Source organism: Glandiceps talaboti, chromosome 2 (genome assembly GCF_964340395.1).
Source record: "Glandiceps talaboti chromosome 2, keGlaTala1.1, whole genome shotgun sequence".
NCBI classification, from domain to species: domain Eukaryota; kingdom Metazoa; phylum Hemichordata; class Enteropneusta; family Spengelidae; genus Glandiceps; species Glandiceps talaboti.
The window spans coordinates 24,763,690-24,835,778 of NC_135550.1; the positions used below are offsets into that span (position 1 = coordinate 24,763,690).

At 37.7% G+C, this 72,089-nt stretch overlaps 2 protein-coding genes across 2 annotated transcripts in view; both read right to left on the reverse strand.

Moving 5' to 3' along the window:
* Nucleotides 1-16,709: 16,709 nt before the first annotated feature.
* Nucleotides 16,710-20,981, reverse strand: LOC144449822 (thyroid transcription factor 1-like). The gene is made up of 3 exons (XM_078140397.1): nucleotides 20,922-20,981; nucleotides 19,871-20,375; nucleotides 16,710-18,861 (listed from the first exon to the last, which is right to left on the reverse strand). The coding sequence occupies exons 2-3, from the start codon at nucleotides 20,256-20,258 to the stop codon at nucleotides 18,071-18,073; spliced, it is 1,179 nt and encodes a 392-aa protein (XP_077996523.1). The 5' UTR covers nucleotides 20,259-20,375; nucleotides 20,922-20,981; the 3' UTR covers nucleotides 16,710-18,070.
* A 41,025-nt stretch (nucleotides 20,982-62,006) lies between these two features.
* LOC144453543 (uncharacterized) overlaps nucleotides 62,007-72,089 on the reverse strand; it is a 16,056-nt gene continuing 5,973 nt past the window's right edge. The window contains exons 2-3 of the mRNA XM_078144855.1: nucleotides 63,711-64,089; nucleotides 62,007-63,366 (exon numbers count right to left, since the gene is read on the reverse strand). Of these exons, the coding sequence (XP_078000981.1) occupies nucleotides 62,660-63,366; nucleotides 63,711-64,065 (1,062 nt within the window). The 5' untranslated portion in view covers nucleotides 64,066-64,089 and the 3' untranslated portion in view covers nucleotides 62,007-62,659. The remainder of the gene's footprint in view (nucleotides 63,367-63,710; nucleotides 64,090-72,089) is intronic.

Sequence of the window (72,089 nt, forward strand, 5' to 3'; positions counted from 1 at the left end):
AGCTTAGCTGGACCGTTCTCAAAGCTGATATGGACCCCACAATGAAAGCTAAAATATGACATCAAAATGTAGGCACTAGATGAAGTCAAATGGGTTAAAAGGGTGCATACTGACGAACACATTACAAATGTACTTGAATTCGACTAAAGCTTGTATCACGCTTCTAACTTTGTTATGATGGAAAAGATGGAAATTGTAATTTTGGGTAAATGGGATATTCTGTGTCTTTTTTTTGGATAAAATATTCCATCGTCGAGCATAAATTCGACGTTACGATAAAATGATGCAAATATTCTAGCAGTGAATGCTTGCAGACATGCGGGGACACGTTTCAATGTATTCGTGTTGTGACAAATTTCTTATTATTCACATATAAATGGTTGAGATGCAACTTCACGTACGTGAAATCCACCCAATGGGCCCACATAACGACAACTCCGATACAGTGAATACCATTTAATTTAATTATATCATCGCAGGCATAACAATTAGGAAAAAAAAAATCACCAAATATTTGAATGTCATACTAAACAATAATGTCAGGTTTTCTATTTTAAAAAAATACTTACCACGTTTATCCACACAAATTTGCATATTTTATTCGAAATGATAAAAAGGCGGGAAAAGAAATGATTGAACATTACATAAACTTACCTGCTCACGTGGTGTACACTTGTACCGACAGTAACTGTAACAGCGTCTAGCCTTTATGATAACAGGGGTAATCTACTAAAAATTACCATTCTTGCAATGATAATCACACCGACCTTACATACTTTAATTATAAATATTAATGTTTCTATTAAAGCATATCAAATTACATATATAACAAAGTAAAAGATAATTAAAATAGATTAGAAAATGGCATGTTTACTTGCATGGAATTAAAGGCCAAGTTGTTAGATTGGTGTTAACGTTTTGAGAAGACATGACTTATTTGGCAAAGATATAGAAAACAGTTGCCCACATAATCAAATGAATTATTCTATCTACTCCTTATTGCTAGATAAGATAACACCAATGCGAGAACCTGGGATTCAAGCATGGGCCTTTAAAATAAGTATTGAATACATTTCATAAGGTGAGGCCATTTAGATTTGAACCGACTCACTGGCAATGTAATATTTAGCAAGCTGTAGAAGAAAATCAAAATGTTAACAGACACTAAGAATTCAAGCCGAATACCTGATTTATATAATGGTATTACTATTATCAATAGAAACTGTGTTACTTACAGTCATCGAATTCAGTAGCAAATAGCTGAAACCAATTTTGAAGAATTATTGCATTATTTCAGCGTGGTGAGCTTTTCAAAATGAACAATAACAATAAGTTTAGAATAATATTTGTAGACAAGTTATTGGAAAAGTAAAATGTATGGAAACCGGAAAACTTTGACACTGCAGATGATGATAAACTGTTATTTGAACTAAATGGTGTACTCATCGATTTAGACAACAAGTTATACCACCACCACCACCACTACCACTACTACCACCACCACCACCACCACTACCACCACCACCACCACCACCACCACTACTACCACTACTACTACCACCACCACCACCACTACTACTACTACTACCACCACCACCACCACCACCACTACTACTACTACTACTACTACTACTACTACTACTACTACTACTACTACTGCTACTACTACTACTACTACTACTACTACTACTACTACTACTACTACTACTACTACTACTACTACTACTACTGCACTACTGCACTACTGCTATTCATTGTGGCTACTACCGCTGTTGCAACTACTACACTATTATACTGCTAAAAGGGTGACTATAGACTATAACCAGTCTAACACAACAGCAACTATATATGGCTACGACAGGAGCGTTATTAAAATATAAATAACAATATTAAACATATTGGTAAGTTATGGAAAACATGGTTTCATTACTAAACTCTATTAGTCTATATGCATTGTGATTCAACACTTTGCATATTCGTTAGTACATATACATTCATGCAGTTTTCATTAAATCATTCTGGCACAGTCATTCTGGCATTTGTTGATATGATATGTTTGCATTGTAAGTGTCTACATGATCGCAACAAATGAAATGTCTTGTCATTTGTGGCTTCCATAATTAAGGCAGAAAAACGTCGCTGACATTCAAATTAATGCAATCAGTATATGAAAAACGAGAACTCATAAGATTTGTATAACGATCTCTGCAGACGATGTACTTTATAGACATTTCACATGATTAATACTTGCAGAGAACAAATCGAGATAAGTTCAATATGTCATCGTCTGCATAAAGACCAGCCCTTCTACACTTTAACTTCCACAAATGAATGTCATTTCAAAATACCATTCATTTCAAATTTAGGAAATGAGGACAGTCGTCACTAAAGACAGCTCCTAGCCTATTAACAAGAAAAACGTTACATTGACATACATTTTTATGGGGAGGGGGTTGAAGAGGAGGAATGAAAGTGCGTATTTTCACTCGCTATGTATTCATTATTAGGATTAAAATATGTAATACAATAAATGTATGATTCAACATATCAATACCTTGTACGCATGATCAATGGCATTATCATTTTTTTGTTAAATTCGATGATATTTAAATGCAGACATTTTCTTGGTTTCCCAATTTTAGTATTGTTTTAATGACTGCAATCGTCTTTCATGATTTGTACGTTAAACCTGATTGTATAAATCGCTCTCAAAATAAGAACACCTCCTACTTGCTTAGACGATTGGCGAGAGCTTGTCAGAGCTGTACAGAATTAGTACTGGAATACATCCATCCAGTCAGCGATTTCTAAAACGAATCAGAACACTTGAATTTTTAACAACTCGAAGACAAGAAAGCTTACTCCAAGTCCTTCTGATATATCGAGAAGAAAATTATAATCATCTTTCAATGGTAACTCACGGTTGCCATATTGCATGTGAAATGGAACACATATATGAGAGATGTCATTTGTTAGTTTTCTATAATGGTCTTGTCTTGTGTTTTGTTTTGTTTTGTTAGTTTTGAAAAAGTTAACAACATGTACATATACAGTGTATTCAATTTCTACTCAAAACTTTAAATATTCGGTTCATACTATTTTTGGAACTGACAAGAATGGTTAGGGCATTTCTGCAATTCACCAACATGATACATAATTGTTGTTTTGTTTCATTTGATAGTTTCTGGCTTTTCTTTTACTGTCGGAAACATCTATAAAATGTTCAAGTTCTACCATAACCAACCCCTGGAGATTTTAAACGGCGAGGCTAATACGGAACCGCGTTCTGATTTATTTTTTCGAAACAAAATCTCTTACATCCTCGGAGTCACATATCGCATTATGACAGCACATCACGTATGGATTATTTTCGCTGAGTGTGTGTCTCAAGGAAGAAACTAATTACAAAAACGCGCAACATTTGCCCGCAACGCCCTGGGTAGTGTCACACATTCTACACGGTCAAGTGATCAATAAAGCTATTACAATGTAAAATAAAGTTTTATTTAGAAAGGAAATCAGTTTTACTATCTATTTTGGTAAATACAATTAGATAATACGATGACTTATTAAATGACACGGTGTGACTTCTCTGTCAAAGATTTACTTGCCAAGATAACTACACCCATCATCATATCCAACATTTCACTCACAAGTTGTCTATTTTTTTTCCGAGCGACAAGTCTTCGGCCGTCTCATAGCCACTTAATATTCCCTTCTCTAGCCTTTAAATGCCCCTTCTCCTTCTTTTAATTATCTTTTGGTAAATGAATAAAGAAGAAAATGAAAGGGGTCGTGAGAGGAGTCTCCGGGGGTATCTCGCAGACGTTAGTCGTCGCCTGTCTGGTGTACTCAACACGATAACTCGGTATACTAACAACTTAATTTATATTGTTTAGGAATTGCATCGCTTATTGAAGTATAGATAGTGAAGCACTCGAGCAGACGTACATCTGTTTATATGAGAATAATAGTAGTTTCACGAGTGTTATAGGTTTAATGTTTCAATTTTCAAAACTTCAACCTGGAGTGGCAGAGCCTGGAACACGCCCGTGACCTGTTTTACTAACCAAGAGTCTCTGTAGACCATGTCATTTGCCAACGCAAGCTACAGTTCTCCACACCTTCCTGCTGTAATAGTAGAAATCTACAGCGAAATTGATGTCTATTAATAAACAAAACTATGGATAAGTGTTCTTGGGTTGCTAAAACGAATGAAAAAATGGGTTGACAGTTTCCAATGGACAAGAATAATCACACTGTAGGTTTGTAGAATGTACAACTTGGCTCCATAATTCATAAACTACAAGTGTGCAATATCCATACGTCAGCTGGAGTAGAACAAAAATAAATGGGTATCGCTTCCCTTCAGCGCTGAAGACAACGCTTTAACGTCACGTATGTTATTTTGTTGTTGAAATCATATTAAAAAACGCATTTGGTCGCCAAATATTTAGAATATTATAGCTTTTCCTATTGTCACAATGTTATTTACTCCAGCAATGTGTTGGTCAAAATGAACGCTACACGTCATGTTGAACTAGGAGGCGTTGACGGTTCGCCGTAAAACCGCATGACATGGTCACGTCAGACTCGCTTTTATCGAGCAAGTCTTGTGCTCGAGCTGTTCCATTTTAATGACAAACTTTATCATACTGTCAATACGCAAAGCAGTGAGAATAGAGAAGTCAGCGATGTCGGGTAAATTGTGTTTTACGTACATCATTGTGGTTGATAAACCCTGCTCAGATTAAGACTGTCCGCGTCGTGTGCAGCTTTCCTAGAGTATTATGAAGAAGATCATCCCGATTACAAATAAGATAACTTAAACATGGTTTCAACGAAAGTAGCACATACATAATTTACCGAAAACTTTGCTTCAAAATGGTTGTGGTTGTTTAGCTCCAAGATAAAGGTAAATGTCGCTGCTGGGGACGATACTCATCGTCTCAATCGGTTTCACTTTTATTGAAAACACTGTTGTCAAACGGTTTGAACATAAAAGCTGTGATAACACTTTATTTTCTCTTTCATAAATTGACTAAATATGACAGCAGGTAAATTAGATTTATAAAGTAGTATTGACGTCAAACTGAGACGAAATTGTATATCCGAATAAACTCATTTCGATATGAACCAGGGGTATTACCATATGCGCAGTGGTCGATCTTAGTTTTATTGTTGTCTTCCTCCCCCCAATCAATCAATCTATCTATCTATCTATCTATCTATCTATCTATCTATCTATCTATCTATCTATCTATCTATCTATCTATCTATCTATCTATCTATCTATCTATCTATCTATCTATCTATCTATCTATCTATCTATCTGTCTGTCTATCTATCTATCTATCTATCTATTTATCTATCTATCTATCTATATCTATTTATCATTCCGCCCGTCCGTCTGTCTGTATGTTTGTATACATATATACACACATACATACATACATACATACATACATACATACACACACACACACACACACACATACATACATACATACATACATACATACATACATACATACATACATACATACATACATACATACATACATATATACATACATACATGTGTGTGTATGTGTGTTTGTGTGTGTGTGAATGTGATATGTTGATTTCAAGTCACCCCAGATCCAAGCTTATGAAAATGGTTTGAAATTATTGTATTTTCATATAAGAAAGCATCTTATCAAACTGGCAATTATCATGCTGGTCGTAATTGGAGACAAGCTCCTCTCAAAAGATGATATTATCGTGTAGGGAAAAAAAAGAGAATTTTGAACAAGTAGTCAAGTCCTCTGGCTATAAGATATAAGCAGGTAGGAGCTATGTAAAGATCTCTGTGATTTTTAAACTGTATTCTTTAAACAGTTAAACAGTAAGTAAATTAGGTAGAGCCAGCAGCATTGCGTCGCTTTCACCGGCGACATATCCCTTTCTTGTTGACGAAGTCGGAGCACCGCCGCACGCACAAGGGGAGAGTCAGCCTCGAGTCATGTCCTTACGTTTAAAGACAATTAATGAAGGAGCCCGAATTGTAATTGCCCGTAATCAAGCCAATTAAGGGAAGTCGAACTAGAGTAATTTGTATCGGTGATTTCCTGTATAATATTGCAGTGCCGTCAAATTGACGACGGGTCTACAGTCGATATGTGTCGGGTCGACATTTACAGTTTAAGTTACCGGTAAAAGAAACGCTCAGCCGATGTGATATTGTACAGGGTTGAAACAAGGCAAAACAAGAGGTAACAAATTAATAACTACCATGAAAACGTAGAGAAGCCACAGTCGGTTGTCTATGATTATCGTTGATAAATACGACACGGCAAACACAGGACGGGGCTTCCCGCTCTCAATATCAAAATGATGCAGTTGTTCATGTATATACATATACAATTGTCGTGAAACAGCTGACACAGGTATAGCATCATAGAACAAGCTACCTTGGGGGTGACTGCGTTTAATTCCAAAACCAAACAACTGCCCACGGCAAACGAGAGTTGATTGCGACCACATGTATATTATACTTTTCATGCGATCCAAAGTTTCGTCAATTGATTGCTAGCAAAAGAGAGACTAAATTGAGCGTTTATTTAAAAAGTTTCCTTTAATCATTCGCCTATTGTTATCATTCTAACGAATCCCTAGTAATGACCACAAAGATTGAACATGTTATACTGGTATGCTTCTGGTCCTATTGATAACAACGGTGTCCAAGTCCGTACTTGGCCAAGACTTACCAAAGGAGATGACAAGCTCTATTAGAACTATAACAGCCCTCTTTCAGTTCCAATTAGGAGGCTTTCTGGTCATAGTTTAACCCTAGGTTGAAAACCAACTATCAGGAGTTTCTCACTCGATTCCGACTGTCTACACAAATAGATAAATTGAGCGTATTGTGCACGTGTTTATCCTCTCCTTGGCAGATCATCACTTCAGAGAACATGCAAAGTTTAGCAAGGTATTGTTGAATGAAAATATACTATTTTGTCTCGAGGATGATAAAATGCTCTCTCAGATTCACTTTATTAGTCAATTTAGCTTGAATTGTTTTTCAACTGCGAGTTTGTTATATTCCTGGTTGATGCGTACTTTATATTGAATTAAACCCCCCCGAAATAAGGTCAAAAGTCATTTATTGAAAATGTTAGTTTTATGCAAAGCATACTATAGGAGCGATGGTGTGTAGCTATTGGTTCGTTTATATATCGGTAAGCTTCGTCTTGACAAGTATCGTTGCTCTGTATGGTAGAAAACTACAGAACAAATTGTTTCGGAAAGTGATCTCCCTCCCTCTTCAAACGGCACACATAGCAATTAGTGCAACGGTATAAGAAATAAGATTCGTGCCCTCAAAACGAGAACAGTATTTGATAGCAATGTGTCAATTACCTGTGTGTGTGTGTGTGTGTGTGTGTGTGTGTGTGTGTGTGTGTGTGTGTATGTGTGTGTGTGTGTGTGTGTGCGTGTGTGTGTGTGCGTGTGTGTGTGTGTGTGTGTCGTCATCATTACCCCTGCCGGATACAACAGTGATAGAGTTTTCACAAAGAAAAACATATTCTGTTTTGGGTTTCCGTTTGTTAATTTTTGAGTAAACTCTGAGGTAGCCAACCAGTGGAGTGTTGGAAAACGCGGAGGAGGAGACGTATGGCCATCCATTACACAGAAGAGAATGAATGTGTTTGTGGCGATTATACGCCGTGGCAGCCACGTTGTGAACGGCACAAACCCGGGCAAATTTACTCAGCAAACATTGCTATTGACCGTAGTAATATACTAACAAACACTGAAAACGAAAACGTGTCTGAGGCAAGTAAATGAATACCATTTTGGTGTGGTTAGTCTGCAGTGAGCGTACACAACCTTTAACTTATGGGTAATCAGTAATAGCTGTGGTCCATTGATAGAGGCTCCAACATTAGAGTGACGACAATTTGGTCTGGCTCCACTGAGTTGGCGCATTTTGATAATGCTCTGGCAAACCAAACATAACGGCCAAACTAACAGTTATGGGTCTACAACTTCCAGAGAAGGCCAGAAAAACACGATTTCGCAGCAGATGTAATTAATTATTTACTAATTTACCGATTAAGTTGTGAAGCAACCTATTATATCATTGTGAACGAACAAAAGCAATTCTCAGGCGGACCTCATTGTCGTACTGCCGACCATCGGCTCTTTTTGCTGTTCTTCCATTATTAATTGGTTTACAAATACTCACCCTAAAATACGACAACATATTTCGTGATTTTAAGAATGAAGACAAAAAGACTGCCAAACTGTCAGAATAAGGTTTACTTAGTTTATTGCCAAAACATGCTATTTGTCAGCCCGCACTATGTTGACAGGACATAGAAGGGGAAGCCCGTCCCATGATATGTCAATATACACATTGTTTCCAAATATAATTTCGCGAACATGTGTCCTGTGTTATTGTAGTCATTGACATGTTTTTGTTTGTTCTACGGGTGGACTGTTTTTCGCTTTTGTCAAGAAAAAAAGTGTTCTCCAAAGTGTATCGAAACCTATCGCACTTAAACAAGTCCCGCTTCCCTAGTGTTCGTGGTTAATGCATGTGGCTCAATTGTACGATGGTACATTATCGTTCCGCTTACACATTCCTTTTAACGCGTGTACCGATTTCACGCCGAAAAATTACGAATAATTAACACACTGAGTAAACGAAATAAATTATTCTATCCAGCTGCTAGGGCATTTCGGATCTATGGTTTCGCTCTAATATCAAAAATCTTCCCTTAATGTCGTGCTAAATTGTGTGTTAATTCTACATTCGTCAGGCATGCATACAATATGATGTAAAAACTGAAAAGCATTAAAATCCATGTGTGATTTGTTGGGTAAGGAATTACGATGACACCGTGATAAGATAAAACTGTGTCAATTGATAAAGGGACAAGTTTGTCTTGCGCCCATCCCACTAAGACACGTACCTGTGGTTTATCTGATGTACCCAGAATGGAAACAATTGAATTCTTTCACGTATCTTATCTTTCGAGTTTTCTAACTACGTTCCGCTGATGACTGACAGTTGTTATGTTATTTTGCAATTGGTATCCCCCTCAAAAAGGCGTCCAAGAGCCCTTCATCGACCGACACAGTGTTTATCGTCTAACTCACACGTGTGATAGGTCTTCCCTTTGTCTTATCAGCGCCTCGCGTGGAACAGTATAAACGGTCTACTTAACAGACACTCTGCACATTACCGTATTGAAACTGACATCCGTGAAACTTACAAACGTGTTTGTATCAAATTAATTATTCATCGTTTGCGACAAAGAGAAGTTATGAGATCATCATGTCAGCAGTGAGCAGGGTTAAGTCCCCACGTGTGTTTTAATATCCATAATAGCTTCACATTATATTTTTTACTGCATTTCCATCGCAAGCATAATTTACTCCTACTAAAAATTGTTGAATTGTAACCCTTACACGAATTATCGCAATAAACGTTCAAAAAGCCTAACATCTTATACTGTATATATATAATATTATAAAGTAACGAATTCAAAGCATCAGTGTTTATGTGTGCTTTGCACCATCGAGTCCAGAATTATTTAGAAACCATGTAGATGTCGTATTCAGTCGTATATATAAAACCAGACATGAAGAAAGTGAAAGAAGCCGATATGCGAGTGATACCACAAAATAAGGAAAGGGAAATTATGTCGATAATCGGTGGAGATCGCTTTACCATGTGCGGGGCTAGTCCAATGAGACTGTGTGCTGGCCTGACAATAACGTGTATTGATACCACTAAGATCAGGTGACATGAGTAGACAGAGTGCTATACACGGCGGTAGCTGGTTTGTTGTCTGCTCCTTTCACTTTTCGGCACAGCTAAAAGTGCCGCAGAATAAGCCAAAAAAGTTTCTTTTGAGAAAAAATTGAATTGAGATATCCTAAATTGACTTGTACTGTTCGTGAACATCTAACAGCCTCGATTTGGAGAGATTTGTCATGTGACATATACGTCAGAGGTGCGAGATTCAACATTCCCTTTCTACCTATTCGTAATAACATTTCGTCAAAATTGTTGTAATTGTCTATGGCGATACTAAAACACTCAGTGACTAATGTGCTCATAATTCTACCTCAGGTACGCAGAAAAATTCTAAAACAAATAACGGGACTGTCAGCTATCACCTGGAGACAAAAACATCCGGAAACTTCGGCGTGTTGTTAGATGTCCCGCTATGAACTCGTCCAGCTTCCATCGAGAGCTCGTTTAGTGCAGGTCGATTGCTTTTCAAAGATGTCAAGCGTAGTTCATGTAGTTTGTTAGCATTAATACTTGGTGGTGGGTCATTACAACACAGTGATCTCCATGAAGTACTTCATACAATATTTTCAGTTGTAAAGAACGCAATGTATACTTGGGAAGGTCGTTGACTGGTCTACGCTCTCCCAGACCCTGCTGTCTTTCAAAACACGGATTTCTCAGCTGAAACTCACCTGTGAGCGATGCCGTGCAACCTGGCTCCGTCAAAGTCATTTTTCTTCCTTAAGCCTATATATTTTTTGTAGTACACAAAATTTGATCAGATCCTGTTTTATGTTGTCCGAAATAACCGTAAATAATACGACTGGCATGCTATGAAGGTCTAATTAGGCACGCAAATCGTGCTTGCTGAAGTGACACTTCCCTTTTGTTGGTTTACTTTCACTGCCCTCCTCCCGCTGACTTAAGGCGGCTTACTTGCTTAAGCCAGATGCAGACCCGGCCCCTTTTTCGCAGGATTTCTTTTGAAAACACACCTTGAGAAACTGCACAATGTTGAAAGTGTAGGCTCAGTCAAACTAACAAAAAGACTGTGCAACAATGCTACGATTTCTAATACCACTCATTACAGGGTTGACATTCATTTGAAGATCAACGTCGTTTGATGTTAAATAGTAGTAGTGGGCAAAACATTCTCCAGACCCCGCGGCCAAATAAAAGAAAATAAAATGTCAAAATATCAAATGAGAAAATCTCACAACAATGTTGGTGTTTTGATCTCGTGCACAAGAAAGGGGAAATGGGTGAAAGCATAGATAAAGTACTAAGATCAGATGTTGAGTACCAGTCGTCTATTCATGACTACAGCATTCTGAATTTGATGTGTTGTGACCTCACTTCAACGGATTTACCTAGTCTCGCATTCAAATATTCTCATTTCGTACACATTCCTTTTACCGTGACTTTGAACTTCAAAATGCCACCCTTTACGGTGTGAGATCCACAGGAGTTGCAGACAGCACCACAACAAAAAATATTAAGATACCCAACACGAAAATAAAAGGAAAGTGAAGGTAAGCGAAGGTAACTAATGTTAAACCACACAAATAAAGGAAAGCAGCACTTGGTTATTAACGATTTAAAATACGACTCCCGTAATGAGCCAATTAAAAGGCACAATCCCACCGACACGAACCGTAAACGTCATCAAAGTCATTGCAAGGCCCAAATTATTTTGATATATGGTTGTTTACAGCGACTATAACGTTGGAATCTTATCGAGATGAGGATTGCATTCTTTGCCACCTTTTCGCTGCAGATAAGAAAAGGTGAAACAAACACCAGTTTGTGATCACATATTTTGATATTGGTTCAATTTCAGTGAACAATGTTTGTAAGTGTAAATTGGGATGTGAGATATATGCCTTTAAATAAATGATTACAGTGGCGAGTTCGTTACACCAAAATACCATGACGGTTTCGAGTTTCAATACAATCAGACGGAGACTACAACTTCACTTCAAATACTAATCGGTAAAAACTTCAAAATATCGATATGATATTTATAGATATTCCTATATCTTCATTTTTATTGGATCATGCATGATTCGCTAGTCTCTCATTTTCTCTCGAGAGAGTCTGTGTCTTGAGTACTTTCAGCATGTGAAGAAGTAGTTTGCTTTTAAATGTTTATCGTGTCAAATTCTCAGTTACCAATTCTCTGTATACTGAACTGTCTTCGGGTTTTCGAATCGAATGATTATTTCGAGTCGTATGCCAATTTAGAGATACCTTAATACCGATTGTTCAGTGCCTACATTTAAAATGAAAAAAAAAAACCGCAAGTGTTACTGGCGTATTGTACAATGATGGCTAGAGGAAAGGAATCTCCATGAGTTGTCCAAGTAGGGTCTTTTAATCATCGAACATTTCAATCGCTGGCTATTTTTTGGGGGATTAATTAACCATACAAAGTACATGAAATTTGACTTTCCAAGTATAAACATATCCTCTATCTATGTCTATGGCATTAATGAGTCTAGCGAGTGATCAATATTTTACGTGTCTGTAACCACATTTCAAGGCTTGCAAGGAGTTGCAAACATTAAACAAAATAGGATTTTTGCTTTGTGTGGTGGAATCGCTTGAAACCGGCGGTGTTACAATCGTAACCCCTAGGCGTTGAAACCCCGCCCTGGTAGTTAACACGGACTTGTGGCCAAATCTGTGAACGTTAAAAAACTTCAACATTGAAGGCTTTGGTGATAAGTGAATAAATTCTATTGTTTATACATATGAATACCATTTTTTTTAAGTTACTAGATTTCGTTGTGAGGTTAGAAGCGCACTTAGGCAAGGTATAGACGGGCATTAATGTCATGTAAAACAGGAAATCTGGCCTTAAATTGAGAAACACCCCCTGAACATGCATGCATACATACACACAGACATGCTCTCACCTCGAGCGGATACAGTGCGAGTGTCGTATTTTGAAAAGACGTTAAATCGTGTTTGAGAGAAACTGTACCCTACTCGGGTTTGTCCGTTTTTGAAGGAAACCACTTCACTTTTTATTCATCCATGGCATGTCTTGTTTTTGAAGCGATTTGTGTACTGTTGGCGTAGCTGTATTTGCAGTGATGTAGAACGCTTCGACGACCAGTTATTCACAATTAAAAGGACCCAAAATAAGACGTTTCCCTCATCGTTAGGTTTGTGGAAATCAACCCTGAAAACAATTCATTAGAACCTGCTCTGCAATACCCTACATAAAAAATCCCTGAAAACCCCTTTTTTCTGCGAAACCAATCGAAACCAATATATTGTGTATGCAAGGCAAAGTCGAAGCAAAAAGAAACGGACATTAGTGAATTTCTTGTTGGGAAAACAGGACACACGCTCGACGTGTCGTTGTGTACGAGTATCGCATTTCAAGGAAAATAGATGTATACAGTGGATAAATATCAACACGGGTATCATCCGCAATCAAATCGCGTCACTTTATTGATTCACAATTTAGATTCTGTTATAAAGTTGACACGCAACGAGAACTCGATAGGGAAAAATCATGAACATTTCAAGAAGACGACAAAGCAATAATGAATATGAAAACAGAGGTCATCTCTTCTAGCAACAACGTCAGGGTGGACCAGTTTTGATTGGATGGGGACAAGGTTTTCCATTGCCGAATCAACTTCACAACGTCTCAGTCGCATTGCCATATTTTCCTCTCATATTCTGCTCACATTTTTGGAAACATTTTTGCCTCTTGTAAAGACCCATCACAGAAAGGATACTGTCTTTCACCACCATTTCTCACTTTCGTGTATTTTTTCAAAAGAAATTTGGGTGAACGTACCAAAAAATATCACAAATAGCACGTTTCGCAGAGTGCCTGAAGGGTGTATCGTATCGCTCTTGTACATTGCTTCAAACTTTGAAATCAATGAAACGACCCGAAGTATATGAAGATTGCCTTTTATCGACAAATGACGATTTTTCGTACAAATAGGCAGAAAGCATATTCTCTTCGTCAACACAAATGAATTTCACCTCAAGCCACGTTAAAAAAAACGAAAGCAGACAATTTCAAAGTGTAAATAATATTTGAGAGTTTGCATTCAATGACTGACTACGTTTCGTTCCATAACAATTTCGTGAGTTTTAACTGTTCTTTGACGATTCAAGTCAGTGGCCTTGTTGTCTTGTGTCCGTTCTTGCAGCATTAAATCACTGCATTTCTAAAGAGTGGCAAATGTCATCTGTTCATACAATTTTAAATAAGACTCTGGGCATCGTCTGGTCAAATATTAATGAAGCAAAGTGAAAAGGAAGCTATGCAAGTTTTCAGTGTCGCCACCGTACAATGCCAGGGAAGGCCAAGAGTAAATCGTCGTAGTCTGCATCCTTCAGCTATGAGAACCGACTCGATGAGTTTTTTTCTTTCACTGGTCGTCTAAAACAATACACACTATCGATCTTTTTTTAGTTAAAGGCGATAGAAGAATAGACACGTAGAAATGAAAAGTCACCGGTCTGGAAATGAACATGTTACCAACTGATCTGAGCAAATTTGACAACGAATACATAAACAGTTAGATGAACTCACTGGGGTCAAAAACAGATCCTGATTTGAGTTTAAATGTAGCAAAAAATACCGCACGATGTCTAACATACTGCAAAAATAAATGAAAAAAAAATGTTCATCATTTTGTAACATTCTAACGGCATGGACAAATTGATACCACACACTTAGCTAGATCAATCGAGTGAAACGGAAAAAGGAAGAATTATGTAATACTTCATATTGTGAATTCTGATTTTTTTTAAAACATCAAATCTTAATTTTCATTTTCTGAATTCAAGAAAGGAATTGATTAATGTCTTTAGGAGTTTTAAAATGGAAATTGAAGTGAAGGGAGATACAGCCTGGAACTACTACGTGGTGGTTCTTGATACATGTAACGGTATGATCACGTTCAATTTACCATGTGTTCTACACAATGACAAACTCTGGAGTCAATCTTGTCCAACTATGAAAACATTAATTATTTAAAAAAATTCAATCGATGGTTGAAATTTAAAGAAGACTGTGTGTTTTACTGTTCGGTAGATGTGAGTTCTGCCATTTTCGATAGAAAGCGACACCGACTGTATTTATCGTGCTAATTTTCTATAGGATTAATTTGGACATGGTCGCCATTGCTGCCACATCTCGCGGTTTCAAGCCTTTTTTTCCGAATCGACAAAATCTCAGATTCGCAGATTTCTCAATAAACCTTTCCAAAATGTGCCTTATAAACTGCATGGGATGTTAATCATGCATCGTAATCACTAGAATGGGTGTTAACACTCCTGGAACTAACCCCGAAGAACCAAATATTGGCGAAACACAAACGAGAGAAGGGAAACGTATAGCAGGGGAGAGAGTGAGACAAAAAGGGAGCGTTATTGTACAATAGTTAATGACAAGGGCTGTCACTGTGAGAGGGTCGGATTTCATCAACGAAATAAAGACAACACCATCGATTACAGGTGACTTCGTCAGTCTCTTCTCCTATCGAGTTTAAATATCATGAAATAAAATCGCCAGTAAAACTATAATAAGGTAATAAAGGCCGTGTTATTTCGTGTTGTATATGCGTGGACGTAGTGCTGTGTTTGTACGTACGGTAGTCGTCTCTATCATCTCTACTGTTGTATTTAGCAACTCTAAACACGCCATGCCACTGAACAGCAAACAACATCCTTTCACGTTCCATCAAACATTATAATGTTTTATGTTTGGTGAGGAAAATCAATTCTTAATGTCTTATTGATTCAATTTAGATAATTTTGGCTTGTCGAAGTTGCGAAGGTGTTTAAACTTTGATAGTGAGGGAAAAATCATGGCCATTACATTATTACTACAACTGGTTTATGTTACCAGTCGTCCACGAAAAAGTGCATGTCCAGCGCAATGTGTATGGATATATATGCATACATATAATATATATATACACACATACATATACATATAAGACGAGCTGCGAAGACGATTAAAATAACTGTCAACATATAATCTAAATATTAGGACACAGATTTGTGGTCAAAATTGATCCAGAAAATGAAATAAGAGTAAAGTAAACTAATGGGTGAGATATTAAATCCGGCTTAGAGCGATTGTAAAATAAACAATATGGAATGTTTGTAAAAATACTACGCTGATGGAAAGCATTGAGGATTAGTGCAGGAGCGTGCGATGTATTTCACGATAACATAGCACTGACTGAGTGTGATGGTCAGTTGCGTGCCTACAAGTAACACCCTAAAGTACATTGGCCAGAGTGTGTACGAGCTAGTAGTCGAAGAGAACATAGGAGCCAGCAAAACTGACTGAACACAAATAACAACCCGATAAACGCCAGTTGCTATGACTGCTTAAATATTTTAGATTTAAAATATTGGCACAGTAAAATGGCCGTAATAAGTCGGCAATGAAAGCAATAAGTTAGCCTTGTATGCAAGGTTTTTAGTTTGAAGTAATTTACACCTCCCGTTTGATGGGCTCCGTCAAAATGACGGTCATTTTGAGTACATCCACCACTGATAGCAGACGACGACTAGAACTGCTACGGGGTCCATCTCCAAACACTCATCTACGATAAGCCCAACCCCAAAAATTTAGGCCAGTCACCTCAGGACCCGGTCACACTATGATAAGCTCATGATCTGACTTTGGAGCCACAGATTTTTATGAGAAACAATGTTGTTTACATTTGGAAACCGTTTGGGCGAATAGACAAACACGGCCTGTCAAAATGTTTGCAGGGTGGGGACACAACATGACTCGAGTAGATAACAGTCATGTCTCAGGTGTGCCTGGCTGGTGACGAACTGAAGGGTCAGCCTGTCTTGGCATGGAGGGTACATACAAAATGACAAAGGAGCTCAGATACAGCAAACGATATTGGTTTGACCTCTAGCGGCTGGAACAATTTATTGAAAATACTATCTATATTATCCATTGGAATATTGATCAGAAAGAAACCTCGAGAATACACATTGTACGATAATAATTTAGTCGGAACCCCGAACATAACAACATTTTGTTTATACTGAATATGTATATAGTCCGACTGAAAGAGGTACACTTATAAATACTTTTTTGAATTTCAGTAATTTTTTTTTTCGCAGGAACTTCACATAGGACTTGACGAACTAGTTCACTATTATAACAACAATTATTATACGTACTAAGGTGTCACAGGAAGAAAACATTGAAGGATCGACTACAAGGTGACTGCACAGAGGCCTTGGAGGTCCTCTTTGTACCGGCAAGTGCACGGCGAGGACAACTGACGAAAATACTAAATGCAATAAAAACACAAATTTTAACAGCCAAAAATATAATATTTTGCCACCTAAGATAGGCTCTATATAATCGGAATAAACATCCATGTTAACTTATAAAGTCTATGCAACACCGACGTAAGAATGAGTGTGACAGAGTCGAACTTTGCTAGCAGCCATAGAGAAAAGTATGTGAACGTATTGTCATAACTTAAGGGCTTTCTCTTTCTTTTGGTATAATATCTGTGATACGTCTTGTTCAAAAACTTTTTTTTCCACAATTATATAAAACAATGTTTTGTTATCACTGACGTTACAGAACGACAACACGAATAACTCTATAGAAAATATCCTGTATAACAACATAAACGTGTCAAAGACATGACTTTTCCTTTTTCTTCCTTTTTTGTTGATATTGCTTTGCACAGGAAAAATAAATTGGTTCTACAGTTTCATTATTTCCCTGCATGGTTTCTTATACACTTTTCAAAAACAAGTAATGTCAAAGTCCGTGATAAACTAACGATCAATGTCAAGAATAAGTAAGTACGTCTCTTCCGTTCCAACATGGTGGCATGGCGGAGGTGCAGTCCCCAAAAGTGTATACACAAATAGAGAATCAATACTAACCGAAATGGGAGCTGATCCGACACAGGCTTCTCTTTTAAGTACAGTAGTAGTAGTTGTTGTTGTTGTGTTGTGTTGTGGATTGAGTTTTGTGGATATTTTTTTCTGGCCAAGTCTTACATTGAATAAAAAATGTATTCCAGCAACAACGGAAAGGCAACAAAACGGTCACTTTACAGTCTGTGTCTGTCTCGTCTTGTTACAATTCATGCACATAAGTCGTTTAGCTTGGTGGCCACTCACTTTTAGTCATATCAGGTCCAAAAACCTTTAAGTAACTATGTCATGCTGTAATACAGCAAGTTATTTTTTCAGTAGTTTTTTCCCCTTGACATGCAACTTTCTGGGAAAAAGGGGAGAGTCTCACCAGGTCCTTCCTTGAATTAAAAACGGTGATGCCATGTTATTATTGCCGTTCATAGCATTGTAGGAATTCATACTGTTCATACTGTTCATTTGGGATGTTGTAACAATGTTCGATAAGTCCTGACCGGTGTGTTGTTGGTGTTGTTGATGTTGTTGTTGATGTTGTTGTTGTTGTTGTTGTTGCGTGGTGGTTGAGATTCCGGGTATACTACTGGTGTTGTTGGTGGTGGGATTTGGGTTGTTTGACGTGCTGTTGACATTGCTAGCGGCGTTAACGGTGGTGTTGTTCAGCGTAGAAGTGGTGCTTAAATTCGGTTGTGTTTGCTGCTGTTGTTGCTGCTGCTGTTGCGGCTGTGCCGTTGACTGTGCTTGCTGCTGTCCTTGCTGCTGCTGCCCGTTTCCGTTCCCGTTACTCGAGCCGCTGCACGGCTTACCGTCTTTTACCAGTACGGGAACGGCAACTCGGCGGGGAGATTGATGCGACACATTGTTCTGTTCTTGCATGGTCCTATCTTTTTGCTGTCGTTTCATTTTGTAGCGGTGATTTTGAAACCATATTTTCACCTGTGTTGGCGTGAGATTAATCAGGCTAGCAAGATGTTCCCTCTCAGGTGCAGACAAATACTTCTGTTGCTTGAATCGTCGCTCGAGTTCATACACTTGGGCCTGTGAAAACAACACTCTCCTTTTCCGCCGTTGTACTGTCGGTAACATTGGTTTGTGATCCATACCGAAAGAAGGCATGTTCATGTTCATAGTTGCTGCCGTCGGACCCATTAACCGCGATACTACAAACGGGATTTAAACGAAACAATTAATAGCGTTTGATCACATTGCAATCAGGAGCATACAACGTACAATAACAAACTACCTAAATGAAAGACGTTCGTCCTTTAATTACAGCATCCTACTTATTTCGAGTCTAGACTTCCAACAAAATTGATAAATTCAGCTAGATTTATGTGATTCTTGGGCCATGAGTGTGTTTACTTTTTTAGTCGGCGTGTCATGTCATTAAAGTTTGAACTCTACATAGAGGGACAATGAGGTTTTGGTGATGATATCCATGCATGCACGTTATCGCATCACACATGCCGTACAAGGGCTTCATACTCAAGTGTTGACCTTTGTTTGGGAAGTATTCAACAAAACAAAAAACCCTCTACAGCTAGCAAGAGGGAAATTCATCGACGAGTGTTTACAACGAGTGATTTGTGAATGGGGGAACGCTTTTTTTGCAATGACGAGGGCTACGAAATACGGCGAGCTAATGCCATTACAGCTTCAAGCGATTCTCTATATTATTATGCCGATAGGGCTGGCTGTTCTAACTAAACGCCGTCCTTTGTCAACGAATACTCTGAATGCATGGGGACACCCCGACTCTCTATTTTTCTCAACGAAAAATGAATTATTGGACTTCAATTTGAAGTGTTAGATGATCTAATGAGTAGACCAGGCAGCAATGATAAGATAAACCTCTCAACGTTGGGTACAATCAACAAAGCTCTCTCTCTCAATCAAGTAAGAATTGAAATTACGCGTAGAGACGAGCCATTTTCCGTGCTCTTGTAAGTCTCTCCACTTCAAGATAGGTGAATTCGATAGGCCTGTCTGTAACAGGAATGATCTGACTCAAAATTGTGCTTCAAATTTTGAAGTGCAGAGAGATATGGATGTAGGTAGAAAATGGAGAGGTTGAAGACGAGGAGCTGAACGAGTTACATAAATCAGGTGTATTGGTAATCACGTTGGAGTTAAGTATACGGAAATATCCTTCATTTTAAGCATACTTACTAGAGAAGCGGGGATCCGGATTGGGTCCATACCAACTGCTTGATGTCGGTCGTACATGGTCGTTAACGTTATAGTGAGACAGATCGCTGACCGAGCCATTGCAGTAGTTGGCAATTGGTGGATGTGACAGTTGCGGTACGTGCATGTGGTAGGGTGAAGTTACTGGAGTTACGTTCATGGAAGAATGCTGCATCTGCTGAGAAGCCTGGACTTGTGGTGATCTGTAAGTGGTAGCGCCGGTCATGGCAGAAATGTTAGCGTTAGGTTCCAACATTGGTTTCTTGTAATGTTCGTCCAGCTGGAACATGGGTTTCTTATAAGTCTCTTCCATCGTGTTCAATATATCTGTCACTGAGAACGGTGTGGTTTGTTTAGGGCTCAGCGACATGACGTGGTCGCAGGCTCAGGTAAATTTGCCGAACGGATCAAGGCGGCTGTTATGTTAGCTCAGCTCTTCCCCTTTTTTGTGTGTGCTAGGAGTTGTGTGTGGGCTGGCTCTACGTATCTGTGAATGCATGTAATGAATATGATCACGTTGCATGCTGGGATACGCAAACCAGTCACACAACTTAGCCCGGCGTTGGCTTATAGTGGGGGTCTAACTAGATGGGAGGCGTGGCTCCATTACTCAAGTACCAAGTAGTCTGTTTGACATGAATGAAAGCCCATTGATTGGAGAAAAGCAAGGGGTTGACATATTTGACACAAGAATCAATTACGGTGGGGATAATGATTTCGTGCGTTGACAGTTCGACCACATTAATTTTTCATGTGGATGCACCTTTCTTTAAGTTGGCGGGGCGTGCCTCCGTACTTCATAGTTTTTATCCATTCGAAAGCATTTTTTTTCAGTCCAAATGTTCCTTGCTTTTTTCCACAATGGGCTATCAATGGAAGCTCCATTATAGAGAAACCCCCAGGAAAACTGCCCAATCATGGCGTAATTTGTCAATTGTATGGCCGAGGTGTGAAACTTTGAATTGCTGTATTCAAACAGTACAAAACAGAAGCGAGAGAAGTTAAAAGATGAATAGAGAACGGTGACACATACCTCTGCAGGCTGCACTCGTACAGTTCCATACCCTGTAAAGACGTTCTCCAAAGTGGGTCAAGAATCGACACCATGGTTGCTACTACTAGAGTGGCTCTCCGCACAGTTTTACCAGAAGCTCTTCTCTGAACGGACCCCTACATTAGCTCTCTCGAGCCAAGACACAGTTGATTAAGTGAAACTCATATGTATATTAGATCTACATACACGTCAATCTTACTTTGGAACCTATGTAATTTGTTAATTTCTATTGACAGCCCCGTTTAGTGCGTAGTGGGCGAAACAATAGAAGACAATACGGATTCATCTCGTCGCCTTGCAAAGTAAAGCATTTAGTCGAGATGTTTTTGTCGGGTTTACATTTGCCGAGCCCCTTCAAAAGGCGTTTAAAGAGGAATTAGGGTCTTTATGATTGGGGTAGAAAGAGGGTCTCTTCTGAGTGGTTTTCCGTATAGTCGCAAGCAGCCCCGAATTTACAAGTTAGTACACACGTGACTATAGCTAATTCCGCGTAAAGAGAACTGATTGTTGTTGTCCGGAGAAACCAATTCGAATCATCGTTCTATTCATAAAAACAAATGGGGCAAGAAATTACACTATCTGAAGTTTATCCGAGAGCTTCAACTTCAATAAATGATGTAATTCATGATTCGTTTTGCTTAATATATGTATTATCCAGTGGAAAGATAACAAGTGGTAAGGATGGAAAAATACGAGGAGAAAGTTCCGATGAAACCACTCTAGAAACGGAAAAAAAAACTATGAAAGGAGAGAAAGTGTTAAGAATGGTGTCGAAAGGTGTTAGATCGATCGAGAGGGATAATTAGAAGCAATGAGTTGTTTTAATCAGCGAGCGATTCAGTACTAATTTCTTTGTTTACAACTCTGAAAAGATAACGTCAATTATCACGAAAAGTTGGTTAATATTTATGAGCAGCCTAGTCACACTTTTTGTGTACACGCTAATGGTGGTGTGAATGGCTTAAACGGTTGTATTGTGAGCTAGTTTGTCAATTTCTAAAACTCGCGATCCAAAAATTCGCACCATATCACTCTAAACATTTTTAAGACCGTAGGAGGTAACCTGTAGCGTATACGTATGTGTTATACTCGCCGTTTTTTTTTCAGCTGGTACGTGCTGTAACTAAAACTGTTTGATCGACGAACCGAGAGCAAATCTTTACTCTAGATATTTACGCAAGCCATCAATCTTACCCTGTAGTGCGAAAAAACATATGTCCATGACATTCTACACGATTTTTTTTATTTGAGGTAATATACGTGTAAAGGTGACCATACAAACGACAGAAATGGAAAATTACGATCTCAAAATTCGAATAGTGTCAATGAACGTCAGATACAGCGTGTGATGTGTAGCATTGCTATATCAGTTCGAAATACTACGCTCTGGCGAACCAGTCACATTTTGGAAGAGGGATAAAACGGATTTGAATTTAAGAATCGAGTAAAAGATAATTCATTTACATAGTTCAAATGTTTGTACCTATTGGTGTAGTTGGAAATCAAAGTTGATTGCAGAATAACGACTGTGTCTGTTCGACATGAGTGTACTGAATGACAGTGAAATCCGTGAAGCGTGTCAACCAGAATGTACATATTAAAATATATAGGCTGTGAAATTTATTGCGGTTATGAAAATCGATCACCTTGCTAGGCTAGACTTTAGACCGACAATCAAGCTAAGATTTAAAAAAAAAACGGAGGTGGGAAGTTTGAAGTTCACCTTAGAGACCAAACATATACACTCGAACGGAAGCAAATACAGATACCAAACACTTGGACAACTATCTCAACGTTAGAGATGCACTCATTTAGTTAAAACAGAAAATAAACAGTAGCATATTGGTGAAAGGCGGGAAGCTTTCAGTGTGTTAAAACGTAACACGAACAATACTATTAACAGTGCTTCAGTAAAGACAAATAGCTGAACAATTAGGCAATGAGAGCTGTTGACGGAAAAAATAAAGAAAAGCCATGACGAATTTTACTTGTGTATGTTTCTTTTTTATTCTATCTATTCTTATCCAACACCTTGTGTATAGATGTACTTCCCACCTCGTGGTTATGTCGATGCCAAGCTTTATTTGACACAATCGGTATTATTCCTCCGGGTTTGACTGACAGGACCAGTCACTGCATCATGCCCAGCATGGGGGCATTCTACAACTGACACCTGAGCTACATTCGACAATACGTGAAGAAGAAGAAAAAAAATACTCTTGCACTCGGCTTCAAAATGAAGGGAAGAAAGTTTGAACAAAGAAAACTAAAGAGGGGTTCTCTTAAAGTTATGTTCCTCTGTTCTACACACGCACAGATGGACTGTATATTGATTGGGCGTTTTATTCAAGATCGGTTGAGAAACTCTCTTAAAGTTGTGAGGCGTGATTAATAGGGAATTTACAGACATTTCGAGCTGCCACAACGAGAAGTGAATATTCCCCAGTATCACAGTCGGTAGAAATTGTTTTCTTTTGTAGAAATAACGAGCGGGGCATGTCCCCATCTTAGCAACAGTGCTCCGAGGCGACCTTTAACGAAAAGGTATTCGCGACAGCCGTATCAAAAAGCAAGCCACTTGCGGCTCCTCTCAAACGAGCAATTACAGCTTCAGAAAACACTCCAAAATAACAACGAAATACACTTCAAAACATCATAAGCCTTCATTAAGGGATTCTTCGTCAATTTATCCATAGATAGGCAACACTTAATTAAATGGAATGTTTTGAATTTTTCGCCAAAACTCAACTTAAAGGCCATGAAAATAAAAATAAAATTCAAAGACGATAAAAGTGAAGACACGTGGGGGTGAGTGTCTACTCGCTAAAGTAAAATGCACAGAGACGACTTCGATATTTTCTTTTGAATTAATACACGTTTTGATGTTCTGCAATATTTGGATTTCTAAAAAGGTTCTCCCTAGACACAACTGAAGTGTTGTCATCCATGTTGATTTGGATAAGATGGGCGAATATTTGATGGAACGCACGAGGCAATCGATCGACGGAAGAAAACTGGCGCGAATCTCCAAGGTGATTAAATACTCGGGATGATTTATATCGGAATAATGGATACCGCATGTTAGGGTTTGAAATCATCAAATATGGAAAAAAACACACAGACACATACATATAATGTGTTTCATTACGCAGCTTTGAATGCACATAGAGGCTAAATGTAGTTCGAGTACTCCTTGTCACCTAAAACACGAAGTGGGGAAAATGTTAAGCTAAAAATAACACTTTGACAAGAGAGAGAAAATACACACACAAATATCAAACCTTTCTAGACGTTTTAAAAATAACATAACATTGGGTTGAGCGGACTAGAATTGTGTTTAATTTTAAAAAAAAACTTCACGCCTACATAAATTTCAATCATTTTCCCCATTTGAATACAAATTTTTATTTTTGACTCTTTCGTGTATCTCATTATTCTCGACAGCGTAAAATGATGCTGTCACACCACATAGACGGGTGATTGGGAAGAAATGATATCACAACACGTACTAGATGGGTGTTGTTTGGGAAGAAATGATGTAACCAACCTTCGTCGATGTGTCCCGATGTAATAGGAGAACCATTTTTTTTTCTTGTAGAACATATATCCACTCTGCCACTAGCAGATTCATTGACATTTTTCAGTTTTTATATTTGAAATACTATAGATAGAAGAATGTATTGCATTTTTTTATCATTCAATAATTTGTGACACTTTATATACACACTAACTTTGGATATAGAGATTTCATTTAACTCGCAGGGGTATACCCTAGGTGACACAATCCATAGACAGATACGATATACGAGAGTTGTTATCAAAGCTTCAAACACAGCAAGGCAACGTCACAGTAATATGTTCTTCCGATCAGTGAGTAAATTCCACGATGTTCAAGGCACTATTTTAAAATTTCAGTGCACATTATTGTGCTTTTTACATTCTTTATTCCGCGTTGCTGTTTTAAAAACCTAAACTGTTTAAATAGACCTTACTTTTTTGGGGAAAGCGATTCTGTTTTTGCACAAGGAAATGTTTGGTATCAGTGTACAATGGGTTTTACGCAACAAAAAATAAACTGGTTGCCAAAAAACAGAACATTTGTGACTTTCAAACATTTTAAAATAAATCAAAAATAAATCAAAATATTCGGAACGTGTAATAAAAACTTTATTGACTGTCTAAATGTATCAATTTGATGGCTTCAGGCAATGTCCATTAACTATGCGAAGTATAAAATTAGTGGGTCGGACCTATATAAAGAGGGCAGAGGCAAATAATTTCTTTATAAAAGTGTCAACAAAAGTAAATATATAATTTCATTAATGGTAAAACAACTTTTGAACAATATATATTATATTCGTAACCTACCTTATTTTTAGACAAAGCTTATGTGTCTCCGATTATTTTTTCCTAAAGTTCTATCGTGCCGGTAAACCACAAAAATGCATATTTTCTTACTGTATAATTGGGAATGATCGAGCCTTGCAGGGGAATTAATGAAAGTAGAATGGAAAGCCAGGTTTTGGGCATTACAAGAGAGTGCGTGTTGGTACCTGGTGACCGACTAAAACCATGCCAGCGAATAAGTGCGGCAAACACATAATAGTAAGCGAGTTATACGTAATGCAAAGAGTTGTGGGAATTTGTGATTTCATCACTGCTACCCGAAAGAAGATGGCCGCGGGCATTATTTCTCACTCTCGCACCTGAGCAAATTAGGCGCCAATGAATTATTGAAGTTGCCGCGAAGTCCCCAGGGGCGCAATTGGAAAATTAAAAAGGGTATTTAGTGCGACATCTGAAGCAGAACGTGTGACTTAGGGGTCTCGACTGCAATGATGCTTCTGTCAGTCGAAAACACAGGAAAACAAGAAATAGCTACCCTTATAGAAAAGTCGTATGTCAACATGTAAGCTCGTATTAAACACAGAGAGAAGTAAATCTCTGGTACGGTTGAGATTTGTGACGAAACAGCGCCGCTTTGGGTGAACATTGTTACTAAATTGTTTCTGTCCACTGCACAGTGTACACGACTGAGGGCGCTATCACATTTATAAACCTCCAGGGACTCGCACCTCCATTCTCAATTCACTTTGAGCATATCTACCCATCAGTGTCAATAGAAAACGAAATAACAAAAGTTACATTGCTATGCTTTTTACAATATTATTTACCCTAAAAAAAGCAGTGTTGAAATTATTGCTTTAAATTCATTTCAACGGATCAGCCCACACTGTTAGTTTATTAGCCCACACATTATACACACCATCTCAACAACGTATATATGTAATTGAACGCTTCAATAATTCCGAGTCAACAATGTCAATTCGCGGTTGTTTAATTTGTATATTTGCTTGTAAGGATCTACCCTGGTTCATTTTTATGATTTTTTAAAAAAAAGGACGCTATGACAAAACAACAACCATAACAGATCAGTGAAACAAACTTGAAAATGGAAGAAATTAAACTACTATCTATTTACCAAAAAACAAAAAGCTAATACTTATCCAACAGTTAGTCAACAAAACGATTAATGTTATTAATAAAGAAGTTCTTAAATATGAAAGTTATATTTCAATTATAATATGAAATTTAAAGAGATTTATTTATAAATACATGGATAAAATAAAAAACATCGCTATTCACAACTGCATGGTTTTCCACTCTGAATTACTCCTATAATATAATTGTTTTCCAGGAACACATTTTTAATTTTTAATCTAGCGGACATCACCGAATTCATTTATACCAAATACCCAACTCGTAGAAACAGCGCAAGTTTCATATAATTCATTCGACGTATAAAATAGACCTCGTCCAAAGAATCGTCAGCGCGCCCTCATCGGAGTAATACTCTCTTTGATGACGCTATCCGAATGAAGTTGTAATGCAACTAATACTAAAATTTGTTTAAATTTGTTTTATGAATAACAAATCCAAAATGAATACCCATTTGTCATCCATGTGGCCACAGCGATTTACTTAAGTTATAGTCTTTTTCAGTTATTGATTGTAACGGTCATGTGAATAATGGCAACGACCACGTGTGAAATTATAACGAGCATGTGAGAATTGTAACGGAATGTGAGACATTGTAACGATCGTGTGACTAATTATAATGATCATGTGAGACATTGTAACAGTCATTGGAGAAATTGAAACGATTGTGGGAGAAATAACGAACGCCATGGTCAAACCATCCATCGAACTGTAGTAACTGAAAGTGACTACAAACAATACATCAATGTTATTATTACCCAACCAATCATCTTGACCAACCCGTCAATTCTAAATCCTATCTTAACCAATCTACTAATAAGAATGAAAGAACGAACCAGAGTCATCTATCGTAAAATATAACGTACTGATCATGGTATGTATATAAATATGCCTTGTGGAATTAAAGTCTGGCTAAAACGAGGTGATTCCCATGATGCTTTTCTACGAATAATAAGATGTAGGTTCTGTCAGTTCATCAGTTCGTTTCTCTATGAACAAATTGTGACAATAATTAACTTAATTAATACGTTACAATAATTGTCTTTGTGTTATATGGTGACTCTATACAATCATTGTCATCGCCATTGAGGACACCAAAAGTCACGCGCATTTTTTGCTCGAAGCCACCACCAAACCCCATCACCAGAGTAGTGCGATGTTGCATACCTGAAAATCCATGATCAGGAGGTCAGCGAACAAACAACAGCTCAGTGAGTCAGCAACAAGCTGGCCTGAAAGATTTACTATTGGCCGTCAAATATGACCCTTGATAACCTCATGAGCTTAATGATGGCCTTGTTGATAAACTATATGTCACACACGTAGTTACAAAGAATGTAGGTCAATATGTGTGAACGTCGCAGTTGAATTGATTTGAACGTTAAATTTATATTGTCAACGGAAATAACATCATATCCCGGATCCCAATGAATGTCATGATTCCATAAAGGTGTTATTTTCATTGTAGTGTGTTAATTTTTATTGCCTTTATTGACATCAAACGTTCAGAAATGTACTGAGATGTGATTTTATGTTGTCAACAGTGCTTAATCTTTAACGAGACCGACCACAAAAGTTCTCCCTTTATATATTTATACCAGTACAAAAAGTTCCGAAAACGTCACTTCAAATATTGATGTTCCGAGCTATCGATACATTTGTTCTTTACTGTCAATAACTTCAGAAGAGAAAGTACTGTAATTTAGCAGCTAACACCACATAAACTTGTAATCATCGTAGTAACTACGTATATATATTCAGTGACATTAGCTAGGTAAGAAAGGCACGCATTGGCGCTTATAAACCATTTCAATGTAATGAAAAAGTATTCTCTTATCTTGACGATACTTCAGTGGTCACCAAGTCTGGTTTTGGTTTAGGCCACATGTTTATCCCTAATCGTAAACGTGTTAGTACAGTGGAGAGATTCTCAACTAGCAAGGTCTACTGAACTAGTATATGCAACTAGTAGAGTTCACGTCTATTCGATAAGATTCCCACAACCCAGCTACTAGACCAATATACACTATCACTGCAGATCAATACCAAAATTGTGTGTTTTTTAATTGTATTTATTATTTTCAACGTTACTTTTAAATTACCACATATTATAACTCACCGTTGGTCAAGCAAAGTTATAGAGCTTGTCGAGAGTCTTTTCGACGATACCTTGCCTATATTACACTGATATCTCTAAATCTGACCTTGTTTAACTTTAACAGTAGAGATATTTCCCGCCCAAATTAATCTAAGAAATTGGTCACATTGACAATTAGATATCGATGCTAGAATTTGCTTACCAGGATAAAACTTACTGCTCTTAGAAATGGGGTCTCGGCGCTTTCACATCTGTTTGACATTGTATGATGAAAGACGGGCTGTCATGTCACATGAAATGTTGATATACGAATACATCAAAGGTTTTCTTGCTGGTATAATTCCAGTAAACATCTTTCAAAACCATGAAAGATGCTGATAAGTAAATATTGGAAATTAAATGTGAGAAACTTGTAAATGCACAAGACCTTTTCAAACCACCTGTTGATTCTCTAAAACGACAATGATAAAAACAAAACGTTATTCTTTTTTTATATGTGATAAATGTATAAAAGTTAAGGATTATTGTAATTTCATATTCTCTACACAGGGCTGGGACCAAGTTGTGTTTTGAATTAACGATACTCAATATCGACATGATTTTGCAAAAATGTGCCAAATGTCGGTCTTCCATGTCATACGATACTGATCTAAACCGTAACATTTTCAAACTACCTTTTATTTATGTCTCGCATTGTTCATTTTTTTATTCCTTTTTACGTTACTTCCGACTACATCTACGGGGACACTTTAGCACTCTGAAACCCCCATATGGCCTAATGTTGAAACACTGCTTTTGTTTTCGGTGGACTACCCTGTGCATGGTCACTGACTCGGCTGCAGAATAAGATGTTTATGTACCAGCGAACGTACAAGATTGCCAACTCAATGTAGTATTCACTGCCATTCACCTTGATTTTGAAATTGATAAAGCTAAGAATTCAAATCGCTATTCATCCTTAGGGAGCCGTCATTATTTACAACCGGGTGTGTGTGTGTGTGTGTGTGTGTGTGTGTGTGGAGGGGGGGGGGTCGGTCGGAGGAATTGCATCAAAAATTCACAAAATTTGAGTGACCCCCCTACCTGGCTTGAAACGTTTTTCGTAACCCCCCTCCTTGACACAAAATTTGTTCATAACCCCCTCACCACTTTACAGTCATAACTCATTAACTGCTAATGGTGCTACAAACATTACACAAATTGAGGTTGAGTGTTCCATTGAAACACCACATGCACACACACTCACACACGCATACATATGCATACATACGTACGTACGTATATACGTATGTACGTACATACATACATACACACATACATACATACATACATACATACATACATACATACATACATACATACATACATACATACATACATACATACATACATACATACATACATACAATATCAAACTTTTTATTTTGAATTCGAATTTGAATTTCCTTATAACGTTATGGATGTAGCATATTTCAAGAGAAGGGGGTAACAATGAATGCATTTTATTCCCAAAGTAGTACTACAGATGAATTTTGAAATTAGGTGGTATTAGTTGAATCAAAATTTGAGGGAGCCAAGTAGGGGTGGAACATTTTTGAATTTCAAGGACTAAAAGAACGCTTTCTGGTGCTATTTTAACATGTCAAATTTTGAGTAGCCCCCCCTTTCACTCCCCAATTTGTGGGTAACCCCCCTTTCACTCCCCAGTTTCTGAGTGACCCCTCTAAATTCCTCCGACCCCCCGGTCGGAAATAAGGACGACTCCCTTAAAACTGTACATTTATGAAGCACGAACACTGCTCAAGTCAAACGTATAGTTTGGACTAGTTAGTTATGCACCATTAGAATAACTATTCGTCATTAGACACAGAGTACAATATTTAAATGGATGATGTAATAAGATGTGTGTAAAATTACAGGTAACCCGACATTTAGTTGTAGTAATCTGAATCGAGAAAGGAGATCTGAATTGAATTAAATATTGTCAAGAGAACAAGTCATTCAAAACAGTCACTTTGGATGCAGTGAAGGGCGCCATCAAGAGGTTACAGGCATGCCCTGTAATCTTGCTGTGGATTCCTAGCTGTGTATAGTTTGAGTATTATTACAAAAACACAATTAATAGGCTGGAAATGAAAACCAGAGTTAAGAAATGAATGTTTGCAACTAAAGTACAACCCGTTTTACGATTACGTAATGTAATCTACTGCCATAAAACTGATTTAACTGAAAATAATTTCTTTTCTTAGTCGCTGTATTTTTCGTAGTTTATTGTTCATTATAGTTTGACTAAGATGCATTGCATTATAGTTTGACTAAGATGAGTTCGACATATACTTTTTCACCAATTGCAAAATACACGATAAATGCTAAGTAAAGGAATATATCAAATACTTCTACGAAAATGTTCCAATGGAGTCTGCTGGCATGAGTTATTGTGATTAACACAACCACAGCTATAATTTCGTCTAAGGGACCGTCAGTAATTACAGGGGGGGCGGCGGCGCAGGCTGTTGTGTAAAATATGACAATCAAAATACGTACATAATCAGGATAAAGAAAGACAACAACTCGAACACTAACCTTAACCCTATCCCCTATCCCTAACCGATGTGGCAACTGTGGGAATCAACCCCCCCCCATCCCATTTAAAATTAGACAACATCATAAGTCAAAGTAAAATGTGACTCTCCCCGTATCCCATTTTCTAAAATATGTCCCTCCCCGTGAACCGATTTGTAAAAAATGCTCCCCACTCCCCCGTCCCACCCTCTGTAATTACTGAAGGCTCCCTATCACCGCCGCCTACGACAGTCATGGATCAACTAACCCAAACTAATAAGCAATCAGCTGCTGCTAAAGATGACCGTCATACGTCAACTTTCAATGTGCGCAAATAATTCGAACTTAAAGCTTTTATGTACTCGCAATACGCAAGGAAAGGTTAGAATCTGAAAAAAGAAGAGAGAGTGGGGCCTGGCACACGAGTCTCTCTACGGCTCATGACACTAACTTCCAGTAGTGTTCTACCTTCAATGGCATACGACTTACTATATTGATAGAACGCAAACCTAGTATTCAGTCATAATGCACAAATTATCGATGACATAATACGTATACTGAAACATCGAGAGTGAACCTGATTTGTGTGCCTTCGAAGGCATCGACATTAACATATACTAGAATAGTTTAACCAAGGTTTTATGAAAGTATTGTCACACTAGTGCCTATTGAAAGGAATAAAACTGAATGATAACAAACATTGTCTAGTTAGAAGCTACTGGCATTGGTTTCAATAGAACGAAGCGAACAGATGTTATACTCCAGAGACTGCTTGTTGCACACCGCCCTCACGTGTCCATTCTTGTATAATAAGCTCTGATAAACGTACACGTGTGTTTTGTGAATGGAAAGTGCACGCGGTTTTCATTGTTTTCTTAGGCATTTTATTTAGTTAATGAAATGTTATTGGATCGCTATCCTGTAACCGTAGATACCAGAGATACTTAATTCTATTCATGCTGTACGAGAGAACAATATGTGGTTACTATGACAACGTTAAAGTGCAGAATAACTATTTGGTTTCGTATTTCTTATAGCATCACAGCGAATACATGGCTGTAACTTCTTGTCGTATCAATCGAACATGTAAGTCATTTATCTTTAAACCATGACAACTTCTCACCGATAGTTACATTTCAATAAAAATAATCATAATTTTCAAGGAAAATGTACTTCATCAATAACTGATTAATCACGATATTTAGGACAAAATAGTATTATGTACATGATATTGTGATTACATTAAAGGGACCAGTCCCTTGCTAATTGTTGAAGTTGAGAATAACTGATATGATACCAAAAAAGTACCCTGATGTTTTGTGATCCGATGGTGTTTGCAGTGACAACTAACACTGTGAACGTTGCCCAAGTATACCTTATAACAAATCCATTTTTACGTGTATGATTACCACAAGGGTACTACATTATATGCTGACTAAGGGAACAGTTACTGGACTAGTATGTTATACATATCACGTGTGCACTCGTATATGTGGTGTATGGGGACGCTTGACTAAAAATGATACGGAGGGCGCCCCCACGCGTCGAGATTGGAAATGACATAGATTCTTTTTCCACAAATGTTCCAAGTATTTCTAACATTACAGTTAATAGTTAGGCACACAGCTTGGATTGTTTTCAACTTATTTTTAGAAATTAGACATATGAAGTCTTCATTGAAAAAATCATTTCAAATCAAAGTTTATTTCAACGGAAACAAATTATCTACGAAAATAGTGGAAACAAATTTAACGCAAGAAATAAAAAACTACAGAGCAGGTCTGAAATTTGATCGGGGTATTCTAAAGAGATGTTCATGACATGACGACCCCATCAGTGATATGCAAATTAGGCCAAAACAAAAAAGCTAATTTTAGGTCAAAACTTTCATCCCGAAAACTACTTGATAAATGGAGCCGAAATTTGAAGAGAAAATAATGTAAAGTGCACAGTTTGCGCTACAATGTCATCTTTACCTACACGTCACTAAGAATATCTCCACCAAATTTCAGACCAATCTGTCCTGTTGTCTTTTATTTCAATTTTTTTAAAACCAAAAATCATATTTTTGTGCCCAAATCATTGATCACCTAAGGCTGTGCTGCAATCATTGGCATTTCAAGGTAGTGAGATTCCCATCAAGCAAAAAAGAGCACATTTTACCAGTCTTATTTATAATACTAATTGCAATAACAGGATATGCACGTGAATCTGGCCCAGTGATTATATAACATTATATAACACATCCCTCAATGCTCTTCCCTGAGAACAACTATTTTGTATTGGTCATCCAACCACCTTTTGAGTTAAATAGTAAATTCTGATTGGTCAAGATGTCTGTGTTTCATTGGTCATCCGACCACCTGTTGATTCCATTGAAATATTGTTGGTTAAGCCAGCAGTGTTTTCACTAGTCGTCCAACCACCTGTTGATTCTACTGAAATCCTATAGGTCAAGTCAGCTGTGTTTCCATCGGTCTCCTAACCATCTGGTCATTCCATTGATATCTTATTGGCCAATCCAACTGTGTTTACCCTAGTCGTCTATCCACTTATTGGTTACATTCAAATGTGACTGGTCAACACAGATGTGTTTTCATTCTTAATCTGACCATTTATCTTACTGGTAATGTTTTATAGGTCATCCGACCACCTGTTAATTCTACTAAGTTGTGATTGGTCATAACGACTATACTTTCACTGGGTATCCAACCACCTGTTGATTCCATTGAAGTCTGATTTGTCACACCGCTGTGTTATCATTTGGTCATCCGGCAAATTTTTCATGCTGCTAATTCTGATTGGTACGGTCAAGACAACGGCATTTTCATGTGACAATTCGTTGATTCCATTACATCATTATTGGTCAAAACGACTGGTTTTCTACAACTATGCTGTCAGGTATAGCTAGATTCTAAATGCAATGATGTAAAATCATTTGTTGGAGCATTGATATTACAACAATTATAATTTAAACATAACGTTTACAATTCTACTCAGGGTATATGCTAAGTTTTCTTATTCGAACAAGGTTATCACATAAAAATAATATCTATTAAAAGGGAAAATATTCGGCCTTGTTTGATTTTGAAATTTAAGTGATAATTTCAAAAGTAACATTTGCCATGCAAAGAAATCGTTAAGAGCTTGATCTGCTAATTTTAACTATGAAATTCAAAATTTGAATTCTGAAAGGGCGTTGACATCAGTAGCAGACGTTAGAAAGAGCGCCCTCTATACTTACAGTAGTATGCATTGTAAAGCGCTCAATATTGTGACTAGTGGGTTTTCATAGATTCATGGTAACAAGTACCGTTCTTACAGGTTACCCTGGATGCATACTTCACTCAATCACCGATCGACCACAAGCTACTTCAGTCGAGCAAAACATTGCTTTCTGCTCTGACAGATATTTATACAATCGTCTTTATTTGTTCGATATATTCGACTGTATGGCCTTATCAAATTGCGCTAAAGTTAGTGAAAATGTATTCAATTATACTCGTGACCTATTTGCGTACAGTGACCTTTTGTTTTTATAACCCTGAGCTGAGAGAGAGAGAGAGAGAGAGAGAGAGAGAGAGAGAGAGAGAGAGAGAGAGAGAGAGAGAGAGAGAGAGAGAGAGAGAGAGAGAGAGAGAGAGAGAGAGAGAGAGAGAGAGAGAGAGAGAGAGAGAGAGAGAGAGAGAGAGAGAGAGAGAGAGAGAGAGAGAGAGAGAGAGAGCACTGGGGATGATAAGTTTGTAGAGAGAACAAAATCGATTCAAACTTCCCTATACCAAGAAAAGGGGAGATTATTATAGCTATACTGTACAGAAATAAGCTAGAATGTTTTCCGTGCACAGATTGCAAACTTAAATTTAATATGACATACCACTTATTTCGATTAAACAGGATTTGCATCACAAGTCGTTACTTCTTATTATTACAAGTGCGCCCTCAGTTGTCCGCCATTTGCCAGTATGTGCAAAATAGCAACCACTGGCATACCAGGTTGTTATTTTTCATCTAAACATGTGCAACATGCCACAGTTTGGTGTCTAATCGGCTTGACCTATATTTTATGGCATGTCAGGCTGAAACGTGGCAAATATAATCTGAAATAAAAGGAAAAAGGTTGTGTTGTCAAGGAGCTCGTACCCCATCCAGACAAGCTGAAGTGTACAGCCCAGCTAGACGATAATACATGATAAATTGATTTGCGGGCCGAGGTTGAATACTCTGACAAAATGTCACTTGAAATATAGGGCTAGATATCACCCAATTCAGATCAAGTACTGGTGTGATTGTATGGAGAGAAAAAAAACGTGTAACATGTTAATCATACCAAATATTCATTTCAATATAAGTTATCATTACTCGCTTTCTTTGTGCGGTCTCGCTACAGTGGTCGGAAATCGACCTGAGGAAGTGTAAAAATGTACGTTGGGTTTGTAATTGTGTAAAAGTGATGCTACAATTTTGACCATATTATATTTTGGTAGTTGTAAGGGTATATAATGGATCCTCTGTTAATATAACTCATAATTCACCATGACCAATTGACCCGTGTGTCTGCTCATTGACAATTTTGATAGCGATTGTTCGTGCCACGGCCCCATTCTTGGTGAAAATGGCCAACTAATATGGCCTGTGTAGCCTTGCACCGACGAACTTTTTATCTTTATCAGCCGAAAAGGTTGGCCGAATTGCATCTAAAAGAAAAACAGAGAATTTTCAGTACTAAAATAAATCGATTAAAAGTAATCAAATTTCGATACTATCCGGCTATCATGAATTGAAATCATTTTTGAAATGTTCATAACACACAATTCATACAACAAGTCAATGTGGCAAGGGCGATGTCTAATGTTGATAACCCTATCATTTCTGTTGATGTACAACCTATTGAATCGAAACTTTGTAGGGCCAAGGATCAGATTTAGCGTTGTTGAGAAGGTCAAGCACTGGTGTGTACTACTACTTACTCCAAACTTGCATGATCAGGATCGTTACACCCGCGGGGGGAGAGTATGAATGTATAAAGTAGTGTTTTATTTGGAATTCTATACTGACTCGCACCTGCACGATGGAAACTCACTCGACCTTTTCTCAATACATTCCCTGGAAGTCGTGTTTGTTTGATTTAGTATACTGGTCCCAATCTTTCCCTCTCGTCAGTATTGATGTTTGATCGAGCGTATATGTTGATTGCCACACAAGACACCACAGACAAAGGGACGAAAAAACTACCCTCCTAGCTTACTACACCCGAACACCGAAATGTGTTGACCAGTTCATTGACTCAGTTATGGCATCTATCCCTTCATTCATTCGTCAGTGCATTTAGCCGGTCGACTTCACTTTGAAACCACCTACCTGAGTACTAGCAAATATCCAACTATTTTGACACATGCATCAATATAGTATGCCAGTCTGTAGAAACAAAGCGCTCCCACATAACGAATTATGAATTTCAAAAAAAGGAGAAGAAAGAGTGTTTGTTTTTCTAAGCACCTAACTGTTGTCACAACATGCACAAAACGTCCACTCTCATTTATTTTGTAATGAATTGTGTCGAGCTTTACCCGGACAAGGTAAATAAGTGCAGACTTGACTTGTCATTCCAATGTGTTACACTGTCACACAACAACCAGGATTAACACAAATGGAGGTAATCGTGTACCTCTCTTGACGTAACAACATTCCGCTATGTCTCAACGAATGGCACTGTTTAGCAAACGGATGAAAGACAAAGGGTCAGAATTTTCAGTGCAACATGTCGGAATGATCGACGGCCTACGAGCACACATGATGAGATTCTCGAACAGCAGCTGTTGAGACTCATCTACGAAACCCTTGTAGTTTGAAATCTTGGAGTGGGACATGCAAGGGTGTCGTAAATCACTTGATTTTATCTCGGACGGGAGTTTGCAAGTTGTTTTTCTAAAACAGTAAAACTCTGGATTATTGTGGATTTTCCAGAATACGGGCAAGAAAAATCTTAATTGAAATTCTAACCTCAATTGTAACTGGTACTCCCGCACCCCCCATGACAAATTAGTAACTCCAAAAAGGATATCACAGCCTAAGCCTGGGCATTTAACCAATAAGGATAAAGTTCTGAAATGACAGCTGTAACAACATGCAAATACCCGGATAAGTGTCCTTCCAGATAAAGTGATTGAAATATATATTGCACAAAATTGTGAGTAGTGTTACTAGATAGTGAAACACAAAGATAAATTTGATAACACTACAAACACCGATATACGTGATGTCAAAGTTAGAATATAACACAGAATATAAAACAGATGTTCCCAAATAGATGAATAAATGAAATTCAGTATACAAAGACGGAAATGTACAGAACATTACAACTCGCTATGTATTCTTGCAAGGTACGATACTTTTGGTCACTCTAAATGTATTTTGAGGTTGTGGCAGTGGTTAAACTCTCCTATAAAAATAAAACCAAAATACTTGAGCATTGTTCAACGATGACCTGAGATTTGTACCTGGTCGACATACATACATACATACATACATACATACATACATACATACATACATACATACATACATACATACATACATACATACATACATACATACATACACACACATATACATACATACATACATACATACATACATACATACATACATACATACATACATACACACATAAAAACATACATACATACATACATACATACATACATACATACACACACACACACATGCATGCATGCATGCATACATACATACATACATACATACATACATACATACATACATACATACATACATACATACATACATACATACATACATACATACATACATACATACATACATACATACATACAAACAAACAAACATACATACATACATACATACATACATACATACATACATACATATATACATACAGACCTACAGGCAGACAGATATAAATATAAGGATAGATTGATAGACGGACAGTAGGAAGATGAACAAACAAACAAGGCATGTTTTTCGTTCTTTGTAACTGTGCAGTCTTACATATAAGGTTAGTAGATTAGTATGAATGTATCAAAATTCAGTAACTTGACAGTGCTTGAAAAATAAATTCCGTAGTTTAAAGTTAGCAGGAAATTTGTCTACTTTATCTGAAAGTTTGAATCACCTTGTAGATACAATGGATAACTGTAGCCGAGAGTGAGTGCATGCAAGAAGACAACTTGACTTTAAACAAAGTTTCCAATCTCACAAAAGGGGGCGGAAAGCGTCAAATCAGTCCCCGAATACGTCAATCCCTTTCTCGTTGCCAAGTAACCAGGGTTCAACCGAAACATATATGTTAGACAGTCTCTCAACTTTTGTCCATATTAATTTCACATTATTTTCCCCCTTTTTTGTGCACCTCTGAGGAATGATAATTAATTTGAAACTAATTATCAGCCTGACCCATTTTTCTACCTCTTTTTTTTTTTGTTCCGTCGAGTAAATATGTTAGTTTAACCGATCTCTCGTTGAATTCCAATGGTCTTTATCGTTGGTATCGACAGACTCCTTATCTGAAAATGTCACTAAAATGATGATTAATTTCCCGACGTGTCCACGGCCTGCCACCGTCAACAAACACACTCTAGTATGCTTTTATCAGACTCATGACGTAAGGACAGTCATAATTTAAATAAAACGACATGAATTATTTGGGTCGGAAGTATAAAATCTTACGGATTTTTGAGCTTTAACCTTTCAATTTACTCTAGACTAAGTTAAACCGTACCGTATATAAAAAATCCAGTCAACCGATGAATGTTATATCGTGACAAAATGTTGATATGATAAAAGCAATATTTATCACTGCTTTCATCTAATTTAAAAAGCTGCTTTCTCACAATTTTGGGTCAATCTAATATTATTAAAAAAATCACAAGTTGCTTAATAATACGACCTACGAGAAGTCGAGAATTTCTCATATATGTTTATCAAACATGATAAAATGATGATTTGACACTTTCCAGTTTCCTTTCTGGCAAACTACTGCATATATAGTTTTAGAAATAACTTTAGTTGACTGTTCTTTTTTACACCGGTGACTGCGACTTCCATTCGAGTCCATTTGCCAACGATGTTGTACCGCCTGGCTACGTTCCAAAAAAGGCAACGGCTGCATTATAGAGAGGATGCAAATATACTCTAAGTATGTGTGATGTATGTGTTGTAAGCTTCCCTTGACCAAATATTTGAGGTCGCTCACTACAGTACAAAGACACTGTTGGTAAACTGCATAAAGGGTCCCTAACTGTGAGTGGCTTTAGTTTGACTTTTTTGTTCTCTCTGAAATAGTGATCTGCTTAGAAAACAACCACTCTCGAGGAGTTCAAGAAGTCGCTCCAATTTTCTCAATCCTTTTCGTGTTGGAGAGGGGTGGCTGTATTCTGGATGTGTCCAAAGTTGAAAATAATATACTCTCAATGTAGGGATCGCAATTGTTGTTTATGCTACTGTTAGTTGATGGTTAAATTTGCGAAGAGGGGCGCCCTCTCACATGTTTTATAGGCCAACATGGTAAAAAATGTACAGCGAGTGAAATATTGGGTGTGGTACTTATATAAATACAATCAGTAATATTTCATTATAATCGCATTTTCATACGATAAGTGCCTGGTGACATATTTTTTTCCAATCCCCCAATTGAATTGTACTCTGTTCCAACTTGTTCTCACCTATGTCACAATTCGTCTGTCAACTATAGTACTTTGGACGAGAATTTAATGGGCAAGAAAACTAACTACACTCCGGTTTGCATCATTGCGATGATCAATCAAACACACACATACGAACACACTTGTGCTCTGTTTAAGCCATCCTAGAGTAAATGATCACGGCAATATATTGTAAGTAGATAGCAAAAGCGACGAAAGCGATCCTTTACTCAGCTGTGTTCAACGAAAACACGCAATGTAGACAGGGCAGCCCGACGACTGATCAAACAAGACATGGCCCTCAGTCGGCCTTGTAAAGCGCGCGGAATTTGTTCAAAGTACGGTACATCACACCACGTTTACACATTTCGAACAAAATAAATTGTTTGTCTAGTCAGTACATCTATTACTTTATGATTATGGCGAGGCTAGGGTCACACACAAGCATTCCAATTGAAAAAAAATGTGCCCTCGTGTACAAATCGCATTTATGAACTTTGCGCATGCGCTGTATATATTCAGTCTCCTCAGTGAGGTGAAATTTTGGAGTTCTACTGCAGGTGTGCTAACATCTAGATAGCATCCGGCAGATCGACTTTACAAAAATCTTATGGGAAAATGGTTGAGGTGAATTAAGTTGTCATAATACCACCGAAAGAACAAAACATCCCTTCTTGGGCAAAGAGTTGCATGTTACCATACTGACTCATGTGACATGAACCGTATAGCTCAGCACTGCGACTCAACTGTCACGGTGCGAATTGCGGCAAAGGCGTTGGGAAACCGGGAGGGAAGTTTAGGCGGGCTCTCAGTGACAACAAAACAACGCCACTTATCACTGGTAATCAGTTGTCCGTTTACACTTAAGTACCCATCAACCTCTCCACCTGCGACTAAATGAATATCAACAAAGGGCTTGTTTTTAGGTATATTTCCCATTTGAAGTGTGCTCTGTAACGGAGACAGATAAGATGCTAACGGCTGATTAATAACGTATCCGCTTATCTGCTATCTTTGTTTGTTCGTATCTTCTGATGTGAAGTCTGTCGGAAAAAAATCTGCCCAAACAGGGTTCGAGGATTTTCGAGTGATCGGTTGGTCATATTTGAAGGGGGTGAAACTACAAAAGATGGGTACTTAGCAGTTATTGAGTGTAGCTTTTCAATCTGAGATTGGGGGTATTTGACTGGACAATGGAGTGATTAGTCTTGTGGCCTGCACTGTGATATTGAAACCGTAAAGCCAACAATAGCATTCTGGATATTACATTTACTCTCGCTATGCGTTTTTTCCAGATATCAGAGCACAGGTCTCGAATAAAAGTGGCATGAAATGTGACCGCGTGTTGTACGTTTCACACCTGTATGAGGTGATTGTTATCCCCTTTCTTTGTCTGTTGTCAGTATATGGTGACTGTAATTTATGATCGTGGACTGAAACTGACATGGGAGAAATCAGACGTACTTGTATTCAATACACGGCCCACTTGTTCTTAACAACATTAACTTCTAGTGGCTCAAAGTGGCCGATGATTTTTAGGATTCATACCTAAAGGAGCGTATCAGCATTGTTGCTGTCTCCAGCTCATAACATCCGGGCATCCTCTCCTCACCTGTGAAAAACTATTTACCCCCGGCTTTTGTGCGCCAAACGCGCCGGGGGAATTTTTCATTCGATTGAACACGCATGGAAATCTTCAACCGTTGTGAAAGCTTGAAAGCTTACGCATTATCCCGATGACGGAAACGCTGTTAGTCATTTGTAATGAATTTAATAAAATTTGAGCCCTGCGTTGGTGAAAGAACGGCGAAACCTTATACGCTAGCGCCTTTGACATGACCCAACAAAACATGGGCAATCGATCGGCACGATTCGGTTCTGATTCTCAATAGCTCTCTTGTCACGTCCAGTCTGTCGCAAATTAATTTGAACTAAGTGGGCTTGTAGTTGGCGAGTTTATATTAACACCTTTGTTAGAGATCCTGGCCACGATAAGAGTGATCGTCTGACTACCTGTAGGAGTCAAGTGACACCGCTGCAGGCATGAAGCTCGCCGGCCAAAAGAAAGTCAACTCACCTGAAAGCACTGAAACCAGTGTCCGAAAACTTGGAAATTTATTTAACGGTAAACACTGTGCCATTAACCATGAAGCAGTGGTTTTGAAAAGAATGCTGAAAACTGTCAACTTCATTTCATGTTGGTACAGTCGCTCATTGTTAGAAGTACTTCCACTATTGACCACATTCAGTACTCAGTATTTCTTGTACGATCCATAAAGGCTTTAGACCACCTCCCTTGACAAAATAGCACAATCTATATTGTGCAATAAGTCGACTTTAAACAAAGAACACTTAAAATAAATACTAACAAATGTCAGAAAGTTTTATATCCGAGACACAAAAATATGCAAATTTTAACCAAAAGATGTTTACTTTTCATTCACTGAATATAAAACCAAAACCGGCATAGGTCTACTGTAGTTCTTGTTAGTTAGTTTATTCATGTGTTATTATCATTATATTGAGTTCTTCGGCATAACAAGAAAGTTAGCTCCTAAACACAACAGGCTTCACTTGTTAGAGGTATTGCTCATTGAAATGCATTCAATGTCAAACGATACACTGACGATGGCAGCGAAAATATGCTTGTGTATTAGAGATACTGTAGTAACTGGTACAGGTCGATCGATAAGTTGTTGGTTCGTTGGTTGGTTGGTTGGTTGGTTTGGGCCTCGTTAACATTGTAGTGCAACAATTCGTATGTGACACTTTTGTCTGGAATGTTGTACACTAGTAAATTGTAAGTTCACAATTCTTCCACCATTGCCTCGAATAACACACGTACAACTCACAAAGCCACAACAATTCAACTCACCTATTAAGTTTGAAAAGCTGAAAACCTCACTCTTTTAAACAGTAGCTGCATCTTTTACCAGTTTGTATCTTGAAACTCCCTGTTGAGAAGTAAAGCGTGCGGTTGTTGTTGTTCAGATGCAGCTGCGTTAAGGCCATGACACCAGCACACCCCATCCCAACTTTTAAAAAAGGTGTGCAATTTTCTGTGCTAAGCCTCGATACAATTGTATTATTTGATTGTTTGGGGTTTGAACACTGCTAACTTTTTTTGTACATGTCTTCATTAACGCTGTTGTCAAACTGACGCTCGAAAAAAGTATTTGTACTATTCTCGTTGACAAAAGCCAACATACAATGACAACAACGAAAACCTCTCTCAGTGCTCTTTTAGTACTGTCTCATAATTGTTTTGTGAAACTGCAAATTTTGCCATGATTTTACATAGACATGGCATACAATTGAAATTTCTCTCCCCCCCCTCCCACCCAAAAAAGTTTGTAAAGTTTTTACTTAGATTAGAACACAAATTTGATGGAGCGAGTACCGGTAAAAAGCCTTGGGTAAATATTGAAGTTTGCCTAGTATAGTGATAGTTGTAATGCAAATGTAGCTGTCTATCTGGCTATGTATCTATCTATGTATCTGTAATATATGAATCCATCGTCTTCTTCAATTTCCGTTTTGAACAGTTAGCGGACTTTTCATTGCAAGTGCGATAATAAATAAATTAAGCTCGCGAAGGCGCTCCCATTACAGCTCGTAAATTTGTTTAATGAAGCAAGTTTTGACGAGTGGAAAGATTTCTATTACGTTTTGAATGTATGCATTCGGTGCTCGTTTAGTTTGCCCATTAGACCCACAAACTAATAAGCCCGATTTTTTTGTGTATGTAAAACAGTGTTGCAGCCTTTTTCTCTCGACATCGATATTGAAGAACACTCAGTTGAAACAGAGAAGCAAATACCTTTTGTTTTGTCACTTCTTTCAATTTTACTGGTGGTGGTCTCGACTCTTCAAAATACCTCAAAAGATCAAGAAGCGGCTTACTCCAGAACTAATCGAAAGGTCGACCTTAGCTATTGAGGGGGGACTTGGGGAAAGCTTTTTTGAAATTCTACCCGTTAAGTGACACCTTTACACTTGATGAAGTTGAGATACGTTTCTGGTGTGTACAGTACCTTGCCGCACACATTAGCGACATGCTACACCCGTGCACCCTAGCCTTCCGTCACCAACTCTGGCACGCTTCAACTAATTTTCAGTGTCTACCTCGTATCAGAGACTCTGTTTGCGTTTTTTTGCTGTATGTGTGACTCGTTTGACACCCGCTTCATTTCTTTCGATACCGATTCTGAACACAATTTTTGTGGCACATGGGTGGACATAAAAGAGAATTCACGCTCATTCATTCAATCAACTTTACTGGTAATGAGGATGACAAATTGCTAGTAGGTTTTTGTGGCCTTTGGAAAATTGTCGCAATGTGGTTTGACAAATCGTGAGCACAAGTTGTAAACAATATAATTCCGCCTCGTCTATTGCTTTATCAATGGAAATTTTATTCCCAACCCTATTTCGAGGTGTGCGTTTAACGTGAATAACAATTCACCAAGGCCCCGAGGCGCTTTTCCAAAAATTAACGATGTTTACGGTTTTCGGGAGTGAAAGACGCACGTGCACGTTTGAATGTCTAAAATGTGATCGACCAACATGTCACCAAAAAAGTGAAACGAAATGATTAAATAAAAAATATCCATGCACTTGTAAATTGATGAGCTGGTGAGTTCAGTTCTTGGGGCGGTTGACCCATTCTATCCATCTCTCGTGTCGGGCTGCATACAATATTAAGCAATGATCACATCAATTTTAAAATGGAATCTGTGATTGAGAGCGCTTTCCCCTGGTGAGTAAAGATGACACAAAGTCTCCATGGGAGAGATGACATACGGCCCAACGTCCCGCTGAGCCTCGCTAGATGAAGCAGCAAAAACTATGAATATATTTGAAAATAGAGGAAGTGGCAATTAGTCGTAACCTTCCTAGTGCTTTTCCCGCTGATTGCTTCTCATAAAAACTCGCAATTCTCGTAGTCTAGCCAAGATTCAGTTAGCCTCTCTTTGAAAAGGTCAAAATTACTTATTACGGCAAGACACAATTTCCAGGAAGCCTAGATATCGTGATTTTTTTAGCATACACTATGAGCAGTGTTTCCAATTGTGCCACACACTAATACAAAGGGGGCGGCTTTGCACAAAAGAGATATCATCAATATTTAGTCATATTGTTATTGTCTTCAGTCACAACAAAGAAACAAAGAAATTAACAGAGCTCTCCCAATTAAGATTGGGATTCAATTAAAATCATCGCATCTATTCGATAGTGGTTGTTCAGATTTTTAATTGGGAAATAATTGAGAAAAGGCCTCTGTTGTTACACTTGTGATATTATGAAAAAAGGGCTGAAATGAGTTTACGTCGTTATTCTTTCATAGAGTTAGACCTACTGCTGATGTATTTATCAATTTCTTTTGAATTGACCACTTGCGAGGGACTTTACTAAATACAATTTGATGCTTTAACTTCGTTTGCTCTCTTCAGACGACATGTTGTGCATTAATCTAAGCGAAAGCTCTCCGAAAAGTATAGAAATAAAACAGTCGCCTCTACCCGACCCAAACACATAATAGATGTCGTGGAACACACGTCACAATTGATTATGAAAACATGGCTGGATAGACACTTTATCTCGTAAGAAGACTTGTCACAGCCGATCAATCACTCAACAATCGTGATTCATGGGTAATACTATACTATACAGTTAGACAATGTGAAGCAAAAAACGCAGCCACTTCTATAGTTTATTGTTAATATGCAAGTACCACTAGTATTTGAAAATAACTAATTTAGGAGATCTACGATAACTTCTTATGAAAGATGTCGGTATGGCAGTGTGTTGGGCAGAAACGTTCACTATTTAAAGATGTAAGAATATTAACAAACTGTAAACAAATAATAGTTAAATTAACACATAGAGATACGTGGACAGGTAAGGTGGGGAGGGAGAGGGAAAGATGGAGCTTTCCATTTCTTTGAAGCTCTGGTTGAAGTTTTAAAAAAAAACTTTGATGAACGTCATATCGATCTCAGCCAAATAAACAGGCGACCTTTAACCTTTAACCTTTTACCCACTCTTCTCTCTGTCACTCGAAATCCATTTGCGTCTCCTTTGATGATATTCAACCAGAATTCACATCTTTTCAACTTTGACACGAACATCCGTCACCTTGAGGCGGAGACAAATCCTAGTCGTGACACAGAAGTAATACATTGTAAGCAAGATACTTGATGTAAGTTCGCGATATACAATAACATTGGTTGGCAATGACAACGAGTGTAATAACAAAAAAAAATAAGATTAACTAATCTAGCATTTTGAGTTTTTAGAAATCACGATGCCAAGATTTCAAGCGCTTAAGGGTGCAATATGTACATGTCGTTGACATTCCAAGAGAATGTAAAATTCTGACTACGAAAAGTACATGTATATCACATTCATGTACCGTCAGCCAGATTCAGTGATCGATACATCCTGGCGACATTAATGGAAATTTGGTGGATGAAAGTGGTGCAGATTTCAGAGTCACTTTTTGATGCGTCATGTTTTTTCAGACAACCATCACGACGGTAAAAAGTACAAGAACTTAGGGGATATCAATAACCACCCTGGTGCCCCATTTTGAAATATTCTCATACTGTCTTTTCTGGTAAGCGTCGTGTACAACAAATGTTCTGAACAGAATTATAAAACTGAACAAATACAATCATTAAGTACCGGACTGGTTGACTTTCAATTATATGTTCTGATCAATTATTCTCGTCACCCTGACTGTTTGCTAGTTATCCAAAACAGTAACCTTCCTTTTATTTAAACCTGAACTAGCTTCAGCTGGGATATTCCCCCCCCCACAAAATAACCAAAGATATATTCACTACAAATTGGCTAGTTACTTATAAAAAGACATTGTATCTGTTAATTAGTGATAAATATTATCTGTAGGTATTGTAGTGGCAAGCTCAAATCTGTGAGCGAAAGCTTGGTTTTGAATCTGTCACCATACTAAAACTGTTCTAGTTGTAACTTGAGTAGCAATTTTCGATCAGACAACCACAATATATTCACAGAAAATTGTTAAAATGCCAATAACTAGGCATTGAAGATGCAAATCAGTTGTCGATATTAGCCATAAGCAGAACAGGTTGAAATCGTGATCGCCGTTGAGGGCGCTGATTTTTGGGTGCGGATTCAAAAATCAATTTTGATTAGATTTATCGCGTATACAGCTACAAAACATGCTTATCCACAAGTGATGCGATACTGTTCACGATGTAAGATATTACGAGTAAGTTTATTGTACCTATTTAAACAAAACATTTTCAAAAAAAACCGTTAAAGTTGCAGATATTCCGTTAATAAGTTGTTCGTATATGAAACTTTTGGATTTCTTTGGTAAAAATTCTGACCACATTGACATGAATATGTTACTATGACTACCAATTATCATCATAAAGTAATTCAACAACCAGCACAATCTTGTTTTTGTAATTGTAAATATGAAAACAAAATTATATACGCGGATTTAGTAAGAAACTAGACGTGCCCGGTAAAGCACGAGAAAAGTAAATAAAACTGGAATTCTAATATGTGTCAAGCACTCACTGGCCACTGACCGATGACGTCACTCAGAGGTCATAGGTACACAGGTAGCCGTTCGAATCTTACCCACTATTAGTAAGATCGTTCTAACTTAAAATGACGTGTTAGAAAAGCAAAAAGCCAGGGTTTTCATGGTTACCGGGCTCACGTATATCAATTTGTGAAAATACGAATAATACAGGACAAAATACCGTAATTTTAATATATTCATAACGAAAGTCAACATTACCGGAACGTGCAACTTTGCATTAAAATTTATTAAAGTTATTAAATACTATAGAATAGTAATATTGATTTATGCAAATTACTTCATATAAACTTTGTTCAGGTAAATTTCATAATTTGGACACATTTTAAGACACTGACTTTCTAAGGATGGAATTATTATTGGAGGCATTATTATCGAAGAAGTCACGGTACATGACCGTATATACATGATACAATTTATTTTGTCTAAAACGAAGGCTTTATGTTATGTCTCTAAACACATTGGCTAGATTACAATAAACCAATTAAATACTAATAATATAAGCCTTGCGACTTTTGTGTTTTTGGTATACATGCAGTATGTATGACCATTCTATATTAACGTGATTAACAATAACGGCAATAATTCAGCCCGGGAATATTGTAAACAATATCATTACAGCAGAATCATACACCAGCCTCGGGGCATGTACCGTCGGGATTAGTTTTAAAACACTGCTACTTTGTGAGAGTCAATCATCTGTCCTTTCTCACACAATACAGCTGGTTTGGGATTCAAAGTTTAAGCGATCGACATCATTTTTCACAGTCTTTCGACAAAGCTGTTATTTACTTGATTGATGCAGAGGTAAAACATTTATGGATAGAGGACAACCACAAATGTATGTGATAGATTTAAACGAATAGCCATAACACATGAACACGCTAAGGATAACGTACAGATAACCAAGGTGAATACTTAGAAAACAAACGAGATTGAAAGAGTCCTAAGACTTAGAATAACGTGGTGGGGGTCAGGGTACTCAGACTAGAATTCAGTGTACGTGGGTTCAACTCCTACACACGTGTCCACTTTTCAATTTTCTCTCTCGTTCTCCTTCTCTCTCCATATATCTCTCCATCACCTCTCCCCTTCTCCCCCCATCTCGCCCCCATCTCTCCCTCTCTGTCTGTCTGTCTGTCTGTCTATCTGTCTGTCTTTAAAAACATAATACAACGGCTCTCATATGAACTTTAAAATCCAGTGAATAGTTCAATTATAAAAAAATGTTAGTCTTCGCCAGTATTAGTTGAAATATGAGAAAAATGACAAGCATGTTTTTGCTTCCATATTATATAGGAATATAAAAGAATTTCTTTTGAAAAGTTTATATTTCATGTTTTGTCCTTATGCTTTATATTTAGAGGGTGAATCTCACAATTGCCAGACATGTCTTTGATAAGGATCTAAGAATTAAGCATGGACACAGCATTATGATGAGCCAAAATGCCAACGCTGTTTCTCTTTCAGGGATAAGTGCGAACACTTTATTCCAAGGTACCAAGACATGAAAAGTTCATTCTGTGCTGAGATTGTTATCAGTGTAATTCAGCACCAGTGACAGTCATATGGATACCACGTTGTCTTATGCTGTCTATTTGATTATACATATAACAGTGCCATCGATTGTCAGCCACCCTCGTGACCTGTGACCTCCATCAATGAAGTTAACACTTGATTTTGCACACATTCAACGATTGCATTGTGTGGAAAAGGTTACCAAGTGCAACTCTTGAAAGTCCTTCAGGGTTAATTCAATGAGCCGTCAGGGATGTACTGTTTATGTATTATATAATGCATACTAGTATCATGATGCATAATAAATGTGTCGTTGCGAGATTATCCATTCTCATATTTAAACGCGGAAGTTTGGAGGTTTAAGAGTTAAATTCATTTATTAAATTAAAAAATAACGTTGATATAAAAGCAAACAAGGGTATATCATAGGACCTTGTTTTTTTTTACAAAATCCACTCTTAACTTTTTTTTTCTTTTTACATGTTTTGAATTTTATTGGATAGACGGAGGTTGGTATTATATAAGTTCTGTCCAAGTTTTACGTTTTAAATACAGAGAAAATGATTGTAAAGAATTTTGATCAAGTATAGTTTCTGGCCACCTGTATTTAAAGGTTAAAAGATCGCCGTTCAGCACGTGTTTCAAAGTACAAGTCTAGCCGTTCTAAGTCTAAAAGAATGGTTCCTTTCAACTTCATCTCTAACTTAGCGAAAATATCATAACCTCGACCGTGACAGAACAAAGAGATGACTGTTACCATAGCAACTTATAGTCCCCCAGTCAGCACGGAATATTTCATACATACATTAAACGAATACTGCATACGAATACTGCAAAAACACTGGAAAGTGTTTGCCTATATCGAAGGCTTTCACGATAAAATTAGGCAAGTATGGAAGTAAACAAAGACTACATACACACCGACCGTCAGCCATCTTCCTTCTCCGATGCACCTGCCCGTGTTTACACAAAGAAATTGTAACCGGGCCGCAATAAGGCTCTAATCTAACCGCCACAAAGGCGACAGAAAATACCGATTTTTGTCTCCTAATATCGTTATTGATTGTTCGGAGGAGTTTCCATTGTGGCCTGATCAGGACATGGTGTTTTGCAGTCGTTTGGATAACCATTACGGTGAAGTAGACAGGGAGTAGAATCGTTTAGAAAGGCCGAAAGATGTTGTTCTTCCAAGATCTACAAATTTACACTGTAATGGATAGGTACTAAATGTCGTCAACTGAGTCAGAATATAACAAATGGAAAATGGACAAAGACTCTTTGTTTTGTTGCCAGGGTATCCAAATTCCTTCTTTTTGTCGTCAAGCTAGGACCCGATCGTTAAAATCCTCAAGCTGAGCCAAATACTTACTTTTTACCCTAACAGAACATATTCCTGGAAAAACACATAGTTTATTGTAGTGCCTTGAATGTCAACCAAAAGGTGGCACCAAAAAGTACTTTCGGATGGATTTATTAACTACGAGGGAAGCTACGACGACATAAAATGGCGCGCGAATTATTTTGATATCAGTATCCAAATGTCTGCGTTGTGAAGGAGAAAATACGGAGGCCATGAAGCAGCAAATTTCGTTATTACTCACCGGAACGAAGAGCGGAAGTCGAAATTGATCATTCGAATGCGGAGTCGCGATCTTTCGACATTTACACTGATCGTGTTCATTTCAATGTCTATTTCTTTGTCGACGTTTCGTCTACTTTTGCGCTACATTGAATTTTACATCAAATGCCAATTATAAAAAATACGTTTTCTGGACTGTTGGCTATATTAGCTATATTAGCTAATAGTGCGATTTTATTTCATTCCCTTTTCTCCTCAGGTTGGTAGGGCCTAAATCTTTTCAAATAAATGCGCCAAACCCGAACCAGTTCCGTGTAAAAAATATCCTCTATTCAAGAACATGTAAACTTTTGTTGTGACAATGAACAATATTGGAAACTATCAAATACTTCGTTTGAAAAGGTGTACAGGTTTCTGTTGGTGATACTGCAGTCTCTGTGCACCCTGTCATTTTCGACGGAGGTAAATTTCTCTGTTTATGAATACCAAAGAATGCTAATCTATATTTAGGCGCTTGTAAGGCAAAAGGTTAATAATAGATTACTCTGGTCTTAGGATTTGAAAATACGCCGCATAATGTTCAGTTACAAAAGAAGAACACTATATCAAGATCTGTGTGCGGAAACACGTCGACGGAGTTTACTGCCGTTGTTTGATATTGCACTTAAAACGAGTCTCAATATAACATCACCACTCGAACTATAATAATCAATTTTTACTGTTTGTAATTTTCAGTAATGGACCAGTTAATGCATGGTGGATGAAATACAATTATTGCCAAATGTAGAAATTGTAAATCAGTAGAAAGGTCGCCTTAGTTAAAGATTCAGGTTAAATAAACTATGCAATTATGACGGTGGTGTAGAAGCAATGTTAAAATTGTATGATGTTGACATTCTTTGTTTTTAGATACCAGTGATCGCTTTATAACATTTAGAAACATCTGAGTGTATAATCTCATGATCTAACAAACCATTTTAGGTTAGGGTTAGCCCCTTTGGGTTGGGATGTTTAAATGTAATATGATTCACATTAAAAAAGGAGAGAGAAAGAGAGAGAGAGAGAGTGAGAGAGAGAGAGAGAGAGAGAGAGAGAGAGAGAGAGAGAGAGAGAGAGAGAGAGCGAGAGAGAGAGGAGAGAGAGAGAGTGAGAGAGCGAGAGAGAGAACGAGAGAAATGGTGGACAAAGGAGAATCGTACTTGTACTTTTTTAATCTATAGGTACATCTGACAATATGTTTTGTACATTAACGTTAATATACGTTCTGAACAACATTTGTAAACATTTTGGCAGATTTAGACGACCTAATGAATTGGGTGGACAATTGAAATAAGATATTACTGTTTTCACATTGCTATCATTACAACCAATTTCCATGTTGATCAACCTTCAATATGTTCTAAATGCATTATTTTTAACGATCGGAAATGATAGTGATATTTTTTCGACATCGGACAATTTGAATGTCGATTGCCTGATATGATCAAGCTTAATTTTGGTACAGGTATGTATGTAGTCAATGAGTGAACCAGACATGGAATGGGTGCATAATGTCATTTTTATTTCACCGCCCCTTATCAATGCCGATAACTGTGTTCAACAAGCCCCACTTCTGCCAACTGATTTTGAATTGCCTTATCGGTCAGGTCAAACTAAGAGCTGGAAGTCGACAGAGTCATAATTCATGCTGGTTAAATATTGATGAAATTTGCCACGCAGAATCTGCTTAATGTCTGATTTGTATGAAAATTTATAGAGTTCACACGTTGGTTTCGTAAATTTGTCACTGCTGACGATTAATCACACACTATTCTGTGCTTAGAGTCATAAACTTTTTCACCACCCCATTTACTGGTAGACTGATCTCAAACACTTATGCCAATCCTAACTCATACAGACTGTCACACATTTCTATTTGTTTTATTTTGCAAAAAAATAGCCTTAACGATTTAGTCTATAGAATAATAACATAAGACATATTTGGCTGTGAATGGATGAAAAGCAACTGGTCACAAAAAAACACTAGAAAAATATTACCACTGAAAACTTTTCAATTGCTAGAATTTTATTAAATACAAGTTCATAATGTTTCCCTTGACCAAGGATGAACTATGCTTTGAGTTCTACGTTGTGAAACTGTCGACGACATTGCGTGTCCAGGTTTTATTACGCATACACTTTGGGTATTATTAATACAATGTATTATAAAGACACTAAGCATAATCAATATTAATAGCACTGACGCATGGAAAACTGGTTGTCAAAAAATGAAAAAAAAATTAATGTAAAAGTATCACAGACTTTAAATCAGACATTTTGTTAACAATTTACGATTTACCGCCTTCGGTGATCGTTTCTATGTAACTTGTAATGTTTTTTTTTTTATGTTTTTTTTAAATACGGGTATTATTAAATAAAGTCACCACAAACGTTTGCAGTGTAGTAACATACATGTTAAAAACGATTTGGGTGGATTGAATACGGGTAAAATCCTGTGTAGTTTGATTGTATAATTGTAATAATAAAATGACCACGACATCGACATGATTTCAACCCCTGAGAGTTTAAGATGTCCCATACATAGTAAACTGAACCCCCGTCAGTTGTTGTCTCTCATCCAATTTAATGACAAAAATGTCATCTAAAGTGCAAATTCTGGTCGAACGGAAGATTTTGATCTGAAAACTAATAAAGAAATGGAGCTCGAGGTAGAACATGTCGCTCTAACGCCTGACAAGTCTATGGCGGCATACTCAGTAGGAGTACTACATGTAGGCATACACAAAAAACTTCATAACTACGCACGTAAATCGCAAACGTAATAAAAATGAAAGGAAGTCTAAGCCATATATATATTAAACGAAAACAGAAAACCTAGGCATTTTACAGAGACAGCTCGGTAAGAATGAGTGATCATGTGGTATATGAATAAGTCAGTATTATTGTGACAAAAAGACGAGGCACACATCCATACCCCCCGTCAAGTTGATGAAAACACAGGTAGTAGCGATTATTAGTTTGAATACCGGTAAGTAGCCTGTCTTGGATTCAGCAGGTGCTTGCACGATTGATGATACTAGTGATGAGCATGTTGGCTCTAACAGAAGAGGCTACACTCGAGACCCCTCCACAATGTCACGAGTCTTCATTAAAGTCCAAGAGCTTTGTAACTTCTTGCTCACGAATCCTCTTCAATTGAGCAGACCCCGTCTCAGAAACTCGAATAAATTACTTCGCTATCTTTCAAAAAGAAAAGAAAACGCATAGACTACGAAAATGATGTTTCACTATATCCTTTTAACGAGGCGGCTAAATTTTCCCGGCTTTGTGCAAAGCGCTCGCGTATTGAGCAAGCAATTTCGTTCGCTTTAACCACATGCAGCGAGGGACAAATTTGTCTCCTGCAACTGGAAATTGGAAATGCTGTTGCTTGCAATAACTGGACAACTTAATCACCTCCCGAACAGAATCCCTTATTTGTTACAAGTTAATAAAATGATTGAGTCGGGTTTTGCTTCGCTTAGCGTAATTCAAATGTATTAGATGTTCAGTTTAGGAGCAGTGCACCCAGCCGACACGCCATTCTTTTCGACCGATTAACCCCACAACTTAGCTTCCTATCTCAGAGATGACGAGGGGTCAACATCGCATTCAACAGCTCCACAATAGTAAATAATCGAAGATGCGAATAATGACAAATTAAATCTCTCATAACATTTTACCGACTGGATAAAAAAAAAGCTCCGTGGGAAATTCGGGTCAGGAAACAGAATTCAAATCCGCGCACGGGTACTTGATCTCTCGAGCCGCTTTCTTTGGTAGGAAAATAGCCGTAGGGTAATGAAGTAGCAAGCTCCTCGCAAAAAAAACGGTACGGAAATCGCCCCTTTGCTAGAAAGCGTTCGATATTTTGAATCGGAAACTCCAGCTTAAATGTCCCCACTTTCCGTTCTATATAGTTTTCTCCTTTCCCGTTTCATGATTTTTAATGAGTTTCCCGTTCACAACCACTTTACACTGTGGAAATTTTGTGTTGACAAAGTTGAAAAGTATGATCAACTTGAACGTGACCCGTGACATTATTCGCCGAAAGGAAAAACAACAACAACAACAACAACATTTATATGACAGCACTCGGCCGATTAGTTAATAAAGTCTCCTTGAAATGTACACTTGAAATTATATTTCATCGATATAATGTCAATATGACATACAACTTGGTTCTATTTGTATTCAACTATACTGGTTGGTTTTCATACATTTGCGTAGACGACGAGCGCTGCATTCAAGTCAAACACTACGCATATCATTAAAACGGTATAGATTGAATTTCAATCGATGGTGCCTGCCATGAACACGCTACGAATAGAATACACCGTGCCGGCTTACTATGATTGATATTTTCAACAAGCAGAATATTTGACCAAGATAATCAGAAGAAAAGTTATTGTATTTTTAAGGAGTGTAAAAAAGAAGGACTTGAGACCCACTTCAATACTATTGCTTGTCTACATTATAATACTCATAACTGGCACGTGTCCACAAGGGCTAGAATAATAGGCTAGAATAAAATAATACACCATCCGAAGCAAAGTCGATAAACAAATTCGGTCGGAAATGAATTCCATTGAAAGAGAATTGCATTTGTATTAGTGGCCCCCACTAAATAAGTCATTAAGACACTGCCTATCTTTCAAATGCTCGACTTCTGAGAAATGATGCTATTTTTTCTAAATCGTGGATGAAATTGATCTCTCTGCTATGAGGTTGCAATGATTAGTTCTAAATAGAATGCCTGTATCCGAAAACGAATTTTAATAGTTCTGTATCGTTCGGTCGCGTACTAACCGAGAGCTAACAATTTGTGATCTGACTCAAGCAATTGTGCGTTTTCCAACTGAATGCCTAATGCCTACGGTATAAATATTTTGCTATGTAGGTTAGAAAAATTTACACTTACAAAATTGGAAAAGATTATTATTTTTTATTTATAAATTATGGCCGTGAATATACACCGCCGTGTCCATCTGAAGATGATACTCATTGAATCATCGATCCTTTTGTTGTCATTCCCTTGATTGTCGCAGTGTCACTTTAAACATAGGCAGTATTTAAACATTGACAAAGGGCATCCTGAAAATGTATTTGCAGTGTGCTCTACCTTGATGCATGATTTCTCAATCCAGCCGTATCACTGTGTGCTTATAACCATACAAAAGTTAGCATAGTATTTGATGCATACGAGATATACCGTAAGCATTTGATGATCTGTCATAGATTCTTACTTGCACAACTTTACGGGTTCAAACATTGTATATTTGTTTTGATATGAATTACACGTCTCTGGTGAATATTAAAAGTATAAAAAATATGATGGTTTAAAGTTTATAAATCCATAAATCACATAATGGCTACTGTTTACATCGTGGATCACTAAACCTAAATTGTACGTATAGTGCAGTGTCATCGTTTGCAGCACATACTAAATTGACGATGCGCTACTCACAAAGTCAGAAGATGGCGATAATTTTCTTTTGTTCGTAAAATGACCACATCCTATAAATGCAAAGAAGTATTTTTGCAATATGTGATATGTTTTTGGTTTTGTTTTACTCAAGAGTGACATTTATCGCCCCTTTTTTCACTACCTTGAGTACCAACTCAGTATTCCTAGTACACCCTGTTGAAATGAATATTGTCTCTGGTGAATATCACATAGACAAACAAACAACAACAACAACGATAACAGTTTACGAAAGAGCGTATACAACGTAGACTTCGACGCATAGAAATGTATTGTACCTCAGACGACCGCTACAGTAGTAACGTGAGATTTCACATACAGCGTATATGGTCAGCTTTGTTGTAGACATTGATGAAGTAGAGCCTTTCCTCAATCATCTGTCTAAGCAAACTCCCAAACTCCATACGGTAACCATACAATGTATCATGACAAACTTCCATACAATATTAAACAATGTGTCATTGTAACCCTCCCAAACGATCATGCAATCAACTGTATATTGAATTGAACAGAATTCTGCTTTCTGAGTGAAATACTCCTGTGTTTGTACTTTTGACTGAAGATACGATGATAAGATGAATGTCCCACTCACACTTAACAAATATTGATCATAAGATGAGAACAAGTCAGAAGATTTTCAATCTCTCATATGTATAGAAAGGTACACTCATTGTCAATTGTTTCTCTCTCTCTCTCTCTCTCTCTCTCTCTCTCTCTCTCTCTCTCTCTCTCTCTCTCTCTCTCTCTCTCTCTCTCTCTCTCTCTCGCTCGCTCGCTCGCTCTCTCGCTCTCTCTCTCTCTCTCTCTCTCTCTCTCTCTCTCTCTCTCTCTCTCTCTCTCTCTCTCGCTCGCTCGCTCGCTCGCTCGCTCTCTCGCTCTCTCTCTCTCTCTCTCTCTCTCTCTCTCATTTTACTTTTCTTGGGGGAGGGGTCTCTATGCTATTGATTTGTTCAATAAGAGAGTAGAAAATTTCATTCTTATTATTCATCAGAACTAACATGTTTTTGTTTTATTTCTGAGTATTGTCATTATAAAGTTCGACTGAAATGAAATGTGGTTCTTTTTTAGTGAAAATGACAGAACTTAAACTACATGTGCAAAGACGCCACAATATTTACATATATGAAATAAATATCTTAGTAGAAAAGTAACACTGTTTATTGAACATAAACAATTCATTTCTGGCTATCGACGAATCTGAATTTGTCAACAAAATTGAGAAGACCAGAATTACACACCACCATTATCATGATTATCTTAAACTTGGAAAGGAAAATCTAGTGTCATGCCTATATAACGTAGAATATGCCTCGGAAATAAACTCGTGGAGCATTTACTGTTACTTTCTTCAAGAAAACCCAACCCAATATTTAGTTACAATCAATTTGGGTTCCAGTACAAAGTTTTGAAATAGAGGTCAAATTTAAGAATTTTAGAATCCAATATGGCCGTCAAATACCGTGCACTGACAGGGTGTTAATTCTATGGGGAAAATAAAAGATTGACGATTTCCGTGAAAACGAGATAGTGAAACCCCAAATATTTATTTTATATTTTCAAAAGGACCAGGAACAAGCTTGCATGTGGCAAAGTTTGGAGTGATTTTTTAAAAAACTTTAATTTTCAGGGAGATTTGTCCTGGGGTGCATTTTAACCTAAACGCTTTATTGAAAGTCAAAATTGCAGACCCATTCTTTATGTACTGTTACCAAATAAACAGTAGCAACATATTATTTTAAAATGCCAGCAATATCAACACACAATAATGTTTGCATTATCCCAGTTCTAGTCTGGTGTTATCGTTCTATCATCTTTGATTGATTTGACAACTGTTCAGGCCTACAACAATGTCACGTGATAATTGTACCGCTAAGTTGAATTCATACGTTGTTTTTTTTGGTTTTTTTTGGGGGGGAATAAGTTTAGCTGCATATAAAAGAGATATTAGTATTCTACTTCACTGGGTAAACTTAAATCTCACTCGCTACTGGTAGAACTCCAACCTGGCATTTAGGCATAAACCATAAACGACTCAAGGACATAATTTATAGTAGTGCCCGTATACCAAGTAAGCAAATAAACTCAACAATAAACTTTTTGAGCTGTTGTAACATCTCAAGAAGACGACTTCTAATACCTTCAAAGGATGTCTCGACATTAACATCAAACTAGATCTGGTTACAGGGGTATTTTTCAACTTGAGACAGTTTTAAGACAGAAATGTTAAACACTTAGGATAACACCCATCTAGTTTCGAAATTATCTCGATGTATGCCTTACATCTTTATGTACTTTTAAAAAACAACCAGCAAAGTGTAAAAGTCAACTTGTGCCAAAATCTCATTTCATATTTCACATTTCAAGTGAGTTAAATAGTAACATCAACTATTCACCTAGATTAAAGAAACGTATCTTCAAAGACAAGAAAAATTATAGCCACATAACCTCTCCGCAAAAGACCGCTTCAGTCAAACTGATAAATCACGATTATATGACCCTTTCAGTAAGATGTTCACTATTAAATTATGATACTTATTTTTGGTATTTTCTTCCTCTATGAACTGTAATGAAAACTCGGTAGGACTAAAACAGTATAATATGGATGGGTGTGGTTGAGGGGTGGTGGTGTCCACCATGTCCTAGTTACTGGAACTCTGCCAGGTTATTTACCTGATGATTTGTGTTTTGTGTGGTCGTCTTAGGTTCGATAGCACCAAATTCTTCTATTCCTAAGAACACCATACATACATCACACATAAAGGAAGACGTGGTTCAAAGTGGAAGGGTAAAGAAATGTTTTATGGCACTTACACAAACTATAATCACAAATTAGCATAATCGGTTTGGTAACTTGGAGAATTGTATCATATTTTTAATTAAACTCTATCCATTTTCAATTACGTATGTCATAATCAAATATCAACCCTAAAGTTTCTAACAGGGAAAGTTTGACAATTTTGTTCTTTTTTTAAAAATGCAGGTTTCTGGGTGCACCCCACTATCTCACTTAAATTCAAGTACACCACTCAAGTGCACCACTCTCAAACTTGAACAAATATCCGTGAAATGCTCATTGTCATTATCGTGACGTCATCACCACGTCACAATTTATAACCGGGAGTCGTCTGTACTTGTGGCTGTAATGTTTGCATTCACGAAATTAAACACAGAACACGGTTTTCTGCAGTAGTCAATTTTAACTTAACCACGCACGACTATATCTATTGAAGTGCTGTATATGTATTTTATCTGACGGTGATGGTATACAATCCTAAACGTAGCAAATCGATGGTTATTTCTAGGTCTTTTTCAGAATTTGTGTTTGCTATTAAACAAGTGATAACATCAGTTTATGATATTCGGGATGAAAGCGATAATTTGTTGACTTTTTGGCAAATCATCCCTGGCGTATTTATATGAGCGTCCGTTTCTTGTTGTGTTATTTCCTCTTGGTTCATTTAACTTGTTCATTTCACTTGCACGGCAGTAGATCTGTTGTTAGGGGTAATAAAATGACAATGTTTTGTTCCATGTTGAAGACATGCCAATTTAATGAACTATATAAATCACAATTCCAGCAGGTAGCTCTATTTTGAAATATGCGACTGTCAATTTTGGTGACTTGTGTGACAACAGCGAGATGAAATGACTTCAGTCTGTATGATGTTTCTCATTATCATAAATTTAACGCATTAACCCGTTGACAGTCAACAAATCAATTTCTCATATCGCTATGTGAGGTGAGCTAAATAAAAATAGACTGGTTGGTTGAATTCGCACTTTGATGCTCTATGTTGGTAGAAGTATCTTTCTTGCTACAGAGCAGTTTCCGCTCTCGGAAAAACATCAACGACAATAGCAACTCTTGGGGGACGTGTTCTACTCTTTCCGCTAAAGACGCTGGATTGGCTTGGCCACGATGGCTTTTTGGGGTGAATTCTCAGTGTGCAGGAAGTGATCTCGACAGAACATATGAAAAATAACAACGAAGACAATAGTGACGTTGGAAAGGAGGAAAGAAAGAACATATTTGCTGTATAAAGCTGAAATGGTTGGCCGAAACCTTACGTAAATTGGCCAATGAATATAATCAAATATATTTAAACAATCAAACCTATCCACCCCTTTCTTTAATATCTGTATAGTATTCTGACCAACCCAGGTTAAATCAAACATTGCCTTACAAACCTTGACATATTATCAGGCTATAGAAATGATACTACACACCTTGTCATGTTTCCTCCCAAAGTGGTCTGCGATTTACCACAATGTACATCATAACCAATTATCCAATTCACTGCTGTTTACATTGTACAGTATAATTAACGAGTTTTTATTTTGATGACTTTACAAAAAAAGTACACACGTGATAGATGCCAGTCTAGTTTCATGTTTACAACATTGTGTGTAATTCAATGATGACACGTGATTAGTCTCCTTTGAAGTAAAGCTAGCCGTACAGGTGTCTACAAAAACTATGAGGAAATATATTAAGTCTTAAAGGAAATACTTGAAAATATGTACATTTAGTGCTGAACAATACAAATACTTTTCCAGTCAAACGTTGACGTCGTCATATTTTCAACTGGAAAGAATTCACTGAAAATTGCACCAAAAAGTAACTAATACCTATAAGACCAACGACATTATTATTAAAAGGAGTACGTATTGTTGGTATTCTCAAGGGCTCCTCCTTGAATTTTTCTCATTCATTGCTTCTTAAGTAGGCCTACGAAATTAGTCTCAATTTCACGCCAGTAGCTCAGAACACAGGTCCAGACCAACATGTTTCTAATTCTCTACAAGGTGTTGGCCTAATGGCTTTTAGTCCGACTGTCACTGAAAGTTTACTGAATGAATTTTCCTAGCCTAATATGGCGTCTGAAGGATTGTCTAAAGAACGCACTCTCGCTTGGAATTTCGATCTTTTCTTTGAGCCATTTGGCATGATTGCACGATCATCATGTTGTTGGCTAATATCAAAGTACACTCACTGTAATGCGTTTATGTTTAACCTTTGCAGGCCGATAGTCAAGCTCGTCTTTTCTGTCGGAGTTTACTCGGCTTCAATTCCGCCTACCTGTCTCAATCCGTTCCTCAAACACATTTAGACCAAATGGATTTAATCTTGTTTGCAATAGGTAAAAGCCCTGCTTCCTTTCTCTCATTCGTCGGACGGAACACACGAATATAGGTATACAGACATAGGCAATATAGCGAGCTCTCAATGGGTTTCCCTTTGTCGAATGCTACATCATGAAAAACAGTGTATCAAGCGGAAGCACTCACCCACAGGAGATCACTCTATCAGCCAATTCCGTACCGTGTACTTAAGTAAGATATATGGCAATATATTTTCATGCCCACTTAAGAACTGATTGAGACCGAGATTAGTCACTTTTCACGTCAGACCAAGGTGAGGGTGTTGTTGTTTGTAAGCAAAGACACGCCAGAAATGCTAACACCGTTCGTGGTCCCAAAGGAACGTGAATATTCACCGTCAGTTTGTATCCATGTCCCCAGGCACCGATGCCCCGTGCCCATGCATGTCCGGATGGTTGTTTAAGGGCGGTCTCGATTTTCTTTCACACAAAGTCAATCGCAAAGGTATAGAGATAAGTCACTTTCGGTGTGAATGGGACACAAATATTTTGTTTGGGGCACTATTGAAAACCAATTTCTTTTGGTGTTTGAGAGACAATTGAAGGGCAACAGTACTCCACTATACAATAGGAACAGTGTGGATCAGCCTTCTTGACATAAAGCGGTATGCCGCCTAACTTGCAAAGGAGTTAGAGGATCGCTAACACAAATTAAACCACGAGAAAAAGTAGTATTTATGACTTGACAATCTGCATGTTAATTTTATTGTTCCAAATGAGAAAGGATTTAGAAAACATTAGCAATTGTAATACTTGTGACACTTTGACGGCTATGCCCTTTGTTCCAAAATCAATTTACTCGCAAAGAGCTGATGTATGAGGTAACTAACGCACAACTATTATAATACACTATATCCACACACACTACTTGTGTAAGTGTACTAAATGTACTTTACAAGTATGTCTAGCCAATATACAGTAAATATAAAATATAAAATTTGTCAAAACTTTCTCACTATTAACATGATTTGGTTCTTTAAGTTTCGATGCCATAAATTTCAGAAAAAAGAAAAACTGGATGTCGACTCAAAAAGTCTTGAATGGAAGTTGGTTTTTTTCTTCTCCTATCTTTTTGTTGCTAAGCCGAGCTCACCTTTGTACATAAGATAAACACAATATCCGACGACCAAAATGCTGATTACTGTTAAATTGATTGATTTTTTGAGGAGAAAAATAAATGTCTGTCTCGCCAAGGCTTTGTTAAAACCAAGACGAAAGATTAATAACTACATGATGTACATTCAGATGGGATACAGCTTTATGAATAAACGGAATTTAGAACAACAACAGCTGCTTGGCGATGGCACGGCAGATATTTTTCTCTGGTGTACTTGAATTATCCCGACAAAAAAATGGAAAAAATTGATAAAAGCAAGTACATTGTACATACGTGCTGAAATTGCACTTAGGTACCCACCAACATCAGTTTGAAACCACAACAACACATAAGGAAATACAAATAACTTTTTTTTAAATGTCATATTCCGTGTTCGCTTTTCCTCACCATGGCCAACTCGGTTGTGTGAGGGGTTGTGTAAGGGGTTGTGTCAATTGTGAGCTGCAACTGGAATAACTGTAGGGTGCTGAATATGGTTGATAATGCTGCATGGATTGCATAGTCTGCATAGTTTGCATTTGCTGCATTTGCTGCATCTGTTGCAGCGGTACAGAATCCTGTGGTTTACTCATAGAGTTCAAGCCACCGTTCATGTTAGCGTGGCACGGTTTGCCGTCTCTGACGAGCACGGGCACAGCAACACGTCGCGGTGATGGCAAAGGGTTCATATCAAGTCCCTTCTCCTGTCGGGCACGCTTCAACTTATACCGATGATTTTGAAACCAAATTTTGACTTGGGTCGGCGTAAGGCGAATGATGCTGGCCAGATGTTCTCTTTCGGGTGCACTCAGGTATCTCTGTTGGCGGAATCGCCTCTCCAGTTCGTACGTTTGTGCTTTCGAAAACAGCACCCTCCTCTTGCGTTTCTTTGGACCTGGATCATTTGAATTCGGTGAATCGTTCGAGTTCGAAATCGGCAACGAATCGGAGTCGTCCGAGTCGTTAGGATCGGTAGTATTACTCTCGTTGTTGTTCTTGGTGGCGGTGTTTCTATTGCTATTTGTATTGTTTCTGTTATTATTGTTACTGTTGTTGTTGTTGCTGCTGCTGGTGCTGTTCGGAGTGGTAGCTGTCGGAGTTTGACTCAACGCTGGAAATAAGGACAGATACAGAAAAAAATGAACACCTGTGTGTTTGGAGTAGTTAGGGTTTGTGGGTTAAGGTCCATGAAAAACAAACTCATTTCCACATTAAACTGTAATAACTCGTGTTTGTATGGCCTTCTAATAGTCTACTGGAGTACATTTTGGAGTGGTCCACTCTTGAACCTAATCTTTCCAACGACCCTGTTTTCCTCGTACGCTCTTACACACAATATCAATCCCATTCGAACCACTTCACAATCATTGATAATGTGCGAAGATTACAAAAGCAACCAAATGTATGTGGTCGGCTCATAGATTACAAACACGCACACATATAAAAGGTACTCACCTGAATATTGCAATGGTTCTTGTGCACCTTGGCTCTGTAGCCAACGTGTATATGGGTTATCACTATTGTCAAAGCAGGACGGCAGTGCAGTTGTCGGTAGCCCCGATGAGTTTGTCGTATTGTTGGTGCCCGTCGTATTCATCATGTTGTTGCTCTGACTACCTATACGACGTGCCAAGTTCGAATTGTGGTGGTGATGGTGGTGGTGACCACCGGTAATCAAGTCTGAGTTTTTCGTAAGGTTGGACGTCACTTGACCAGAGATAGCGCATGCGGGTTTTCCGCCTGGCATGTCCAATATATCCTTGACGGTAAAGCTTGATTTAACGTTCATAACTGCACCGGTGTCATCCATCTGTCCAGGTAAGTCGTAATATCACTGTAAAAATAAAAGACACAAACAGCACCAATAATGAGATGATACGTCCAAGTTAGGTAAGCTTTGGTCAGCCAGATACTGGGTCTGTTCCTTCAGTAATCCTCACTGTTATTGGCAGAGTTAATATTTAAAGCATAGGAAGGTTGACTAAACACGCTGAGTCCATCAGTGTTGCTCGTCCCCGTAAACCCTTGTTATATTCACTGAGCGTGTGTAGGGCTTCTCAGGTTGGTTTATTAGGGCCTCCTGGGGGGTTCGGGGCGGTACTTTGCTACTAAGCCTAGCTTACGACGCATATGACATCACACATTTGTCATTTGCTCTCAGGGCGACGTGTGATTGGTGCACGTCATGGTTGTGATTAATTCGATTCAACAATTAATTACGAGAAGGGGAGGTGCTTGTTGTCGTTGATAAAAGCGATAGGACCCGAGATTAACACCTGATAAAGCGGTTTGGATGAAATACATTACAAAGTGGAACAAAGTGTGTGTGAATACAGGGCCATTGAAAAACCTCTCGATTAAGTTTCAATCTCAACACAATGCCGCCTTTTTTCTATGTGTAGCGCGACCATGGCCTGCTTATTCCTCTCATTTCTCCTAGCCAATCACTCTGTAATCGAGTGTGAAAAACTACTAATACTACTGTTTATGCACTAATTCGATAAACGCAGTTAGCACCCTCTTGAAATGGGAGAATGGGGGAAAATTTAAACTTCACACAGAGGAAACTTCCCGCCCTTCAATAAATATATTTTGTAGCATAGCGACAATCAGTGGCCAAGAAATGTTAATTTCGATGTTCCTTTCAGCCGTGTTTTCTCACCGATTGCATGTCAATAGAAACATGGACCTTTGATTACTTTGAGCTAAGTAGCTATTTCTGCAGGCTTCTTATCTTTAATTTAGTTGTCATACACGCTATAGTTAGCTACCACCAAGAGCTTCCAATAAGAAGGTATCAAGGCAATACCAACAAAACTAAATCTACACAATACCTTCTTGAGATGGCTACTTCAGATTTGGGTAAGGTGAGAATCCCCAAAATCAGTGGCTCCAGTTCTCTCTTATCATTTCGAAACACAAATTCAACTGTACTTGAGCGCATTACGTCCAGCAAACAAAGTGCTTTCATGTCCGATATAAGCCGCCGGTTTTAATCACTGGAAAGTCTTTCTTTTGAAAGTTAGACTTCTGTTAAACTTGTTAAAACAATCTGGGGGATTAGTGTAGAGAAGGGTTTTCTTTGTTTGAGTCGAGTTTGGAATATAGTGTGTGAGGTGTTTTCTATGTTCCACGGCATTGTATACATGTTGAAATTTAACAGAAATATAAAGAAATTACTAAAACATATGCATACAATTATCTATTTGTATGATAATAAAATAAACGTAGACCGAGGTAAAGTAAGAACTCATTAGAGCAAAAAATAATTAGTAAATTTAAGTATGGATGTTTATATATATAATGTAGTTATATATCAATGGTTGGTAAGCAAGTCACTATCCGATAGAGGAAGATGGATACTAACAGAGAGGAGAAGGATGTCACCTTCCACTATTTTCCCCTCCACGACTGTTCCTTTCATCGGTTCAATGTACAGAGAAATCTACCAGTCGTTATAGCTAACCAGGCTGCATATTACATGACGAGGGGATTGAATATTGCAGTTAGACCCCACCTGTCCGACTATTTTGCCCTCATACCTCGTACAGTCGAAATTTAATCGCCACGGCATGCTTTGTTGTTCTCTGTCGACTTGTCTGCTAATTGAACAAAGATCACATTTTTGTTTGGAGGACTCTTAGATTAACGACCATCCCGGATTGCTATGTTTGGAAAAGACTCGAGATATTCACACAATCGTCCTCATATCATACATACAAAGACTGATAGTATCACTATCTATGTAATCATCTCACTAGCACCATTCTATATAACATTTTCATACAACTATTCCACCTTATTTCCTTTAAAAATATCACAACAGACGTTAGAATTGTTGCGAGGGAAATTACATATATATATTTTAAAGATCCGAAATGCTACCTGGGTGGTCGGTGCAGACTTAACCTGGTAGCGTTGGCTGTCCCAATCATTTTTATGGCTAACATCACATTCATCTACAAACCCCTGTCTCATTAGATTGGTACAGCAAGCAAAGGCCACCATTTGTCACTGTCATGCTTTGCCATTGAGTGACACTAAAAACAATGCAATGCTTGGGAAAGGTGGAATTTAAAGGCGGGCTCGGCCTTTACGGTCATAATTCTAATACTGAACAAAGGTGTACTTTGCACGTTGGGTGACAAGAAACGTGCCACTTGTCCACTCTTTGAACGACAAAATGGCTTTTTAACTCCAGAGCTGTTTAAGCCTTTATTTAAATAGGACCGAGGCGGCTTAATACGGAGCCGTCGGACTGTAATACCAAGTCGTTAGGAGGTTAATTGCACGCTGATGGACCTAAAAAAAGTTGAGGAGCGACGGGCGGAAGAAGCCCTATAACAATCACACCTTTGATAGAACGGCACAAATCAAACTGTGTGTAATTTGAAGCTTGAACAGACAGACAAACAAATTGAAGGACTTGGACACTACATCTCTACGATCACCTGCTCCGACAGCAATAAATTCCCACATTGGCAAGTTTCACATTGTCTATCATCTCCAGAATTAGCATGATATCGTGAGAGGTGTTGCGGCGCTAGAAAAAGTCGGGTGGGAGGTTTCAATACACACACACACACACACACACACACACATATATATATATATATATATATGTACATACATACATACATACATACATACATACATACATACACACATTCATACATACATACATACATACATACATACATACATACACACACACACACACACACACACATATATATATATATATATATATATATATATATATATATATATATATATATATATATATATATATATATAACTCGGTGAGTATCAATCTGCTATAAGACAGTGCTCTATACCGCAGTGGCAGAGCGTAATAGTTAACAAAACTATATATATATATATATATATATATATATATATATATATATATATATATATATATATATATATATATACATACATACATACATACATACATACATACATACACATATATACATGCACAAACACACACACACACACGCATATATATATGTGTGTGTGTGGCTGTCTGTCTGTCTGTCTCTGTTTGTATGTATGTCTGTCTGTTTGTCTGTCTGTCTGTCTGTCTGTCTGTCTGTCTGTCTGTCTGTCTGTATATGTGTCTATATGTGTGCATGTCGCCATCTGCCATGGTGGTTACACTGTTCTATCTACACTATAAGTAGCCGAACTCAAGGTACTGCTCATGGGTATTTGGATTAGTATTTGAAAGATTGCCCTTTGTCATCATCAAAGTTGTCACGTTAGCCAGCGGCTGAAATGGTACTGATGACGAGGACAGTTTTAAATAACTTCAAAGCTATAATGCTTACATTTCCTCATCAACATAACATAGTTTGAATTTATGAACGTTATATACCGTGACCATGTGAAACGAGTGAAACAAGACAACTAGAGATGAAGAAAACAACATTTCACGATTTAGATATATTTCGAATCTGCTGTGTAAGCACTGTGCGAAAATGAATATGTTGTCTTCAATGTACAGTCTATACCTGATACATGGAGTTAAATACGGTGACCCACAAAGAAAGATAATGGTCGTACCCTAATTGATTTTGTCTGGTATTAAGGCATAATACGTGTTGATGTTGCGTTGATGCTAATTATAACATCTAAGCGTTATTAAATCACCGATCCAATCCACCACACCTGACTGTGTCGATTTCACCATCGTCCTCCCATTTGCACCTCGTGTCGACTTCCTACATCTCTGCATGATATTACACAGGGTCTATCATAGATGCAAACTGTTTTATTACACCGGGGGAAACACAAACGGTAGCGACTTTGCAATTAAATAACGGAGTAATTTCAAATTACGACCTCTTTCTATCTTGTTTTTTGTAGTAAATACTAGAAGAAGTGTCAACAGGGGATGACCGCCTAACAATGTAGATCTCGTTAATGCTTTCAGGACAGGTGTTGAACGTATTCTCCGAGGATGTAGCTACTTACTGCATCATACGCAAATTTCATTGTTAGCGTACTTGAATTGAGAGCGTAACGTCGGTTAATTATATGTGCTATGATAACGATCCTCTAATGCTGAAGCAGTTTAATCTCGAGTGGTTCGATCGCTTGCATGTACGTGTAATCACCCCAATATCACTTCCCCTATGATGCCTGTCCATGGCCCTTTGATACTTTTAAACATCTAAACTGCACACTTGTTTTTTTTTTTGCCGAGTAAAGACTCTACATAAGGGTGTGTACTCTTGATCTGCACCTCTTCTGTCAAGATCTTGATAAGATACTAAATTTTCTAATCTTATCCGCTCACAACAGCCAATCCAATCCTATCTTCTTGTCTTGGCTCTTTGATGCATGTTTCGTTAGCTTTTAATATGATAGGTGATTTAAAAGGCCACTCGAAAAACGACTGCTTGAAGCCGCATATCCCAACTAAACATTACTTATTTAGCAATCATCCAGACTTGAGGAGATTTCACCGATTGCTTTACTCTGGACGAAGTAGCTTCATTTTGCGGCCAAAAAAATGCATCCTCTTTATATGGAGGGCTGAGTACATTACATTTGTTGTTTACGTCCAAGGCGTATACGATTTCGTCACGACGCAGGAATGCTGGTAAATTTTCACCCCCTTTTTGTACTACGGTTATCAATCTCAGCAAATGTCTTGTTTTCTGTGTTTATCACCTGCTGAAATGATATACTTTATCCGTTCCAAACAGTGACATATCCAACCAACAGACCCACGTAGAGGCTTTAGAAGTGGAAAAACTCGACACCTTTGACAGTGTTTGCGTCCATGCCAGGGGTCTTGCCCTCCAGCCCATTATGGTGCTTTAAAAGAACAAATAGAGCTCAGGAAATTTCGAAAATATTTCTTTAAAAAGCCCTACACTCAAGAGGCTCCTAGACGGATAGGCGAGCCGCGTGAGCTAACCGAGTGGGACAGAGAAAGACAAAAGAACTGTGCAATTGAGACACGACCATTGGCGGGATTATGCTAGATGACACTCCTATAGCATGACATTAGAATTAGGGGTCTATATTCAGTAAATATTGCCACAGTGAACAAAGAGCGGTTGCAAACTATAATCAATCAAACGGTTGGTATATAAAAAGAGACACTAGCAAAGTGCATTATAAGAACGATCTATTCACACGCACCGCATATATATCATTGGTAGCCATATCTGGGACACAAGTGGGCTGTTCGAAACACCTCCAGTATGCAAGCAAACACATTGCACTACACTGGTCTTCATTGTGCGGCCATTTTTATTTCACATAGTTTTCCTGTCAGTTGGTCGCATGGTTGCATGATAAACTGAAATGTCTTCATTTAAATTTTGTCTGTCTCCATAATACACCAGGATCGCGTTTGAAAAAAAAGACACCAGTGCTGGCGTTTGTTTTCTAGAAGAAATTAATTTTTAGGATATCGTTTTTTCATAGTATGAATTTATCTACATTTAAGGCTCCTATAAACAAAATTAACTTATAATAAGGAGAAAACAAACACACAACAGTCAGTTATGAATCGTCTATGTTTTTTTTGAAGGGGAACAAACAAAGTGAAGAGCAAATTCGAGTCTTCGGAAGTTTATAAGCATACTCTAATATTACTTATTGTACTGTCACGCGCCCAAATTGTCAAGCTTTTCTCTGTCGTCTTTTTTGTAGAGTAAATCTCTACATTTATATGTCGCCTCATTTTGACGGCATGCTATAGTCATACAAACATAAAGGCGTCTAGTAATGTGCGCTTTATCAGGAAAAATGTAGAGTCAATGTTTAATTTGGTATCTTAGTTAAAAAATCACACCCAATCGATCGATGATGCTTCATCTTTTATAGTGCCCTTTCTTATGCTGTATCGTTATCAGCATCGCATTGACTCGAAAACGACTAAAATGTAAACAATTTGTAATGGCACATAAAAAAGTGTGATAATTCAAATGCGACGACCATGTCAGACTGAAATTTTTCAAGGAATCGCTTGGCATACATTTTTGACGATCGTGGCAACTCGGTCATTTGAAATACCGCTCTAAAGACATGTGTAATCACAAACCGGTCCGTGGCGACCAATTTACACTAGGTTGGGAAGGAAACAGGCTTAACCAGAAAGCCGTAAATTGGTAACGTGACCTCTGGCAAATGACTGCGATGTGGAGATAAAATGGGAGTGGAATGACTTAGGCTGTGCTTTTATTGACTGTACGATGAATACTCGACTATTCTTAATAACACCGTTTACCTGTTTAATTCATGTTTACTCCTACCCTCCTTCAAAAAAAGAAAAAAAACACATTATCGAAAATCTCCCTGCTGGTAAATAAGCTTTTTCTTATCGGAGATTTTAAGGTCTGTCAGATTTATAAAATATATGGCGACACTTTTCAGAAACATACAGGAAAAACATACAAACCGTGAAATATTTACTCTGAGCAATAAATATTCCCATTTAACCAAATTAATGTTTTTATGATAACAACTCTTGGATTAATTTGTTTTATTTTTAGCGAAATGTGTTTTGTGTTGTTACAAGGCTTCAAAAAACTCACCAGCCGGCCTAAGTACATGTTTTTTCTACAGGGGACTTCTGACAGAGAACTGCAGGTTATAGTATTCGCCCTAATAGAGTAGCTTTTCTCGGATTAGCCCCACTTCTCTGTAATGTGAAATTGAGAGTCTAAAACGGACAATTTATTTGGCGCGTTTTAGGATCTAAGAGGAGTAAGTGATTTTTGATTAGTGCGAACAAAGCAGCAAGCTTTTAGCCCAGGTAGCGACCTCCATCGTACCTTAATTGTTAACAAGTGGTAAATCACTTTAATGAAACATTTATCGCAAATTTCACTCCTTTCAGTATTTCATTTAGAAGTAAATATCGGGAGACTGTGCTACTTATAGCGGTTGTTAATAAAGCTGTTCGACTGCATTATACGGTGAAATGATGATATAAATGATAATCTGAATGACACGCTACAAGTCGACAACGAGCCGTTGAAAAATATCCCCCCTTGAAATGGTTTGGTGTCAAGGTGAGACGAGACATTCATCGAGATTAAACGTACTCATTAGGTACGTCATAATACCGTCTCGGTGAAGTTTATATACGGCAAGCCACCACTGTCCTTCAACGTGTATAAAAAAATCTAAGTATCCATTCATAAAATAAATAAATGTAATCTAACATTTCACGGTATTTATAGCTTCCCGTACGGGAAAATCTAGACACCCCAGACGTTGTTATCGAAATGGGGGAATTCGTAGGCTTGTATTTCTGGATAACTGATACTTCAAATGGTGGTGTCGGCCACTGAAGGTGTTAGAAAAAATAGACATTTAAGTAACCGTGACAGCTTCGCCGTTTCATGTCAGATAACGTACCGACTTGAAAACCAACACGAATGAACTCAAATATGTGTAAGTATTTCTTTTAAAATGATCGAACTGTATGTCAGTTTTAGTCAACATAAAAACGCGTTCGATGACTTTTAATTTCAGCTTGCAAAACTTGGTGTGTTGAATCATTTTTAAAGGAAGGCTTGCTTGGATCGAGGAATGTAAGGTGTGCATGAAGGGGTGACGGGTTCACTGAAATGTGACAGCATTTTCTCGAGGGCTTAATTGCAGTGTTAGGTATCCCCATTTTGTTCTATTTTCTCTGAAAGCAGACTTACAATTGTGACAAGTGCCTTTTCGAGTTGGAATGCCAGTACCGCGACAGTGTAAAATGACATCAATATGGTGAGCATTCTGCTTTGGTAACCGACACCTCTCAATTCCTTACATATACACACATACACACACACACACACACACACACACACA

Coding starts and splice junctions, on each gene's coding strand:
- LOC144449822 (XM_078140397.1), bottom strand. CDS start 20,258: ATGTCGCTGAGCCCTAAACAAACCACACCGTTCTCAGTGACAGATATA. Junction 18,862..19,870: donor TCCGGATCCCCGCTTCTCTA/GTAAGTATGCTT, acceptor TCCCGTTTGTAG/TATCGCGGTTAATGGGTCCG.